The sequence below is a fragment of the Mobula hypostoma genome, chromosome 2, assembly GCF_963921235.1.
Source record: "Mobula hypostoma chromosome 2, sMobHyp1.1, whole genome shotgun sequence".
Lineage (NCBI taxonomy): Eukaryota > Metazoa > Chordata > Chondrichthyes > Myliobatiformes > Myliobatidae > Mobula > Mobula hypostoma.
The window spans coordinates 36,000,667-36,059,706 of record NC_086098.1 but is presented as its reverse complement, the minus strand read 5'-3'; the positions used below and the strand labels follow the sequence as shown (position 1 = coordinate 36,059,706).

The window sequence follows — 59,040 nt, the reverse complement described above, 5'->3', positions numbered from 1 at the left end:
TCCTCATATGATAACCCTTTCATTCTTGGAATCATCCTTGTCAACCTCTGAACACTCTCCAATGCCAACACATCTTTTCTGAGATAAGGAGCCCAAAACTGTTCACAATACTCAAGGTCTGATCTCACCAGTGCCTTATAAAGCATTATCACATCCCTGCTCTTGTATTCTAGACCTCTTGAAATGATTGCTAACATTGCATTTGCCTTCCTCACAACTGACTCAAACTGCAAGTTAACCTTTAGGGTGTTCTACACAAGGACTCCCAAGTTCCTTTGCACTTCAGATTTTTGGATTTTCTCCCTGTTTAAAAAATAGTCTGCACATTTATTTCTACTACCAAAGTAAATGACCATGCAATTTCCAACACTGTGTTTCATTTGCCAATTTCTTGCCCATTCTCATAATCTTTCTAAGTTCTTCTGCAGCCTACCTGTTTCCTCAGCAGTACCTGCCCCTCCACCAACCTTCATATCACCTGCAAACTTGGCAACAAAGCCATCTATTCCATCATCTAAATCTTTGATATACATCATAAAAAGAAGCGGTCCCAACACTGACCCCTTCGGAACATCACAGGTCACTGGCAGCCAACCAGAAAAGGATCCTTTTATTCCTACTCGCTGCCTCCTACCAATCAGACAATGCTCTAACCATGCCAGTAACTTTCCTGTAATACCATGCGCTCTTAACTTTGTAAGCAGCCTCATGTGTGGCACCTTGTCAAAGGCCTTCTGAAAGTCCAAATATACAGCATCCACTGCATACCCTTTTTTCTATTCTACTAGCAATCTCTTCAAAGAATTCCAACAGGTTCTATAATTTCCTTTCTGCTGCCTTCCTCCTTTCTTAAACAATGGAGTGACATTTGCAATTTTCCAGTCCTCTGGCACCATGCCAGTGTGTAATGTTTCTTGGAATATCATTACAAGTGCCTCTACAATAGCAACTGCTACCACTTTCAGAACCCTAGGGTGCTGTTCATCTGGTCCAGATGACTTATGTACCCTTAGGTCTTTCAGAACCCGAGGGTGCAGTTCATCTGGTCCAGATGACTTATGTACCCTTAGGTCTTTCAGTACCCTAGGGTGCAGTTCATCTGGTCCAGATGACTTATGTACCCTTAGGTCTTTCAGCTTTTTGAGCCCCTTCTCCCTTGTAATAGTAACTGCACTCAGTTCTCTTCCCTCACACTCTTCAACACCTGGCACACTGCTAATGTCCTCCACAGTGAAGACTGATATTTCATTCATCTGTCATCTCTTTGCCCCTTGTCCCCCATTATTATTTATCCATCCTCATTTTCTAGCGGTCCTATATCCACTCTCAGCTCTTTTTTTTTACATACCAGAAAAAGCTTTTAGTATCTGCTTTCATATTGTTTGCTGGCTTGCTTTCATATTTCATCCTATCCCTTCTAATGATTCTTTTAGTTGCTCTCTGTAGGTTTTTAAAAGCTTCCCAACCCTCTATTTTCCCACTAGTTTTTGTCTTGTTGTATGCCCTCTGTTTTGCTTTTACTTTAGCTTTGACTTCCCTTGTAATATTTTACTGTTTGAGAATTTCTTTGTTTTTTCGAATACATCTATCCTGCAACTTCCTTATTTTTCCTAGAAACTCACACCAGTGCTGGGTCCCAAGGGAGGGAATTTGTAGAAAGTCTGAGATGGATTTTTAGAGCAGCTTGTGGTTGATCTCACTTGGAGAAAGGCAATTCTGGATTGGGTGTGGTGTAATGAACGAGTTTTGCTTAGGGAGTTTAAGGTAAAAGACTCTTAGGAGGCAGTGATCATAATGAACTCCCTTTTTACTGGGTATTTCCAGAGATGTGCCTTTTAGCCCCTCACTAACTGCTACCGGACTCAGTGGTGTAAAAACTATCTTCCCCAGACTCCGTGTGTCTAGGGTATATATGATTTGGGTCCCACCAAACCCAGGAGGTTGGGATATCTTACCCACCCGAACCCAGATCTGAGTGAGTACTGTGTAATTTCTGTCCCATGCAATCACCCATCTGAAAGGAATAACAAACTGTACACTGCATATAATTATAAAGAAAGTACATTTATGAATGTTAACTTAACCAAACAGTTGTTTTTTTTTCTTTAATAAAAGGGCCCATTATAATTAAAACAGTCAAATCTGTACAGGGTGGAGCTCAAACCTTCCAAAAGCCGATGAGTCTGATGTACTCACAGCGCCAACTCCATATTTACAAATCTCCACTAGATTTCCGCCCTTTGGGCGCTATCAAACTGTGCATTCCCGCCGGATCGAATTCTGCCGCCCTTTGGGCGCTATCAAACTGTGCATTCCCGCCGGATCGAATTCTGCCACCCTTTGGGCGCTATCAAACTGTGCATTCCCGCCGGATCGAATTCTATTTTCTGCCACTTCTCTCAACCTCCCTCTCTCTCCACCTCCTGCTGAAAAAGACCTCGACCCACCACAGTGTCTGTCAAAAAATCTCTCCCTCAGCATTGTCTAGAACCTTCTCCCAGTTCCACCATCCTGATTGGATGACACAACATTTCTAAGTATCCCTTGTCTTTAACAGTAATCCAAACACGGTCAGCACAACACACTGCTTCTACAGAAAACCATTCCACGAAATACCCTACAACATTAGCAGTAAAGTCTTTACCAGGGCATGACAATAATATGATAGAATTCACTCTGCAGTTTGAGAGAGAGAAGATAGAGTCTTCTTTATCAGTAAAGGGAAATCAGAGAGGCAGAGCGAGGAGCTGGCCAAAGTTCATTGGAAGGCGACACTAGCTGAGATGATAGCAATAGCTGGAGTTTTGGTATTTTTGAGGAAATAACAAGCAGGAATGATAAGGGAGTATCGGTGGATGTTGCTTACTTGGATTTTCAGAAGGCCTTTGACAAGGTGGTACACATGAGGCTACTCAGCAAGATAAGAGCGTGTGGTATTACGGGATGGATAGAGCCCTGGCTGATTGGCAGGGGAGCAAAGAGTGGGAATAAAGGGAGACCTTACTGATTGGCTGTCGGTAACTGGTGTTGTACACAGGCGTCAATGTTGAGACAACTTGGCTTTATGGCTAAGTTAGAGGATGATGCAAAGATTGGTAGAGGAGCAGGTAGTGTTGAAGAAGCAGAAAGGCTGTGGAAGGACTTACAAAGATTAGGAGATGGCAAGAAGAGGCAGATGGAATGCAGTGTCGGGAAGTGTATGGTCATGCACTTTGGTAGAAGGAATAAAATCATAGACTATTTTCTAAAGGGGACAAAATTTAAAAATTGGAGGTGCAATATTCATAAGAATATTGACGAGTAGAAAATAAATTCTTAACCTAAAGAGAAAGGAAATTGCAATTTTATTTCAGGTTGTACTGATTCTAAATGATTGAACATTGAGTGAAGGGAACTCAAGTGTACGAGTTTTGCAGATGAAGTACTGCTAGTTCAACGGAAGCTTGAGTACCCATGATGTCGAGTATCTTTCTAGTATGTAAACCAAAGCATATCTTATTGTGCTTCATTTTATCCAGATTATCTCCTTTCAGAGAGGGCTGCGAAGAGGAACTTCCTACTGGTTTAGTTGTCACTCTGTTTCACTGGGTGTTCATTCAGAATGAATAGGTTACTATGTCAACTTAACCCATGTGAGGAACAGTAAGACGCACTGGCCATTAGTATTCAGCACTGGCAGCAGCTGCTTTTATGTTTCTACAATAAAGCAATGCCTGAATTATACGGAAAGACAAACAAATCATACATTAGAACTGGATTTCAAAGATAATCCATGGAATTTTTAGTGCATACTGTTCCACATGTATCCATCATATCTACAGCCCAAGAATCAATGAATTAAATTAAAATTTAAAAGTGATAAAGATAATTAAAGCAACCAGCAATTCTCTTCCACAATTATTTGAACAATTTAAAACATTTCATGTGTTAAACCTACATGGCCTCTTGTCTGAAACACAATGCTTCACATTACATACTACACTGCTGATATCTGCTCGTGACCTTGACCTGATTGAGTGTGTGACCTTCCCACCCCATCATGTTTGTCCGTGTCAATGCCCAATCACAGGTCAAATCCTTCCTTTTGGCATCCAATTGCATTCTGATTCCCTGAAAGGCTCAGTGTTATGTTCAATACTCCAGCCCTCAACACTCAACTGTGTATCCAACTCTCACAATATTCAAGTTTGTGTGCAATGCTTCAGGCTGCCATTTACTACAACACAGAATCACATGTCTATTAGTTCCTAAGGCCTAAGTAGATATCTGACCTCCAAACCCCAACTGAGAGTCTTATAAACTCCAAAACAGAATTGTGTATAACACCTATTTGAGGGTCCGACCCAAACAGCGTTTTCTGTATTTTAATACAACATAGTAGGAAGCCATTTGGCCCAACTGCTCAATGCTAGAGTACATTGAATTTGTAACCTGTTCTCCCTAGAATGCCCAATATAAGAGCAGAAGCAGGCCATTCGGCCCATCGAGTCTGCTCCACCATTCAATCATGGGCTGATCCAATTCTTCCAGTCGTACTTCTCTCTCTATGGGATGTATATATCCTCTGTCTTCCGAATTGCTTCCAGAAATTCAAGCCATTACTGCTCTGCCATCATCCCTGCCAGTGTTCTTTTCCAATCAATTCTGGCCAACTCCTCTCTCCTGCCTCTGTAATTCTCTTTACTCCACTGTACTATTGATACACCCGACTTTAGCTTCTCCTTCTCAAATTTCCATAAGATATAGGAGCAGAAATAGGCCATTCAGCCAACCGAGTCTGCTCCGCCATTCACTCATGGGCTGATCCAATTCTTCCAGTCCTCCCCACTCGCCTGTCTTCTCCCCATACCCTTTGATGCCCTGGCTAATCAAAAACCTATCTATCTCTTCCTTAAATACACCCAATAACTTGGCCTCCACAGCCGCTCATGGCAATAAATTCCACAGATTTACCACCCTCTGACTAAAGTAATTTCTCCTCATCTCTGTTTTAAATAGACATCCTTCAATGCTGAAGTTGTGCCCTCTTGTCCTAGACTCCCTTACTATAGGAAATAACTTTGCCATATCTAATCTATTCAGGCCTTTTAATATTCGGAATGTTTCTATGGGATCCCCCCTCATTCTCCTAAACTCCAGGGAATACAGCCCAAGAGCTGCCAGACATTCCTCATATGGTAACCCTTTCATTCCTGGAACCATTCCTGTGAATCTTCTCTGAACCCTCCCCAATGTCAATACCGTGTGTCCTTTCTAAAATAAGGAGCCCAAAACTGCACATAATACTCCGTGTGGTCTCACGAGTGCCTTATAGAACCTCAACATCACATCCCTGCTCTTAATTTCTATACCTCTAGAAATGAATGCCAACATTGCATTCACCTTCTTCACCACTAACTCAACCTGGAAATTAACCTTCAGGGCATCTTGCACAAGGACTCCCAAGTCCCTTTGCATCTCTGCATTTTGAATTCTCTCCCCATCTAAATAATAGTCTGCCCGTTTATTTCTTCCACCAAAGTGCATGACCATAAACTTTCCAACATTGTATTTCAATTGCCACTTTTTTGCCCATTCTCCTAAACTATCTAAGTCTCTCTGCAGGCTCTCTGTTTCCTCAACACTACCCGCTCCTCCACCTATCTTTGTATCATCAGTAAATTTAGCCACAAATCCATTAATCCCATAGTCCATATCATTGACAAACATTGTAAAATGCGACGGTCCCAACACCGACCCCTGTGGAACTCCAGTGGGAAGCAGCAGCCAGCCAGAATAGGATCCCTTTATTCCCACTCTGTTTTCTGCCAATCAGCCGATGCTCCACCCATGCTAGTAAGTTCCCAGTAACTCCATGGGCTCTTATCTTGCTAAGGAGCCTCATGTACGGTACCTTGTCAAAGGCCTTCTGAAAATTCAAGTACACCACGTCTACTGCATCTCCTTTGTCTACCCTGTTTGTAATTTCCTCAAAAAATTGCGGTAGGTCAGTCAGGCAGGATATTCCTTTCAGAAAACCATGCTGGCTTTGGCCTATTTTGTCATGTGCCTCCAGCTGCTCTGTAATCTCATCTCTAACAATCGATTCCAACAACTTCCCAACCACTGATGTCAGGCTAACAGGTCTATGGTTTCCTTTCTGCTGCCTCCCACCCTTCTTAAATAGCGGAGTAACATTTACAATTTTCCAGTCATCTGGTACAATGCCAGAATCTATTGATTCTTGAAAGATCATTGTTAATGCCTCCGCAATCTCTCCAGCTACTTCCTTCAGAACCCGAGGGTGCATTCCATCAGGTCCACACTCAGACCATTAAGCTTCCTGAGTACCTTCTCAGTCATAATTTTCACTGCTCATACTTCACTTCCGTGACACTCGTGAATGTCCAGTATACTGCAGACGTCCTCCACTGTGAAAACTGATGCAAAATAAGCATTCAGTTCCTCTGCCGTCTCTGCGTCTCTCATTACAATATCTCCAGCTTCATTTTCTATTGGTCCTATATCTGCCCTCAACTCTCTTTTACTCTTTATATACTTAAAAAAGCTTTTCATATCTTCTTTGATATTAGTCACCAGCTTCTTTACATAATTCATCTTTTCCTTCCTTTTACCATGCCATGGTCTGTTCTTATCAAATTACGGTATTGCTTCGCACTATTGTAACTATATGTTATAATTATGTGGTTTCTGTTAGTTTTTAAGTCGGTTTGTCATGTGTTTTCGTGATATCATTCTGGAAAAACATTGTATCATTTCTTAATGCATGCATTACTAAATGACAATAAAAGAGGACAGCATGTCCTCATAATCTAATCTAATCTAATTATCTTCTTAGTTTCCTTCTGCATTTTTAAAAGCTCCCCAATCCTCTATCTTCCCACTAGCTTTGGCTTCCTTGTATGCCCTCTCTTTTGCTTTTACTTTGGCTCTGACTTCACTGCCTCTGTCCAAATGCCACTAAAGCCCACTAGAGTGTCTGATTTATCTCCACAAAACCCAATTATATGCCTTACTTCCCAGCACCCAAATGCAATCAAAGCATAGTTCAGCAGTGAGCTGAGGAGATGGGAGGTGTAAATTCTATAGTAAATGAAAGGTAAACCTATTTGCTAACAGTGGGCAGATGAGCAGAGTCACTTTCACCAGTGGTGGAATAGCCAACAGTCCTCTCGTTTAGAACCAGCTTCATTGCTAGTTGGCAAAATCACTCAGAGGCATTGAATGAAGAAATACATTTTGTGCTAATGACATTGTAGTATGTGGTGTCATTTAGTGCACTGAACATCCCCTGTAGATTTCTTAATTAATTGCCAGACACTTGCAAGGTATGTAATGGAACTCAGAGATCCCTCTGCATCTCAGGTTCTTCCCACTGAAATAGTATGTATGCATTTTTTGTTTTCACTTCCAACAGGGAAAATTTCACATTTTTGTGCATTATTTTCTGCTTACCAGATCTCTGCCAACTAACCTATCTGTATTCCATTGTCATATTTTTTAGTCCTCTACGCATCTTACTTTCCAACCTAATTTTGTGTGATCAGCAAATCTGGCATGTTTTCCTTTGATGATCCTGTTAGCACACTCCTCATTACACCTTGCCAAGCAGGAAAAAGACCTACTAATGCCTATTCTTTGATTACTATTGATACTGATTTGTTCTGCAATAACCTTTAATGTGGCATCTTGTCAAATGCCTTCTGTAAATCTGAATAAAATACATCCAAATTTCGTTCCCCTGGTAGACTCTATGAAGTATTTATTTAATAGACGGAGTCAACTTAGATTTTCACTTGTTGGTTGTATCCATATAGTTAAAATGATGATTTTATCAAAATTTTTATATTTATTTCAGAATATCCCTGTTTTTTTCACCAAGTAGTTTTTTGATCTGATGGATTCTATTATTTTATCTTTTATTTGGAATAATAAAAGACCAAGAATTAGTAAATGTCATTTACAAAAGTTGAAAAAGGATGGAGGCCTTGCTTTGCCTAATTTAAGAATGCATTACTGGGCTGTTAATGTGCAATACATGTCCTTTTGGTTATATTGGGTTGATAAGAGCAATCGGCCAATTTGGGTAGACCTGGAATTGAAAGCTGTGAAACAGTTTTATTTAACCTTGTTATTGGGAGTTGCTTCACCTATACAATTAGCTAAAGTTGCTGATCTAAACCTGTGATTAAGCATTCTTTACAAATTTGGCTCCAGTTCCATAATTTTTTTAATCTTAAAAAATTTAAACTTTGTAGTTTAATTTATCGAAATTACTTTTTTAAGCCTTGACTGATCCAATTTTTTTACTTTGGAAAAATAGAGGTATTAATTCTTTTTTGGAATTATTTAAAGAAGATAGATTGATGTCTTGTGAACAATTAGTTGACAAATATTCTCTTTCATACTCACACTTTTTACAATACCTTCAAATTAGACATTTCTTACAAAAATATTTAAGTTATTTTCCTTATATATTGGAGGCTGACCTGTTAGATACTATTATGAGTATGAACCTTTCAATGAAGGGTTCTATTGGAAGAATTTATGATTTATTATTACATAAGCATCCTTTATTTAAGATTAAACAAGATTGGGAAAAGGGACTCAATTTGACTTTTATGATGGAAGATTTGACACAAATTCTGAAGCTGGTTAACTCTTCTTCGATCTGTGCTAGTCATTCACTGATTCAATTTAAAATTGTACGTCGTTACCATTTGATAAAGGAGAGACTGTCTAAAATATTTCCTAATGTTGATAGTTATTGTGATAGATGTAAAACTGAGACAGCTACACTGACACACATGTTTTGGTCTTGTTCTATACTGGAACAGTTTGTAAGTCATTTTTTTCATCAATCTCTAAAGCACTTAAAATTAGTTTACAACCTAACAAATTAACTGTGCTTTTTGGAATAATTCCTCAAAATATCCGTGGTATCTCTGTGCCTGACCAACATGTTATTGCATTTGTTACTTTGATAGCCAGGAGGGCCGTTTTGTTGAAGTGGAAGGATACATCAGCTCCCACTTTGTCACAATGGCTCTCTCAAGTGATGCTATGTCTTAGTTTGGAGAAAATTAGAAGTCAAACCTTTGAACCTTTATTTGATTTTGAGAAAAGATGGGGTTCATTTGCTCGTTATTATCATTTGAGTTAATTGATAGATTTCCGCCACGATCTAATTGTAAATATCTGGTATATATTTTTTCTTGCTGGCGGTTTGATGTTTACCTTTAGAAGCTTTTTGTATGACGCATGGCTCCAGGGTTGTACACCTAACGGGGTTTTTTCCCACTTTTTCTGCTTAGTAGGGTTTTTTTATTATCACAAAAATTTTTCAATCTTTAAAAATAATATTTTTTTTCCTTGAGACATTGTAAGTGTTGTTTGCTTCAATGTACTCGTGTTATTTTTTGAATAATATAATAATAATAAAAAAGGTTTGAAAAGAAAGTACATCCAAATATTCCCCTTTAACTTATTCATGTTACTTCTGCAAATAACCTCAATAAATTGGTCAAATATAAAGACATGCTGACTTTGCATTATCACCTTGAATTTTTGAACTCTGCCATCACCTCTCAAATAATGGACTAATATTCCCCATGTCAGATGTAAGACTAACTGTCCTATTGTTCATGCCTTCTATTCTCTCTCATTTTTGGATAAAGGAGTTGCAGTCACCTTTTTTTCCCAATCTAATAGAATTTTCCTTAAATCGAGGTAATTTAGAGGGGTCAAACAGAGGTTCTCTTTGTCTAAGAAGGTTTTTCTTAGCTTTTCATTTAAAATTTTTGAAATTCTAGATCAATGTAAAATTTTGTTTCTGATATTTTTCTTATTTCAATTGCTGTAAATTCAGGTGAATTGCCTCTATTTATTTTAAAATGTAGAATTTTACATGGATTTAATTATTTTCAGTCAAGCTAAAACTGTAAATGGAAATTGCAAGAGGTTTTCATGTATTTGTACACTTCAAAAATCCTGTCATCATTATCGTCATCATCAGGTGCCATGCCCAGTTTGAGCTTTGACTGCCATGGCCCACACACTCCTGTTTTGGGTCAAGTGGATTAATTCATTGGTATTCATTTCCAGTTCTCTGGCTGCTGTCTCCATCATCATTTGTCTTTGCCTTCCTCTTGCTTTCTTCCCTTCAATCTTTCCCATAATTACCGTGCATTCTAACTCCTCTTTCCTAATCACATGTCCAATGAAGTCACGTTGTCTTTTCATGATCTCACACATTATTTCTCCTTTTGTGCTTGCTCTGTTCATGACATCCTTATTAGGTATTCATTTTGTCCATGCTATTCTTTGCAGCCTCCTCAAAAACCACATCTCTGCTGCTTCAATTCGTTTCCTCATGTTACTAGATATTGTCCAACATTCTGAGCCATATAACATAACTGGATAAATGTAACATTTCAGTGCTCTGAGGCGGGTTGTCATGCCCAGTTTAGTGTTGGTCAGTATACTCTGCATTCTCGTAAAGGTGTCTTTTACCATCCTTATTCTTCTTTTGATGTTCATGTCACACCTGCCACCTGATGTCACTCAGCTTCCTAAGTAGCAAAAGTTCGGTACTTGTTTTATGTCTTCTCTGTTTATTCTCAGCCTGCAGATAGGATTCTCCTTTTTGGATATCACCATACATTCTGTCTTTTTGCAATTGATAGATAGACCCATTTTTGTACTTTCTTCAACAACTATATCAATTAAGTTTTGTAGTTCTTCCTCTGTACTTGCAATTAACAGTGTCATCCGCATATCTAAAATGATTGATGTTCTCGCCGCCAACCTTGATTCCCAAGATGTCTCTTATTTTTTATAATATTGTTTCACTATACACGTTAAACAAATCAGGGGAGAAAACAAACCCTTGTTTAACACCTCTCTTGATTTTCGTAAACTGACTCACTTCTCCATCTATTCTTACAGCGGCATTTTGTTCCCAGTACAGTTTTCTGATTAGGCGGAGGTCTTTCAAATCTAGATCTAGAGTTTCCTGTAATATCTCGAATAACTTATTGTGCTTCACTTTATCAAATGCTTTTGTGTAGTCGATAAAACAAACAAATCTTTTAGCACTTGAATACCTCGTTCTGATAGTATCCTTAAACATCAATATCGTGTTTCTTGTACCTTTGTCTTTCACAAAACCACATTGTTCTTTACCTATTTCAGCTTGTATCTTACTTTTAGCTCTTGTCATCAAAATTCTTAGAAGTATCTTAGTGATATAACTCATTAAACTTATGGTGCTATGTAATTCACATTCTGTTGCTCCAGGTTTCTTAGGAAGAGTGATAAATACTGATTTTTTCATCTCTTTTGGTATTATTCCAGTCTCATAAATGTCATTGATTAAATCAGTAAGTTTTTCAATTCCATAATCTTCAAGAGCGAAAAATCCTGTATATATTCCATATTATTTCTAGATTTATTGGAGTTCTGATCTTAATTGAAAATTCACATTTAATAACAAATCTATTAAGCATTTTTATATATTAAAGTATTTTCTGAAATACAGTCATAATTGAGGGATTTGGAAATCCTTAAACTGAACACTAGATGGCTATTTGACAGGGCTGGGTGCTTTTACAGGTCTGAATTTCTTTGTCAATTAGAGTATTTCTCATGGCATAAAAGACACCATTGTTAAGCGTGTTAATTAATTTACATGCACAGGGCTCTCAAATAAATGGAACTTATCATATTTGTTGACTTTGAAAGACAAATTGGCCTAGACTTCAGGAAAGGAGTCTTATCTTTACAGAGAGGTCACATAAAAGATTTTATAGAACAGGTCAGTAAATAACAAAGGCTTCTTTTTAATGCAAAGCAATGCAGCCCTGTCTAGCTTGATCACATACTTAGGTTTGGAATGAGACAGATAAGGCTCCATAGTAGCGTTAGAGTGACGCTATCACGGGTCAGAGTTCAGAGTTCAATTCTGGCGCCATCTGTAAGGAGCTTGTGCATTCTCTCACCTACTTTTCCTTGGTGCTTTGGCTTCCTCCCACAGTCCAAACATGTACTAATTAGAAGGTTAATTAGTCATTGCAAATTGTCCTGTGATTAGGCGGGAATTAAATAGATGGGTTGCTGGCCGGCATGGCTTGTTGAGCTGTAAGGGCCTTCTACACAGTATCTCTAAATAAAGGTAAGATAAAAAGGTCTGTGTGTATGCACTCGAGTCGAATTCTCTCCCCAATAATAATTAACCGCACTAAGGACACAGATACATGAACATTTTTATATAATAAGCAAACATTTAAAGTTTATTTCCAACAGTGATCACATGTAAATTTTACACTTGGACTGATATATAAAACTCCTAACAGTTTGATTTAGGTAACAATGAAGATTATTATAGTGAGAGAAGCCTATTAAATACTGAAGGCCTAGATAGAGTGGATATCGAGAGGATGTTTCCCATAGTGGGGGAGTCTAGGACCAGATGGCACAGCCTCAGAATAGAGGGACACCCTTTTAGAATACAGTTGAGGAGGAATTTCTTTAGCAAGAGGGTGGTAAATCTGTGGAACACACAAAATGCTGGAGGAACTCAGCAGGCCAGGCAGCATCTATGAAAAAGAGTACAGTCGACGTTCTGGGCCGAGACCCTTCAGCAGGACTGGAGAAAAAAAAATGAGGAGTAGATTTAAAAGGTGGGGGGAGAGAAGAGAGAAACATGGGAAGTTGATTGGTGGAAGAGATACAGGACTGGAGAAGGGGGAATCTGATAGGAAGGAACAGAAGGCCATGGAAGAAAGAAAAGGGGGGAGGAGCACCAGAGGAAGGTGATAGGCAGGCAAGGAAATAAGGTGAGAGAGGGAAAAGGTGATGGGGTATGGTGGAGTGGGGGAAACATTACCGGAAGTTCAAGAAATCGATGTTCATGCCATCAGGTTAGAGGCTACACAGATGGAATATAAGGTGTTGTCCTTCCAACCTGACTGTAGCCTCATCGTGGTATAGAGGAGGCCATAGATTAACATATTGGAATGGGAATGGAAAGTGGAATTGGAATGGGAATGGAAAGTGAAATTGGAATGGAAAGTGGAATTGGAATGGGAATGGAAAGTGGAATTGGAGTGGGTGCCCACTAGGAAATCCCACTTTTTCTGGTGGACGAATGTCTGATAACTCTAGTTGGGTCTCATCAATATACAGGAGGCCACACCAGGAGCACCACACATAGTATATGACCCCAACAGACTCACAGGTGAAGTGTCACCTCACCTGGAAGGACTGTTTGGGGCCCTGAACGTTAGTGAGGGAGAAGGTGTAGGGGCAGGTGTGATATTTGTCCTGCTTGCAAGGATAAGTGCCAGGAGGATGATCAGTGGGGAGGGACGAATAGACAGGGGAGTCGCGTAGGGAGTGATCCTTGTGGAAAGCAGAAAATGGGGGGAAGGAAAGATGTGCTTGGTGGTGGGATCCCGTTGGAGATGGCGGAAGTTCCGGAGAATTATGTGCTGGAGGGTGGTGGGGTGATAGGTGAGGACGAGGAACCCTACACTTGGTAGGGTGGTGGGAGGATGGGGTGAGCGCAGATGTGTGTGAAATGGAGGAGATGCGGTTGAGGACAGCGTTGATGATGGAGGAAGGGAAGCCCCTTTCTTTGAAAAAAGAGGACACCTCCTTTGTTCTGGAATGAAAAGCCTCATCCTGAGAGCAGATGCAGTGGAGATGGAGGAACTGACAGAAGGGGATAGTATTTTTACAAGTTACAGGGTGGGAAGAGGTAGATTTCAGGTAGCTCTGAGAGTCCCTGGGTTTATAATAGACATCAATAGATAAACTTTCTCTAGGACTGTGACAATGAGATCGAAAAAAGGGAGGGAAGGTGTCGGAAATGGACCAGGTGAATTTGAGGGCAGGGTGGAAGTTGGAGGCAAAGTGGATGAAGTCGACGAGCTCCACATGGGTGCAGAAAGCAGTAGTTGATGTAGCATAGGAAAAGTGGGGTTCAGACACCAGGGTAGTCTTGGAACATAGACTGTTCCTCATAGCCAACAAACAGGCTGGCATAGCTGGGACCCATGTGAGTGTCCATGGCTGCACCTTTTGTTTGAAGGAAGTGGGAGGAGTCAATGGCGAAATTATCAGGAGTGAGGCTAAGTTCTGCAAGATGGGAGAGAGTGGTGGTAGAGGGGAGCTGGTTGGGTCTGGTGTCCAAAAAGGAATGAAGAGCTTTAAGGCCTTCCTGGTGGGGGATGGAGGTGTATTGGGACTGGCCATCCATGGTGAAAGTAAGATGATAGGGGCCAGGGAACTTGAAATCATTGAAAGATCAAGAGTGTGTGAAGTGTCACGGATGTAGGTTGAAAGGGACTGAACTGGGGGGGCGGGGCGGTAAGACAGCATTGAGGTATGCAGATATGAGTTCAGTGGGGCAGGAACAAGCTGAAACAATAGGTCTATCCCGATAAGCAGGTCTGTGCATCTTAGGTAGGAGGTAGAAACGGGAGGTGCGGGGTGCAGCAACTGTGAGGTTGGTGGCAGTGGATGGGAGATCCCCAGAGCTAATAAGGTCAGTGATGGTGTGGGAGACAATGACCTGGTGCTCTTTAGTGGGGTCCTGTTCGAGGAGTAATTAAGAGGAGGTGTCTGAGAGTTGTCGCTGACCCTCAGCAAGGTAGAGGTCAGAATGCTAGACTACTACAACATCCCCCTTCTCTGTGGGTTTGATGGTGAGGTTAAGATTAGTACCTAGGGAGTAGAGAGCAGAGCATTCGGAAGGAGTCGCGTTGGAATTAGAGAGAGGAGTGTTAATGTCGAGACGGTTGATGTCTCATTGGCAGTTTGCAATGAAAAGGTCCAGAGCAAACAGAGACCAGGGTGGGGTGTCCAGGAAGAGGAGGAGGGTTGAAGATGGGAGAAGAAGTCATCAATGTGGGGAATTCACCGTGGAGGCCAGGCCATTGGGTATAATTAAAACCAAGATTGATAGGTTCTTGATTAGAAAGGATGTCACAGAATATGGGGAGAAGGCAGGAGAATGGGGTTAAGAAAATTTTCCTTATGTATACACTGGGTGAATATTTAGCAATTCCATTCCTGATTTTGAACATCTTTTTAAAATTCTAAGTTGCAGTTTCTTTGGTCTCTTCCCCTCCCTGTTTTGCAGATGACACCACTGTTGGTGATGGCGAAAGGAGGCATACAAGAGTGAGGTAGATCAGCTGGTTGAGTGGAGTCACAATAACAACCTTGTCCTCAACATCAGCAAGACCAATAAATGTATTGTGGACTTCAGGAAGGGGAAGGCAGGAGAAAACGCACCAGTCCTCACTGAGGGCTCAGCAGCGGAAAGGGTGAGCAGCTTCAAAGTCCCGAGCATCAACATCTTGGAAGGTCTATCCCGAGCCCAACATATTGATGCAATCACAAAGAAAGCACTCCAATTGCTCCACCTCATTAAGATTTTGAGGTGATTTGGTATGTCACCAAAGAGCCTAGAAAATTTCAATGGGTGTATGGTGGAGAGTGCTCTTACTGGTTGCTTCACTGCTCGGTATGGAGCCTCCAATGCATAGGATTTAAAGAGGCTACAGAGGGTTGTAGACAACCAGCTCCAGAAAAGGCACATTCCTCCCCACTATTGAGGATATCTTCAAGTCTCAGTGCCTCAAGAAGGCAGCAGCTATCATTAAGGACGCTCACCATCTTCTTGTTGCTACATTAGCGGAGGACTTCGAGAAGCCTGAAGACCCTCATCAAAGACTTAGGAACAACCTTTTCCCCTCTGCTATCAGATTTCCAAATGGTCCATGAGCACTACCTTATTATTCTGATTTTTGCAATACTTATTTTGTAACTTATAGTAATTTTTATGTTTTTAAACTGCATTGTCGCAAAGCAACCAATTTAGTGACAGTGATATTAAATCTGATTCTGACATCTAAAGCCCCTCATTCTTAACCTCATTCTCCCAATTCTCTTCTTCATTCTTTTCATATCCTTTTTATCTTTAATAAAATGTAGTGCCCAGAGTTGAATGTAATACTCACCAAGTGTCTTATAAATATTTCTACAACTGACTTGCTCTTGTACTCGTTGTTTCTTGAAATGAAATAAAGCCTTTTCTCAACTTGTCCTCATATGTGCACACTGGTTCCTCTATCTCAATCACATTTAAAATTGTACAATTTAGATTACTGTTTCTTGTTTTATTAATTATTAATTCTCCTAAGGCTTAATTTAACATACAGCTGTTCATTCCACAAGTCGATCTACAGCCTTCTGTATTCTCACTGGTACACTGGAGTTTTACACCATTAATGAAATCTGAAATTGTGTTCATTATCAAATAAAGCAGCAAATACTAAAGATACCTAATTGGCCAGGTTGCACCTGTAGACAAGGAAATAGAGTTGATGGTTCAGGTCAATGATCTGAAGCGACAAGTTAGAATAAAACAATTTATAAGATGGAAGGGAAATAATAAATAAATAAATAAATAAATACAGTAAATAAGGAAGAGAAGGAAAAATATATAAGAGGGAAAGATCCGAGATGGTGGCAAGGATGAGAAATTAAATGACCAAGGGGATGATAGAGCAAGGTGACATGTTCCACCCAGCTTGGTTTTACTACATCCTGTAAGCCTTCCTTCTTCCCAGTCATTTACCCTTTTACAGTCAAGTGTCCCTTGCGTTTTAATTGGTATTACTGTGTTCTTGCCATGTGAAAAAAAATACTGCTGATGTTGTAAATCTGAAATAAAAAGAGAAAATGCTAGAAACATTCTGCAGCATTAAGCTGAGTATATTAGGTACCATGACGTCCATGTATTTTATTCTTGCCTATCATTCTAGGGGTTACGTTGAACAAATCTGCCAATATGACCAAAAGTGAGCTACAGACTTACTAGAACATAGACATAAAACAATACATGCACCTTTTCCTGTGACGTTATGCTGACCTACTCTAAGATCAATCTGACCTTTGCCTCCTACAAAGCCCTCCTTGTGCTTATCTGAGGGTTTATAAAATGCCCCAAATATACCTGCCTCTACCACCAGGATACTCCACGTGCTCACCACTCTCCATGTAGAAAACTTACCACTGAGTGCTCTTTTACACTTTCCTGCAATCACCTTAAAATTATGCCCCCTCATATTGGGTATTTCTGCACTGGGCAGAAGTCCCTCGCTATCTACTTGATCTACTGTATGCTTCTTACCATCTTGTACATCTCTAGGTAAGTCACCTCTCATCCTCCTTTGCTCCAAAGAGAAAAGCCCTAGCTTACTCAACCTATCCTCATAAGTTATGCTCTCTAATTCAGACAGCATCCTGGTAAATCTCTTCTGTATCCTCCCTAAAACTTCTACACCCTTCCTATAATGAGGCGACCAGAACCAAACACAATATTCCAAGCGTAGTCTAACAAGGGTTTTATCAAACTGCAACATTACCTCACGGCACTTCAAATCACTCACTCCACATGTTTGCTATTACTTCACCTCTACATGAGGAATAATGACTATCAAGGGAGTAATGGTTCAGATTTCTCCTATAGCATGCGTGGAATCATCCCCTGCCCCACCCTTGCAGACCGACATTGTAGGCTGCTTATTTAAATTTTGAAGCTATATTTGCATTCACTCTACATCTTTTGTAACATTGGTAGACACTCGGTGAGGAGATTTTTAATATCAAATTATATGTCATCAAGATTGAAGGAAATTTGTTCTGTATCACATCTGCTGGGTACTTGTAGTCTGGATTTATTTCTAATAGTGGTTATAGTTATACCTATTAAAGGTTTGCATCTCATTAATAAACTCTCAGAGTAAAAAAAATCAATGTCAACTCCTTTTGATGAATTGACTCAAAATTATTTTATATCAGAATCTTCATACACCCTTTATATGATGTCCACCAAGCATTAAGCAGGATGCAAGATGTAGATTTGATGAAGTGTGTTCAATCTGACTTCAGATTTACACCATCTGCAATTTTTGATGGACATTTGTCTTTTTTCCTTGAGATTCTACAGAAGATAACACCATTATGATTTTCAAATCGTCCCTGATTTTTCTTCTCTTCTTCTGTTGTAACTGGAATAAGCACTCCTACAGCTGTCAGATAGCAGATTATCCCACTCTGAGGGACAGAACCAAGTTGTGTAGTAGGTGGTATGCTTAGGGAAATCCAGCATATTTGAAGTCCGGGCTCTTTGTTTCTCTGAGTCTGATGTTTGCATTTAGTAAGCACGTGTACGCGGAATTGGTTAAATTGAAGTAAGTGAGTGTAGAAACGCAAATTGCTTTTAACCCATTTATTCATTTCACTCATCAAATTGTTCAGAATTTTCCATGTTAGTTGTGTTTTGTGGAAGAGTTACTGTGGCCATTTCTATCCAGGGATATCTCACTTCCTGCTTGCTTCTACAATTTTCAATTTTAACTGTTGATGAATTGCATCTCTTAGGTAACAGAATCTATAATATGGTTATCATAGAGATGTGGTATGCATCCAGCGATGAATATAATTATCATTTTTGGCCAGTGCTCTTTATTAGGCATTTGTTAGCTATCGTTTTTGCTGTAGTTTTTAGCCTGTTGAACATATTGTTAATGAGATGGATGTCAAGAGATTTTATGTGGTTGTTTTAAATATTTAACATTATTTGTAAGATTGATTTTCTTATCCTGAATTTTGATTTAAGAGCTATTAACCTTCGTAATTCATTAGAATGTTGTGTTGCCCTAAATCTATTGTAACCTAAAGGGTCTCGGCCTGAAACGTCGACTGCACCTCTTCCTAGAGATGCTGCCTGGCCTGCTGCGCTCACCAGCAACTTTGATGTGTGTAGCTTAATCAGTGAATTTTCTTTTGAAATCAATGTATCTATTTCTTTTTTGCTGATTTTTGCTCTATGTGTTTGCTGAAGTTGGAGAGCTGGGTGATTGGTTACACAAGTTCAAATTCATTGTCATTCAACTGTGCACGTGTATACCACCAAATGAAACAACATTCCTCCGGTCCAAGGTGCACAACACGGTACATATAACTCACACACATAGCACATAAAATAATATTACCACAAATAAATTAACAAATAATAAGGTGAATATATGATACAAATTAAAAAGTAACAATACTGTTTCATGCTACTGGCACTTCATACATGATGAGACTGTACAATGAGTTTCATACGTGGTGGCAGGGAGTTCAGTAGTCTTATGGCCTGGCGACAAAAGCTATTTCCCGTCCTAACAGTTCTTGTCTATTGCTACAGTGCCTCTTGCCTTATAATAGGGGGTCAAAGAGATTGCTGAGTGGATGGGAGGCATCACTCACAATGCTAAGGGCCCTGTGAATACAGCGCTCCTGATAATTAACTCTAATGGGAGGAACGATGATCCTCCCAGCAGTCTTCACAATCCTTTGTAGGTCAGATGTCTTGCAAGTCCTGTCCCTGACAGTGATGCAGCTGGTCAGGACACTCTCAGCGGCGTTCCTGCAAATATTGGTTGGTAGTGGAAGATTGAAGCTCTTTCTCTTAGCTGAGGACACTTTGTGGATAATAGCACCAGGGAGAGTGAGTGAGATCATCCTTATTATTGTACAATGACATTAAGTAAGTTTCAACCCACGTGGTGACCAGAGCTTATTCTGCACCTTATTGCGGAATAAAATAACTTACAAGAGTTCTTAAATAGTTTCTAGAGCTCTGCAATTTGATTTCTGCAATCTTCGTTCCTATATTTTTGTAGAATAAATAGCAAGACCAAATTGAGCCAATAGCCTTCAGTAATATAAGATTAATGTCACATACTGTTTTTAGAGCATTATTTTTCTTTTAAGGTGTTGGCCAATAATGATCCATGTCACTGGGAAAAGCGTTGACATGTTAAACATTATTAACAAAGCCTTCAAAGAACCAAAGTCTTATCTGTCTTCATAAAACCAATGCAATGTGGTAAATCCCTCCAGGTCTTTACTGCAAAAGGCTTGTGCCGTGAAAAGCGAAACAAAAACAATTTGATGCAGTGCCAACCGAATGCATTTCAGCATTGTAGAAATCTGAAACAGAAAACGCTGGAAACAAGCAACAAGACCATTAGCAATTCATGCACTTTCCGCTCTCTATGCTATTTTGCTTTTGATGTTGGAGGACAGTCAATAGGAAGAAACGGAGTCAGCAACACATATAAATGAGAGCAAATGTAGTGTTGGGGGAGGGGTTGGGGTGGTAAACAGGAACATCGCAGAGAATGGAAGGCATTCACAATGAGAACGATTCACCACAAGCTGAGGATAAAGTGGAGAGCGACATTAGGTCAAGACTCCAATGTTTCATTTGCCACCCTTTCGCCCATTCAGTCAATCAGCTCTTAAATTAGCTTCAATCAGTCATTCATGCTGACAGTACTATTCTTATTTCTGTCAGAGCGCCCTGGGAAAATTGTGCTGAGTTACTTTTGTGGTAGTTTAAAATATAGTGACATGATTGTGCTGAAATTAGTATTTTACTGCACCAGAAACCCCTGAAAAGACCTCATAATGTGACATTTTCAGCAGGGCACCAAGGTATCTGATATCCTGTTGCACACTTCAAGTCAGCAACTACATCTTGAAAAGTACTGTACAATCTTACATCCTTGTAAAGTCAAACTTTGCTGGAGAACTACACAATGCTTTGAGAAAAGAGGCAGATTTTCTTTCCACTTGTTTGAAATTTTGATTGAGTTGTGTGCCAACAGCCTAGAAAACTGTGCAGTTACCCAGAGCAACGGCACCACATGGAGTGCAGCAAAGTAAGTGAAATCCTGCTCTGCTAAATCTGCCTGTTTCACGTTTCTGGAACTGTGATTTTAGTGTTTCTATTGATATGCCAATGATTTCCATTGACAATTACTGGAAGATCTTAATACCTATGATACACATTTACGGAAGGATAATTTTAGCCAGATTATGATTTATATATCAAGTCATACTTGAATCTAATGCAGGATCAATTGCAACAGCATGGCATGGGGATTCAAAAGAGAAATAAAAATGTGTAACATGCTAAAAAATGAACTACATCTATTATCTGCAATGACCACAATACTAATTTCTGTTCTCTTCTCATAAAAAAATCACTTCTAAAGTATTTAAGTGGAATTGGCTGATTGGAAAGAAATGCAGACAGCTATATCAAATCTTAAGCCAATAATCAAAGCCTGATTATTGTACAAATCTAGCAATTTTTTATGACCATTTGGTAAAACTTATTTATGAATGTCAACAATTCAGTACTGTATTCCACCATTTATTCATGAGAGTAATAGACTGTTTCTGATTCTACGGAGTGGATAGACTGGAGAAGAGAGTGCCCATTATATAGTAACTATCCATATTGATGCGAAAATCACTTTCTGAACTGTTCATGGGAGAACTGCATCAAAGGTTAATATCAGGTCGTGGCATTAGTTGCTCTGTCAAGCCAGTTATTGAATGGCACTTTCAGAAATCCTGACAAACACCTCAGCCGTCACAGAGAGCCTCGATGAACAAATTGTTGACCTAGAAAACAGAGTCTTCTATAATCACAGAGCTCTTGCTCCCGAATTTATTGATTTATAACACAATTCATTAAAAAGTCCGTCTATTGTTTTTATGACTTTTAATGAATTATTTTACAAATTAATATTATTGTGAACAAGAGCTCAAGAAGTCATAGAGTTTGGGAGCACAGAAGCAGGCCCTTTGGCCCATCTAGTCCATGCCGTACTGTTGTTCTGCTTGCTCCCATCAACCTGCACCTGGACCATAGCCCTCCACACTAGTCCCATCCCTGTACTTATCCAAACTTCTCTTAAATTTTGGAATTGAACCTGCATCTACCACTTCCACACTCTCATCACCTTCTGCGTAAAGAGGTTCCACGTCATATTCCCCTTATACTTTTCACCTTTCACCCATAACCCCATGACCTCTAGTTCTAGTCTCACCCAGTCTCAATGGAAAAAGCCTGCTTGCATTTATTTATCTCTATCCCTCACAAATCTCCCTCAATCTCCTACACTCCAGGGAATTGAGTCCGAACCTAATCAAACTTTCCCTATAACTCAGGTGTAATGAGTTTTCAAACTTGTGCAGGGCACGAGAGAGCAATGGACTCCAAGGTTTTTAGAGCACCTGAACTGGTTTAATTGTTTTTTAATGAGAGTTGTTAATTGTTCATAGTTCCTTGTGTTTTTCTGGAGTGACTCACCCTTTGTAATGAGGTCTCCTGGTGCCTTCTGTTGAAGCTTGTTAACTTTATTTTGATAGGCTCGGGGATTCTGTGTTGCTTGTATTATTTAAGTGGATGTCGATTCACACTAATTGTAGGGTCCTGGTGTTGCTTGCCCAAGGCATGAATGTTCTTTTGGAATTATTATGAAAGAACTCTCTTCATCATTTCTGCTTCAGAATCTGTCTTTGCTCTGCACTTGGGTTCCAATATTGCCAGTGCACATTGTGACATCAGGTCCTCAAGTCATAGCAACATCCTTGAGTTTAACTTCATAATCCTTGGTAATTACAGAAGATTGTATGTCACAGGCCAACCATCCTACACTGGGAAAATGTGTGTCCATTCTGCTTACTGAGCAACCAGCTAATTTGTGATTTCTCTCTGTAGCACCGCAGCAAGTCAAAATTTCCAGGAAAGCAATCTTTCTTTATGGGTTAATCAGTTTTGAGCAATACAATGTGGACTTCCAGCTGGCATCCATTTCACCAGTAATGGGTAAGAGAAAATTCAGTTCAACACATAAATGCTATACTGTGTGGAACAATATGCTCTGATTTCCTGTTTATCCAGTATTTTTGTAGTCTACACTTCAAGGTATTTTGTATATGGCACATTGGTGCATTTGAGAATGTTGGATTAGTTCAACATGTAGAGTGTTATGGCAGTATAATTTATTTTTCCTGGGTGCTGTCCTCTACATGGTGATCAGGAACTTGCAATGTTGCTGTTTCAGCTTTCTGTCTGGCAATCCCCATCAAAAGAGTAATTTGTGTATTCACAGATATGGTTTCATTCATTATGTCCAGTTGAAGATGGTTTTTGAGGAGTCATTCCTAATTCTTTAAGAACCAATTATACAGAGTAAAATATTTATAATTATAATTCACCCGTGGGAAATAGAAGTGATCACGATCAGAGGTAAGGACAACAAAGGGGTGGTTGCGAGAGGCAGAGGAATGACCACAGGATCGTTTTGAGTCTGGGCCATGTTCAGGGACTCGCCACAGGACTACGTGGAGACAGAGAGAGTTGAAAAGAAGCATGCAGGGTAGTGGGCACATTTTGCACGCCGCAGTTCTGAGGAGGCCCTGGATTGTGTAGAAGGGAAGACCGTTTTAAAGAAGCGAGAAGGAGTAGTTGGCACATTTTGCGCACCACAGTTCCCGAGGAGTGATTGGGTACAAGAGCTCAAAGAGTCCTGGAGCATGAGAGTACAGAAGCAAGCTCTTCGGCCCATCTAGTCCATGCTGAGCTATTATCCTGCCTGGTCCTGTCAACTTGCCAGAATGTGATTAGGCACTTGGCAAGGTCCAATAAAAAGAAGTTAGAATTAAGCAAAGTAGCCAGTGTGAGAGTGGCCATTCAATTTATTTAAATCTTACATCCATCCCACGATGTGAGGGAGTAAAAATCTGTTGCAATGTACAGACATGTGAATTTATGTCTAATGACTTGTGTGAGTGGCCCAGTTCTAGAATGGGGAGTTCATCGAGCCTTCTCCAAGGAGAGGCATAAGCTGTAAGTAGGTTTTCTCATTACTTATTCTTTACTGGACATTTAGAACAGCAGGAATGCCAGACAGGATACTGGAATGCTCCTCTTGTGGGATGTGGGAAGATTGGGAGACCTCCAGTGTCCCTGACAAATACACAATCACGAAGTGCATCCAGCTGAAGTTTCTAAGCAGTTAAGGAGTTGGAGCTGGAACTGGATGAACACCCGATCATTCAGAAGGCTGAGGGGTTGATAAACAAAATGTACAGGACACAGTTAATTTGGCAACCGTCAGGAGGTGGAAGGTGATGAGCAGACTGCACAGAGTACCCCTGTGGCTGCTCCTCTCAGCAACAGGTTTACTGGTGTAGATACTGTTGGGAGTAGGGGACGATCTAGCAGAGGATAACCACAGCGGTCAGCTTTCTGGCACTGAGTCTGGCTCTGTGGCTCAGAAGGGAAGGGAGAGAAGAGGGGATTCTGTACAGAAGGGATGGTTTGCTCCTGACTAGAGGGGGACTAATTTCCGAGCAGGAAGGTTTGCAAATGCTGCACTGGAGTGTTTAAACTAGATTTGTAGGGGAATGGGAACCAGAATGTCAGAACAGATAGTAGAGTGGTTCTGGAGAAAGATGTTGTTAGGCCTACATACAAAGTCAGAAATTGTAAGGTTGAGCATGGTGCAACTTGCATGTTCTGAGATGCGTATGTTTCAATGCAAGGAAAAGGTGGATCAGCATGTGGAGTTATAACATTGTAGCCGTTAGTGAGACTTGGTTATGGGAAGGGCAGGATTGGCAGTTCAGTATTCCGAGGTTCCGTTGTTTTAGACATGATAGAGCAAGAGGGGTTAAAGGGGGAGAGGTAGCATTACTAGACAGGGAAAATGTCACGGCACTGCTCAGACAGGACAGACTGGAGAGCTCGTGTAGTGAGGCTTTGTGGGTAGAACTGAGGAATAAGAAAGGTATGACCATGTTACAGAGATTATACTATAAACCACCCAATAGCCCACGGGCTTTAGAGGAGCAAATTTGTACAAAGATCGCAGACTGTTGCAAGAAACAGAAGGTTGTAATAGTAGTTCATTTTATCTTTCCACATATTGACTGGGACTCCCATACTGTAAAAAGGGCTGGATGGAAAAGAGTTTGTTAAATGTGTTCAAGAAAGTTTCCTTATTAAGTACATAGAAGTTCGAACTAGAGAGAGCGCAATACTAGATCTCCTATTATGGAATGGGACAGGGCGTGTGACAGATGTTTGTGTTGGGGCATGCTTTGCACCTGGTGATCATAATGCCATTAGATTCAAGATAATTATAGAAAAGGTTAGGTCTGGTCCTTGGGTGAGATTCCTAATTGGACAAAGGCCAATTTTGATAGTATCAGCAAGGAGCCGGCAAGTACAGGTTTGGACAGGTTGTTTTCTGGCAAAGCTAAGTGGGAGGCCTTCAAAAGTGAAATTTTCAAAGTACGGAGTTTGCCTGTGCCTGTGAGAATAAAAGACAAGGACAACAGGATTAGGGAACCTTAGTTTTGAGAGATATTGAGTCCCTGGTTAAGAAAATGAAGGAGGTGCATAGTAGGTATACATAGGTAGGAATACTTGAGGAGTATAACAAAAGCCAGGAAACACTTAAGGAAATCGGGTGAATTAAAAGAAGACATGTGGTTGCTCTAGTAGTCAAGGTGATGGAGAATCCTAAGGGCTTCTACAGATATCAAGGGACAAAGTAGATCCTCTGGAAGATCAGATTGGTAATCTATGTGTGAATCTGGAAGTGATGTGGGGGAACTTAAATATATTTTTTGTATTGATTCGGGAGATGGACACATTTTCTAGAAGTTAGGCAATGCAGCAGTGAGATCATGGACCCATACAGATTACAGAGGAGGTGCTGACTGGATATATAAGTACTTGGATAGACAGGGAAGGACTAGGCAGTCATCATGGCTCTGTGTGTGTATCTAACTAATCTTAGAGTTTTTCAAGATGAGGTAGTAAATTGTATTTGACACTGGCTTCACGGAGGAAGCCAGAGAGTGTTGGGAGATGGTTGCCTTTCTGGCTGGAGGCCTGTGACTCATGGTGTGCCTCAGGGATTGGTGCTGGGTCCGTTATTGATATATCATCTACATCAATGATCTGGATCATAATGTGGTGAACAGGATCAGCAAATTTGTGGATGACACCAAGATTTTGGGGTAGATATGGCTTGAATTAACTCCTGTCTCGGCAAGGACCTGGAACCACTGCAGTTTGCCTATTGCTACAATAGGTCTACAGCAGACGTGATCTCATTGGCTCTTCATGCAGCTTTGGATCACCTGGACAATACAAATGCCTATCTCATTAACATCTGAAAAACGTTGTCTCATTTTTACTGTGTTCTGTACCAGCAGTTATGGTTGAAATGACAATAAAAAGTGACTTGACTTGAGGATACTGTCCGTTGACTACAGCTCAGTGTTTAACACAATCATTCCATCAGTTCTGATCAAAAAGCTCCAGAACCTGGGCTTCCATACCTCCCTCTGCAACTGGATCTTCAACTTCTTCACTGGAAGACCACAATCTGTGCAGATTGGAAATAACAGCTCCACCTTGCTGACAATGAACTTTGCCACACCTCAGGGAGGTGTGCTTAGCCCACTGCTCTACTCCCTCTAAACCCATGACTGTGTGGCTAGGCACAGCTCAAATGCCATCTATAAATTTGCTGATGACACAACTATTTATGGCAGAATTTCCGATGGTGACAAGAAGGCATACTGGAGTGAGATAGATCAGCTGGCTGAGTGGTGACGCAGCAACAACCTTGTACTCAACATCAGTGAGACCAAAGTACAAACTGATTGTGGACTTCAGAAAGGGTAAGATAAGGGAACACATACCAGTCCTCACTGAGGGATCAGAAGTGGAAAGAGAGGAATTTCAAGTTCCTGGGTGTCAATATCTCTGAAGATCGAAACTGTACCGAATGTATTGATGCAGCTACAAAGAGGGCATAATAGTGGCTATATTTCATTAGGCGTTTGAAGAGACTTGTTATATCACCAAAGACACTCGCAAATTTCTACAGATGTACCATGGAGAGCATTCTAATGGCTGCAACACCCTCTGGTATGGTGGGGCATGGTTACTGTAGAAGATCGAAATAAGCTGCAGAGAGTTGTAAACTTAGCTCCATCATGGGCACCAGGACCCTTTCAAAGAGCGATGTCTCAAAAAGTCAGCATCCAACATTAAGGATCCCCATCGCCCTGTTCTCATTGCTACCACCAGGAAGGAGGTACAGAAGCCTGAAGTCACACACTTAGTGATTCAGGAACAGCTTCTTCCCCTCTGCCATTCAATTTCTGAATGGACGTTGAACCCAAGAACATTACCACGCTACTTTTTAAATTTCTATTTTTGCACTACTTATTTAATTTAACTATTATATATTTACCATAATTCACTTTTTTCTATTATTATGTATTGCATTGTACAGCTGCTGCAAAGACAACAGATTTCACAGCATCTGTGATATTAAACCAGATCCTGATTCTGATTCTGATCCATGTACTTATCCAGATGGCTTTTCAATGTTGCTAATGTATCTGCTTCAGCTACTATTTCTGCTGGTTATTCCAAATACACCACACCTTTTGCATGTCCCTGATGTCCTTTTAAAACCCATGACTCTGATCTTAAATCTAAGCCCTCTTGTTTCTAGCACCCCCTCTGTGGAAAAAGATTATGTGCTTTCACCCTGTCTACACCCTCATAGACCTCTTATCTACCTCTGTCAGATCACTTTTCAATCCCCTATGATCCATGGAATAAGAGGGAAAGTTGACTTAGACCATGAGAGGCCTGTGTCGGGCATTTTTCATGCCTTACAAGGCGCAGATTGGAAGTCTGTGTGGGGCGCCACTCCTTGCACAGACACTAGAGCAATGTGTGGTTAAGTGCCTTGCTCAAGAACACAAACACGCTGCCACAGCTGAGGCTCGAACTAGTGATCACTAGACGAACGCCTTAACCACTTGTCCACGTGCCTAACACAGGTAGGGAATAAAGTTCTAGTTTACACAACCTCTCCCTGTAATTCAGCCCCCATGTCCAGGCAACATCTTGGTAAATCTTTTCTGCAATTTTTTTTCTAAGTTAATAAGATCTTTCTTGTAACTGGGTGACCAAAACTATTCATAATACTCCAACAGTAGCCTCACCAATGTCTTGTATAACTGCAACATAACTCCCAACTCCTACACTCAAAGCTCTGACTAATGAAGGCCAGTGTGCCGCATGCCCTCTCCACTCCCCATCTACCTGTGAAGCTGAATTCAGCCAACTCTGCACTTGAACTCCTAAATTCACCTGTTCCATAATGCTCCCAGGAACCCTACCATTCCCTGTCCCCTGGTTTGATCTCCCATAATACATTTATCTTGACTGAAAGCCATTTGCCAATCCTCAGCCGACATACTTAGTTGATCAATATCCCCCTGTAAAATTTCCATAAGAAGATGGTGCCAGCGATCAAAGGTGCCATTTTGCAGACAGCTCACAAAACTACTAGATACTCAATTAGATATTTTTCCACTGGACTGCGATCACTGCAGTCTGTCATCTATAATTTCCCTTTTAAGGATGTTCTTTTGAACTGCTTTTGCAATCTTCCAGGGGATTTGGTGAACTAGACTCTTGCGAGCACAGGTACGGCCCAGCGGCCATTGCTGGGGGAGAATACTACGTCGAGACCTGATGGCAGAAGACAAACCTGTGGTCGGCTCCATTACTCTGTGCCAATTAAAGCGCCGAGGATTAAAGTGTGAAACTAAACATGCCTGCGTTTGACCAGTCTCCCTCTCTTGTCACTACTACTGTTGAGTGGGAGGTGCAGCAGTCTTGTGTCCCACGCTGCCAGGTTCAGGAGTAGTTGTTGCCCTGCAGCCATGGGGCTTCTGGAACGGCTTCACTCTACTGTTCATGCTCCGTGCGTTTTTGTTTACTTTTTTTTACTATCTATGCAACTTGGTAAAGGCATCAAGGCCAAGGGAAAAGCGTTCAGCTGACTACTCCATGAGGTTTGCTGACTTCAGAGCTGAACTGACTCTGCAGCTGTGGCTTGCAACCACTGGCACTTGGGACCGTCAGCGTCCTGAACCAGCTGCGCTCATCTCAGCGCTGAACTGGCTCCGTAGCTGTAGACTCACTTTCAGGGGCTCTGCTGTTAATGTTCTGTGTTTTATTTGTTTACTTTTTTTCATTGATTGCATGAGTTTTTTTTGCATATTAGATGTTTGACAGTCTTTGTTGGATGGTGTTTTTTAATGGGCCCTATTGTGTTTCTTTGTTTTGTGGCTGCCTGCTGGAAGACAAATCTCAAGGTACATATATTGATAATAAATGTGAACTTTGAACCTTCCACAATATTGACACCACCACCTATTTTAGCATTATCTAAACATCTTGAGAAAACATCAGCATGTCCAATTCCTTAAAAATGTTATGCCTCCACCTCTCATTCTTCTGAACTATTGAAAGTTTAGAGTCAGTTTGCTTAATTTACAACAAAACCCACCACAAAGTGATTGGCATTGACCAGTTGGGCTGAAGGACCTGTTTGACATTATTATTATAATAATACAGTAAGCATTCATTGCATTCCCTCTATCACAAGTATATCTTTCTCTATGCATGGAGGCTCAGAATCAGAATCAGGTTTATTATCATCGGCATGTGTCGTGAAATTTGTTAACTTAGACCTGTAGACGATACTTCATTTTCCAGAACGAGGGGTCACAGTTTGAGGATAGAGGGGAAGCCTTTTAGGACCGAGATTAGGAAAAACTTCTTCACACAGAGAGTGGTGAATCTGTGGAATTCTCTGCCACAGGAAACAATTGAGGCCAGTTCATTGGCTATATTTAAGAGGGAGTTAGATATGGCCCTTGTGGCTACGGGGGTCAGGGGGTATGGAGGGAAGGCTGGGGCGGGGTTCTGAGTTGGATGATCAGCCATGATCATAATAAATGGCGGTGCAGGCTCGAAGGGCTGAATGGCCTACTCCTGCACCTATTTTCTATGTTTCTATTTGCAAGGTCTCACAAAAATGAGTTGGTAAACACAAAAGATTCTGCAGATGCTCCAAATCCAGAGCAACGCACATAAAATCTGGAGGAACTGAGCAGGTCAGGCAGCAACTATGGAGGTGAATAAACAGCTGATGTTTTGGGCCCAAGGCCCTTCATAGGATTGGAAAGGAAGGGGGCAGAAGTCCAAATAAGAAGTAGGGAGAAGAGGAAAGAGTGGGAGCTGGCAGGTGATAATTGAATGCATGTGGGGGTGGGGGCACCTCCAGCTTCACGTTCTGCACACCACAGTTCCCAAGGAAACGTTGGATTGCATAGCAGAAGAGTGAGTTCAAAAGAAGCGAGTGGGGGCACTCGGGACATTCTGTGTATCAGAGTTCCCAAGGAGACATTGGAATGTGCATAATTTGGCACTCGGCAAGGACCAATGAAAGGAAATTGGGTTTAAGTGGAGCAGCCATTATGTGAATGTCCCAGCGGGGGAGCTTAGCCTTTGTTGGATCCCAACAGAGGCTTTGGCAAGGAAAGACAAAGGCTGTAGGTGAAGTTTTGATTTTATTTTTCTTTCCTTTTTTTTTAGAGCAGTGGGGATGCCAGGCAGGATAGTAGAATGGTCCTCTTGTGGGATTTAGGAGGGAAGGAAGACCTCCAGGGTCCCTAATGACTACACCTGCACGAAGTGAGTGCAACTGCAGCTTCTTTCAGACCGTGTCCAGGAGCTGGAGCTAGAACTGGATGAACTCCCGATCATTTGGGAGACTGAAGGACTGATTATCAGGACATGCAGGAAGGTAGTTTCACCCTCGGTGCAGGACACAGGTAACTGTGTGACCATCAGGAGGGGTAAGGGGATAGGCAGAGAACCCCTGTGGCTCTTCCCCTCAATAACAGGTTTGAATACCGTTGAAGGTATGACCTAGCAGAACAAAGCCACAGTGGTCAGGTCTCTGTGGCTCAAAAGGGGAGGGAGAGAAGAGGACTGCAGTAGTAGAAACATAGAAAAACTACAGCACAATGCAGGCCCTTTGGCCCGCAATGCTGTGCCAAACTTTAGAAATGATGGATTTCATAGTGATTAGTGATGATGGATTTCATAGTTAGAGGAGCAGAAAGGAGATACTGTGCACGTAAAGAGACATGTGGATGGTACGTTTCCTCCCAGACACCAGGCTCAGGGATGTCTCAGATTGAATCCACAGCATGCTAAAGGGGGAGAGTGGGCAGCTGGAAGTCATGGTCTATATTGGTACCAATTCCATAGGGAGGAAAATGGAGAAGGTCCTGAAGACAAAATATAGGAGGTTAGGTAGAAAGCTGAAATGCAAGTGCTCTAGTGTATCAATCCCTGGATTCCTGCCTGTGCCACACACCAGTAGGGGTAAGAATAGAATGATTTGGAAGATGAATATGTAGATGAAGAATTGGTGCAGGGGGAAGCATTTGAGATTTCTGGATTATTGGGATCCTTTCTGGGGTAGGTATGACCTGAACAAAAAAGAGAGGTTAATATCCTTGCGGACTGGTTTGCTAGAGCTGTTGGAAATGGTTTAAACTAACTTGGCAAGGGAATGGGAATTGCAGGATAGGGCTGAGGATGGGGCAGTAGGTATGGTTTGTATTCTGCCTGGAGGTCAGTGACCTCTGATGTTCCACAGGGATCTGTTCTGGGACCCTTCCTCTTTGTGATTTTTATAAATGACCTGGATGAGGAAGTAGAAGGGTGGGTTATTAAGTTTGCTGATGACACAAAGGTTAGGGTCATTGTGGATAGTCTGGAGGATTGTCAGAGGTTACAGCGGGACATTGATAAAACTGGGCTGAGAAGTGGCAGAAGGACTTCAACACAGATGAGTGTGAAGTGGTTCATTTTGGTAGGTACAATCTGAAGACAGAATGCAATATAAATGGTAAGACTCTTGGCAGTGTGGAGTATCTGAGAGATCTTGGGGTCTGTGTCCATAGGGCACTCAAAGCTGCTGCACAGGTTGACAGTGTTGTTAAGAAGGTGTATGGTGTGTTGAAATTTATCATCCATGGGATTGAGTTCAAGAGCTGTGAGGGAATGTTACAGCTATACAAGACCTTGGTCAGACCCCACGGAGTACTATGTTCAGTTCTGGTCACCTCACTACAGGAAGGATGTGGATACTATAGAGCGAGTGCAGAGGAGATTTACAAGGATGTTGCCTGGATTGGAGGGCGTACCTTATGAGAATAGGCTGAGTGAACTTGGCCTTTTCTCGGAGAGACGGAGGATGAGAGGTGACCTGATTGAGGTGTATAAGATGATGAGAGGCATTGATCATCTGGATAGCCAGAAGCTTTTACCTAGGGCTGAAGTGGCTAACACAAGGGGACATAGTTTTATGGTAGTTGGAAATAGGTACCGAGGGGATGTCAGGGGTGTTTTTCACAGAGTGGTGGGTGTGTGCAATGCACTGCTGGCGGTGGTGGTGGAAGTGGATACAATAGGGTCTTTTAAGAGACTTAGATAGGTACATGGAGCTGAGAAAAATGGAGGGCTATGCACTAGGGAAATTCTAGGCAGTTTCCAGAGTAGGTTACATGGTCGGCACAACATTGTGGGCTGAAGGGCCTGTAATGTGCTGGAAATTTCTATGTATACAAGTAGATGCAGTATGTAGTGAGACTGTGAGGAAGGACAGGCAGATGATAGTGCAAAATTGAAGGTAGTGGGATGAGTGGAAGTGTAACATGGAAGCAAAATCAAAAAGGGTGATGAATATGGGACTGCAAGTGCTCTACTTGAATGCACACAGTATACAGAATAAGGTAGACAATCTTGCAATTTTAGAGGTATGATGTTGTGGGTATTACTGAGTCATGGCTGAAAGAGGAGCAGAGTTGGAAGCTTAATTGAAAGTACAGTCGGGTAGGCAGACAGCATCATACACAAAATGCTGGTGAGGCAGCATCCATGGAAATGAGCAAAAAGATATTTCGGGCTGAGATCCTTCTTCGGGACTGGAAAACGAGGGGAGGACCAGAATAAAAAGGTGGGGGGAGGGGAAAAGGATAGCTGGAAGATGACAGGTGAAGCCAGGGTGAGTGGGAAAGATAAAGAGCTGGAGATGAAGGAATCTGTTCCGAGAGGAGTTTTGACCAGCAACCAAGCGGGAGAACAGAAGCTTGAGAGGGCAGAATTTCTGGATTGTTGCCTGTGCCACATGCTAGTGAGAGTAGAAACAGGATGATTTGGAAGATAAATGCATGCTGAGAAGCTGGTGCAGGGGGCAGGGCTTCAGGTTCTTGGACCATTGGAATCTCTTCTGGGGGAGGTATGACCTGTACAAAAGCGATGGGTTGCACCTGAACCCGAGGGGGACCAATATTCTCGAAGGCAGGTTTGTTAGGGTTGTTGGGGAGTGTTCCAACAGGGGACACTCAGCAGGGGGATGGAAACTGGAGTAAAGGGACTCAGGAAAGAACGGATGGCAAAAAGCAAAGATAGGGTTCAATCACACTGTCAGGAAGGGCAAGCAGATGATAGGACAAAATTGCAACCAGCAGCATGAGTATGTTATTTGGGATGCAGAATCAAAAAGGGTAGCAAATACAATACTCAGTTTTATAGAGCAGGGAGTATAAGAAATAAGGTGGATGATCTTGTTGCGCTTTTAAAGATTGTCAGGTGGCCATCACTGAATCATGGCTGAAGGATGGTTGTAGTTGGGAGCTGAATGTTCAAGGTTTCACATTGTATCAGAGATATAGGAAAGTAGGCAGAGGGAGTGGTATGGCTCTACTGGTAAAGACTGGCATCAAATTATCAGAAAGGTTTTACATAGGATCAGAAGATGTTGACTCCTGGGTTGAGTAAGGAACCTTACAAACCTCCCAACAGTACCTGGGATGTGGACCACAGATTACAATGGGAAATAGAAAAGGCATGTCAAGTAGGCAATGCTATGATAGCCATGGGAGTTTTCAACATGCAGATCGATTGGGGAAAATCATGCCTGTAATGGATCTCAAGACAGTGAATTTGTTGAATGCCTACGAGATAGCTTTTTAGAGCAGCTTGTCATTGAGCCCACTAGGGAATCAGCTATACTGGATTGAGTGTTATGTAATGAACTGGAGGCGAATAGGGAGCTTAAGGTAAAGGAACCATTAGGAGACAGTGATCACAATATGATTGAGTTCAACTTGAAATTTGACGGGGAGAAAGTAAAGTCTGATGAAGCAGTATTTCAGTGGCGTAAAGGATATTACAGTAGTATGAGAGAGGAGTTGGTCAAAGTAAATTGGAAGGAGATGCTGGCAAGAATGAGAGCAGAGCAGCAATAGCTTGAGTTTCTGGGATAAATGAGGAAGGCATAGGATAGATGTATTCCAAAAATGAAGAAATACTCAAATAGAAAAATAGTATAAGGGAAGTCAAATGGAAAAATAGTACAAAGGAAGTCAAAGCCAATGTAAAAGCAAAAGAGAGGGCATACAACAAAACAAAAATTAGTGGGAAGATAGAGGATTAGGTAGCTTGTAAAAACCTACAGAAAGCAAATATAAGACTCATTAGGAGGGAAAAGATGAAATATGAAAGCAAACTAGCAAACAATATCAAGATGGATAAAAAAATCTTATTCAATTATATAAAAGAAAAATGAGAGTAGGTGTATTTCCATTAGAAATTGAGGCTAGAGAAATAATAATGGGGGGCAAAGAGATGGCAGATGAACTAAATAAGTATTTTGCATCAGTCCTCACTATGGAATACACTAGCAGTGGGTCAGATGTGGAAGGGTGTGAGGGAAGATGTGTGAGTACAGTTACTATTACAAGGGAGAAGGTGCTCAAAAAGCTGAAAGACCTAAGGGTACGCAAGTCACCCGGACCAGATGAACTGCACCCTAGAGTTCTGAAAGAAGCAGCAGTAGAGATTGTGGAGACATTAGAAATGATCTTTCAAGAATCATTGGACTCTGGCATGATTTTGGAGGACAGGAACATTGCAAATGTCACTCCACTCTTTAAGAAAGGAGAGAGGCAGCAGAAGGGGAATTATAGATCAATTAGCCTGACCACAGAGGTTGGGAAGATGTTGGAGTCAATTGTTAAGGATGAGGTGATGGAATACCTGGTGACACAGGCCAAGATAGGACAAAATCAGCATGGTTTCCTTAAGGAAAAATCCTGCCTGACGAACCTGTTGGAATTCCTTGAGGAGATTACAAGTAGGATAGATAAAGGGGATGCAGTGGATGTTGTGTATTTGGATTTTCAGAAGGCATTTGACAAGGTGCCACACATGAGGCTCATTATATAACAGGAAGCTACTGGCATGGTTAGAGCATTGGCTGAATGGTAGGAGGCAGCGAGTGGGAATAAAAGGATATTTTTTTGGTTGGCTGCCACTGACTAATGGTGTTCCGCTGGGGTTGGTGTTGGGACCACTTCTTTTTATACCATTTTTCAATGATTTAGATGCTGGAATAGTTAGCTTTGTTGCCAAGTTTGCAGATGATACTAAGATTGGTGGAGGGGCAGGTAGTGCTAAGAAAACATGAAGGCTGCAGAAGAACTTAGACAGATTAGGAGAATGGAAAATAAATTGGCAAATGAAATACAATGTTGGAAAATGCATGGTCATACACTTTGTTAGAAGAAATAAATGTGCAGATTATTTTCTAAACATGGAGAAATTCCAAAAATATAAGATGCAAAGGGACCTGGGAGTCCTTGTGCAGAATACCCTAAAGGTTAACTTGCAGGTAGAGTGATTGGTGAGCAAGGCAAAAGCAATTTTGCATTTATTTCTAGAATACAAGAACAGGGATGTGATGCTGAGGCTTGCTGAGGCATTATAAGGCACTGGTGAGGCTTCACCTTAAGTATTGTGAACTGTTTTGGGCTCTTCATCTCAGAAAAGATGTGCTGGTATTGGAGAGGGTCCAGAGGAGGTTCACAAGGATGATTCCAGGAATGTTTGATGGCTCTGGACTGTACTTGCTGGAATTCGGAAGGATGATGGGGGGATTTCATTGAAACCTTTCGAATGTTGAAAGGCCTAGACAGAGCAGATATGGAAAGGATGTTTCCCATGGTGGGGGAGTCTAGGACAAGAAGGCACAGCCTCAGGATAGAGAGGTGTCCATTTAGAACAGAGATGCGGGGAAATTTCTTTAACCAGAGGGTGTTGAATTTGTGGAATTTGTTATCACAGACAGCTGTAGAGGCCAGGTCGTTGGATGTATTTAAGGCGCAGATTGATAAGTTCTTGATTGGCCACGGCATCAAAGGTTATGGGGAGAAGTCCAGGGAGTAGGGCTGAGGAGGGATGAAAAGAGGATCTGTCATGACTGATTTGTGGAGCAGACTTGATGGGCCAAATGGCCCAGTTCTGCTCCCATGTCTTATGATCTTAGGGTCTTATGGAATTTCACTCAGGTTTGCTGACTGAGTATTAAAGGCAACCACCCATAGCAATTTTTTAGAGGTTTGACTAGTGACCAATTCACATTTGGGAGTGATTGGCATAAAGAAATTAAAGTAAGGAAGGGGCAAGTGGAGTGGCCATTTATGGAGTGGACAGAGCCAGAGTGGAGATTTTGAGACCTTAGCTCTTCGACAGTTCAGTGAGTAGAGGCTTCATTCATAGAAAAGAAAAGCCCAAAGCTTCATGTGGAGGTTCCCCTCCCCCCACCTCTTTCTTTGTATTTGCTCAGTTAGGGCAGTAGACATGCCAGGCAGGAAAGTGGAATGCTCCATGTACGGGATGCGGGGAAGCAGGGAGACATCCAGTGTCCCTGACAACTACAGCCGCAGGAAGCTCATCTAGCTGCAACTTCTAACACTCCATGTTAAGGAGCTTGATTTAGAATTGGTGGACTCCGGATCATTCGAGAGGCTGAGAAGGTGATAGATAGGACATATAGAGAAGTAGTTATACACAAGGTGCAGGACACAGGAAACTGGATAACAGTCAGGAAGGAGAAAGGGGTTAAGGAGCCAGTGCAGAGTACCCCTGTGGCCACCCCCTCAATGACAGGGGTTTGGATATGGTTGGGGGGGGGGGAGGAATGACCAAGCAGAGGAAAGACACAAGAGCTGGGTCTCTGGCACTGTGACTCAGAAAGGAAGGAGGAAGAAGAGGTGAGCTGTGGTGATTGGGGATTTGTTAGTAAGGGGAATGGACAGGAGGTTCTGTGGGCAAGAATGAGATACCTGGATGGTATGTTGCCTCCTGGGTGCCAGGGCCCTTGGAGTTCTTAAATGGATGTCTGAACAGCTACAGGGTGTGGTCCATGTAGGTACCAATGACATGGGTAGGATGTGTGACGAGGTTCTGCACAGGGAGTTCAGGGAGTTAGGTGCTAAGTTAAAGGGCAGGACCTCCAGGGTTGTGATCACAGGATTTCTTCCTGTGCCATGTGTTGGTGAGGCCAGAAATAAGATGATTATACAGTTTAACACATGGCAAAGGAGTTGCTGTAGGAGGGAGGGCATAAGATTTGTGGATAATTGGGCTCGCTTTCAGGGAAGATTGGGGCTGTACAGAAGGAACGGATTGCACCTGAACTGGAGAGAGACCAACATCCTCACGGGAAGGTTGGTTAATGCTGTACAGTGGGGTTTAAACCAGAGTTGCGGGGGGAGAGTGCAGGAATGGTTACTGGAAATGTTGTGGAGGCAGATGTTTGTAAGACCCTACACAAACTCAGGAATCAAAAGGTTGGGCGTGGTGTGACTAGTGTCCTGAACTGCATATATTTCAATGCAAGAAGTATTGCAGGAAATGTTGATGGGCTCAGAGCCTGGATCAGCAGCTCGAATCGACCCATAAGTGAGACTTGGTTGTAGGAGGGACAGGACACTAGAAATTGCTTAGTGACACATTATGGGTGGAATTGAGAAATAAGAAAGGTATGACCATGTTAATGGAGCTCTGTTACAGACCACCCAACAGTCCGTGGGATTTAGACGAACAAATTTGTAGAGGGATTGCAAACTGCTTCAAGAAACATAAGTTTGTTATAGTAGATGATTTTAACTTACCACATATTGATTGGGAATCCCATACTGTGAAAGGTCTAGATGGGATAGAGTTTGTCAAATGTGTTCAGGAAAGTTTACTTCATCAGTTTGTAGAAGTCCCAATGGGAGAGTGTGTGATACTGGAATCTGCTATTTGGGAATGAGACAGGCCAGGTGACAGAAGTTTGTGTAGGGAAAACTTTGATCCAGTGACCACAATGCCATTAGTTTCAAAGTCACTCTGCAAAGAGATAGGTCTGGTCTACGGGTTGATATTCCAAATTAGAGGAATGCCAATTTTGATGGTATCCTGTAATGATCTGGCAGGTGTGGATTGTTTTCTGGCAAAGGTGTGCTTGGTAAGTGGGAGGCCTTCAAAAATGAAATTTTGAGAGTACAGAGCTTGTATGTGTCTGTTAGAATAAAAGGTAAAGATAACTAATGTAGGAACCTTGGTTTTCAAGAGATATTGAAACCCTGCTTAAGTGAAAAAAGGAGGTGCATAGCAGGTATAGGCAGGAAGGAACATAGTAGGTGCTTATGGAGTATAAGAAATGCAAGAGAATACTTAAGAAAGAAATCAGGAAGGCTAAAAGAAGGCATGAGGTTACTCTAGCAGTCAAGGTAAGGGAGAATCCTATGGGATTCTACAGATATGTTGAGAGCAAAGGGATTGCAAGGGGTATAGAAAGAGTAAATGCAAGCAGGCTTTTTCCACTGATGTTGGGTGGGACTACAACCAGAGGTCATGGGATAAGCATGAAAGGTGAGAGGTTTAAGGGGGGACATTAGGGGAATCTTCTTCACTCAGAGGGTTGTGAGAGTGTGGAATGAGCTGTCAGCACAAGTAGTAAATGCAAGCTCGATTTCATCATTGAAGAGAACTTTGGATCGGTACATGGATTATAGGGGTATGGAGGGCTATGGTCCCAGTGCAGGTTGATGGGAGCAGGCAATATAAATGTTTTTGACATGGACTAGAAGGGTTGAAGGGCCTGTTTCTGTGCTGTTCTTCTGTATGATTCTATGAGAGTGGACCATAGGAGAAAGGGAAGGAGGAGACAAGTCATGGGAGACATGATAGGCACATAGGTAAGAGGTAAGAGGCACGAGTTGGGAATAGAAGAAGAGGGGATGGTGAGAGAATTTTTTTTACTGGAAGGAGAAATCGGTGTTCATGCCATCAGGATGGAGGCTACCCAGGCAGAATATAAGGTGTCACTCCTCCACCCTGAGGGTCGTCTCATTGTAGCACAAGAGGAGGCCACGGACTGACATGTCAGAACAGGAATGGGAATGAGAATTAAAATGTTGAGCCACAGGAAGTTTTGCTTTTGACAGATGGAGCGGTGGTGCTTGATGAAATGGTCCCTTAATTTACAAAGGGTCTCACCAATGTAGAGGTCGATTCATCGGGAGCACCGGATACAGTAGACAACCCCTGCAGATTCATGGGTGAAGTATTGCCTCACTTGGAAGGACTGTTTAGGGCCCTGAATGGAGCTGAGGGAGGAGGTGTAGGGGCAGGAATAACTGTTTGGCTGCTTGCAGGGATAAGTGCTGGGAGGAATGAACGGACAAGGGAATCATGGAGGGGGTGATCCCTGTGGAAAACGGAGAGTTGGAGGGAGGTAAAGATGTGTTTGGTGGGAGGATCCCTTTGGAGATGGTGGAAGTTACGGTGAATGATGTGTTGGATGTGCAGTCTCATGGGCTGGCTGGTAAGGACAAGAGGAACTCTATCCATGTTAAGGCAGAGGGAAGATGGAGTAAGAGTGGACGTCCGGAAAATGAAGGAGATGCGGGTGAGGGCAGCATCAGTGCAGAGGAAAGGAAACTCCATTTTTTTGAAAGAGGACAACATCTTTGATGTCCTGAAAGGAAAGCCACATCCTGGGAATAGATGTAGCAGAGATGAAGCAACTGAGAAAAGGGAACAGGAAATAGACAGTGAGGTAAGGTTGGTAAAAAAAAAATGAAATTAAATCCTTAGAAAGAGGTGACACAGAATCAGAAGATGTAGGATCTTTGTGGGTTGAGTTAAGAAACAGCAAAGGAAAAAAGACCATGATGGGAATTACATACAGGCTTCTGAACAGTAGCCAGAATGTGGGGTACAAATTACAACGGGAGATAGAAAACACATGTAGAAAGGGCAATGTTACGATGGTGATAGGGATATCAATGCACAGGTAGATTGGGTTAATTAGGTTGGTGCTGGATCCTGAGAGATGCAATTTATAGAATGCCAATGAGAAGGCTTTTTAGAGCAGCTTTTGGTTGAGCCTACTGGAGGAAAGGCAGTTCTGGATTGGGTGTTGTGTAATGAACCAGATTTGATTAGCGACCTTAAGGGAAAGGAACACTTAGGAGACAGTGATCATAATATGATAGAATTCACCCTGCACTTTGAGAGGGGGAAGCTAAAGCAGATGTATCAGTATTAAAGACCCAGATAGAGTGGATGTGGAGAGGACGTTTCCTACAGTGAGAGAGTTTAGGATCAGAGAGCACAGCCTCAGAATATAGGGATGTCCATTTAGAACAGAGATGAAGAATTTCTTAAGCTAAAGGACAGCGAATTTGTGGAATTCATTACCGCAGATGTTGTGTTGAAACATGAAAACTTCTGGGGGGGGGAATATTTTTACAGGCACTGTATCTATAGCATGTGTGCAGTCACTTCTGATTCTTCCTCTAACCCATCTACCTCCTCCAAAGCCAACGAGCCATAGTCCACACAACAGTTTATTAAAGTCTGATTGTCACAGCCCTGATATATACAGTAGCTCCATTCTTTTATAGAATTTTGTAGAATCTTTATTTGTTCATTTGGGGAATATGGATTTTGTTGAGCAGGCTGGTATTAATTTCTCTTGCCTATTTAACCTTGGTGGTAATGAGCCATCTTGTTGAATCACCTGCATTCCCTCTGGTGAAGGTACTCACATAGTGCTGCTGGAGTGCTAACTCAGGACTCGGACCCAGTGAGGGCATAGCAATATATACTCCGATTCAGGATGGAGGTTAAGTAAGAGGTGTCCCTGGCGGTAGTGATGGTGGTGCTCCCATACAGCTGTTGCCCTTGTCCTTCTTGCTCTATAAGACAAGATTGCAGGTATGGTCATAGAGGTACCGCATTTGGAAATGATCACTTTCTACTTGCAAGAGTAATGAATCTGTGGAAATCTTTGCCACAGGCAGCTATGGAGGGCAGAGGTTGATAGATTCTTGATCAGTCAGGCCATGAAGAGATATGGGGAGAAGAAAGGAGATTGGGGCTGAGAGGAAAAAAAATAGATCAGCGATGCTGAAATGGCAGAATAGACTCAATGGGCCAAATGACCTATGTCTTGTGTTCTTGTGATCTAAGATTACTAGTTATTGCACATTCTACTAACTGAGTGATAACCAGCTTGGACGTAGTGTGGTTAATTAACCTAGCTTCTTTGGTTATGCTTGGTTATTTAAATCTTCAACCAATGTGGGAGACATTAACAAAACTTTTTTCCTATGTATTAATTTTATTTTATCAATCTGTTGGAGACGCTTGCTTATGAATCAGAAGGATACAGTTTCAAGTTGTATTCCTTAGTCTAGAGAACACAATAAGACCATAGACCATAAGACATAAGATACAGGAGAAAAATGAGGCCATTTGACCCATCGAGTCTGCTCTGGCATTTCATCATGGATGATACTATATTCCTCCCAGCCCCAGTCTCTTACCTTATCCCTGTATCTCTTCATGCCCTGGCTGACCAAGAATCTATCAACCTCTGCCTTAAATATACGTAAAGGCTTGGCCTCCACGGCTGCCTGTGGCAATGAATTCCACAGATTCATCACTCTCTGGCTAAGGAAATTCCTCCTCATCTCCATTCTGAAAGGACACCCCTCTATTCTGAGACTGTGTCCCACCATAGACTCTCCCACCATAGGAAACACCTTCTCCACATCCACTTTATCGAGGCCTTTCAATATTCGATAGGTCTTAATAAGATCATCCCTCATTCTTCTGAATTCCGGTGAGTACAGGCCCAGAGCCATCAAGCACTCTTCATATGCCAAGCCTTTCAATCCAGGAATCATTTTTGTAATTTCATATACCTATGCAGGACTCATACACTTACGCATGAGTGGAGATGGAAAGCATTACCTGTACTTTGTCTGGCCACTCAAGAGGAATTAAAAGATGTTGAGGAAGAGCAAAGGAGTCAGTGTCATTGCCAAGACCCATAGATCCAACAGACAACAGCAGAACTCACAAACCTGCTGGTGTGCAGGATTGAGTTATCAAAAACTTGCCAGACTTAATTTCTAAGTTATGTCCCTTATTAAGTGATAATGAATAACCATAACTTGCCATAAAATGAAGTCTGGCAATTTTTCATAACCCATGAAGCCTCATCCTCTACACTGTGCAGCTCGACCCCCAGTAAGAATTTCTGGATAAAATCCAGTGAAGAGTTCAGTAATATTGGCCTGTTGGGGTTTGATGGGTGAATAATTAAGTTAGCCTAAAGTGCTACTGCCTAATCTGCATCAGAGACTTTGGAACAGCCAAGACAGGATTATCAAACTAGCCACATTTTGTCCACAGTTGTATATTGTACAAAATCAACCTTAAACCTGTTGGATTTAATTTAGAAAATAACGGAACATTCAGCAGCTCAGGAAGCAAAGATAATATTTCATATTGGTGAATTTTCATTGGAATTTTTGGATAAAAGATGTTAGAAACAGGTGAGATCTTGATAAAAATAATGCAAGGGTTCTTGTTTCTGATGTTACCTTTAGTCGAAAATATTTGCCATTATTTTTAATAATTAATGTTGCAGACAAAAATCTCAACATAAGATCTTTTGATCAATATTCCTTTGTAAATTTGAGACTCAACTGCTCTTATCCCCTAAAATCTTCTTGTGAAACCTTCATTGAAGGCATTACTGCAGTATTTCTGATCATTTGACCCCTTTAAGTTCTATAATTAATTATTAATAATAGAGTTTGAAAAGTCATTAATCAAAGTTAACTGTCAGCAATTGTGCTATCATCGTCTATGCCAGCAACATTATTAAACAGGGATACTTGGGATTGGGTTTCAGGGTAATAGTGTAGCCTTAACGATTGGTGTGAGTAAATAAAATGAGGAAATGAAGCTGGCAATATCCAATAACCAAGCCTGTTATTCTAGACAACGGAGGGCTATCAGATTGGTCTTAGATCCTGCATTATCACTGTGCATGATCAGCAGCTTCATAACGACTACTGGAAATGACCACAAGCTGTTCTATTTATCTCTTTTTATTTATTAAGAGATAAGGTGTGGAACAGGCCCAACAAGCCATGACATGCAGCGATCCACCTATTTAACCCTGGGATAAACACAAGGCAATTTACAATGACCAATTAGCCAACCAGTCGCTCCATCCTTGGACTGGGGGAGGAAACCAGAGTAGCTGGAGGAAACCTGTGTGGTCACGGTGAGAAAGTACAAACTGAGTACAGACAGCGCCAGAAATGAATGCTGAACTCCGACACCCTGCGCTGTAATAGCGTCGTGCTAACCACAACGCTACCATGATGTGCCATGGTTTTCGCATTCAGTGATTCATTTGGTTTAGTTCTACACAGCGAATAATAATTAAACCCTGTAGTTTTTATGTGCATTGAGTTCCTTAATATGTTGATTGGTTGGTGAAATACAAATAAGACAGACCGTTATGAGTAAGGATAAAATTGGAACTTGAGGGAAGGTACTAAATTGGGGTGGAACAAATTATGACCGGATAACACAGGAGCTAAGGGGTATTGATTGGGAGAGCTGCTGTCCGGCAAGTCCATATATGACATGTGAGAGTTGTTTAAAAATCAGAGTTAAGGATTCCGGTGAGGAGGAAGGGCAAGGACGGGAAGGTAGTGAAACCTTGCATGATCAGGGACATCCTAAAGAGAAAAGTAAGCTAAAGTCAGATTGGGCTCTTGTGGAATATAAATTTAGCAGTAAAGTACTCAAACAGGCAATTAGGAATGTCAAGGTAGGTCAAGAGATGTTCTTGGCAAGCAGGGTCAAAGAGAATACCAAGGCATTTTGCACTTATTAAGAAAGAGAGGATAAATAAGGAGAGGATAGGTTCACTCAAGGATAATGGAGAGAATTTATACTTTGGGTCAGAGCTAACGGCCGAGGTACTAAACGAGTACTTTGTGTGTGTGTATTGGAGAAGGATTTGGAGGACAGTGAAGTCAAACTGGGGCATGCTAATGTGAAAGGACATTTTGAGATTAAGTGGAAGGTAGTGCTAGGTTTACAGTTTCTGAGATCCTCAGACAACCCTGCTTGGCACCAACGATCATTCAATGGTCAAAATCACTTGGATCATATTTCTTCCCATTCTGATGTTTGGTCTTAACAACAACTCAATCTCTTGACCATGTCTGCATGCTTTTATGTATTAGTTGCTGCTACATGATTGGCTGACTAGATATTTGTATTAATAAGCAGGTGTACAGGTATAGCTAATAAGGTGGCCACTGAATGTAGTATTATGCAATACCAGGGTTGGTTAGCAATTTTATTCTGTGGATTGTCACCTTGTCGTGGTGGAGAAGCTTGTGTGGTCCTGTGATCCCGAGAGCAATGCCATCTGGAGCTATGCTCCTGGCAGGGTCACCCATGGCGGTAAGGTCGAGGGTGAGGTCCCTGACAAAGAACAATCTAACCAAGACCTCAACGGTGGAACAGGTGGACGAAGTTACTTCGAACTGAACGGCTGTGAAGGCGGATGAAGGCTGCAACAAATCCATCAGCTCCAATCGTCGTGGTTTCCATGCCATTGGAATCAGTTGGTTGACTTGTGAAGTATCGTGTGCATCTTAGAGTGCAACATCAACAACACGTTAAACACATACACATACAGTCGTCTTCACTCTGTGGGCCACTTCTTCAGAACAAAGACCATCATCCTCGACCTCAAGGGATAGCCACGACGACGACGAGTAATTTTATACTCTTTTTGTGGAAGTCAAAACATAATATAATTTAAAGTCAAAGTACGGGAGGTGCTGGAAATTAGATATAAAAACTGTAAATGTTGCGAAAACTCATCAGGGAAATTAGTCTCTGTGGGGAGAGAAACCGAGATTACCTCTTCAGGGAGGAAGTCCTGAAAAGAGAATATAGGGAGTTAGGTAGAAAGCTGAAAATCGGGTCCTCCAGGGTAGTAATCTCTGGATTGCTGTTTGTGCATACCGCAGTGAGGGAAGAAGAGGATGATTTGGAAGATGAATGTGTGGTTGAGGAACTGGTTCGGGGGGGGGGTGGTGCAGGGTTTCAAATTTTGGGATCATTAGGATCTCTTCCAGGGAAGGTATGACCTGTGCAATAAGGATGGGTTACACCTGAACCGGGGGTTGGGGTGTGGAGACCAATATCCTCATGGGCAGATTTGTTAGAACTGTTGGGGAGAGTTTAAATTAATCTGGCAGGAGAATGGGAACTGGAATGATAGGGCTGTGGGGGTAGTTGATATAGGTAAAAGTAGATGTAGTGTGTAGTGAGACTGTGAGGAAGGACAGATCAAAATTGCAGTCAGTGGAATCAGTTGAAGCGTAACTTGGGGGCAAAATTGAAAAGGGTGACAAGTACAGGACTGAAGGTGTTGTATTTGAATGCACACAGTATACAAAATAAGGTAGATGATCTTGTAGTGCTATTAGAGATTGGCAAGTATGACTGAGAGATGGCTGAAAGATCCTAGTTGAGATCTGTTCACATTGTATCAAAAGGACAGGCAGTAGGACAAAGGGAGTGGGGTGGCTTTGTTGGTTAAGAAATGAAATCAAATCCTTAGAAAGATGTGACATAGGATCAGAAGATGTCGAATCCCTGTGGGTAGAGTTAAGAAACTGCAAAAGTAAAATGACCCTGATGGGATTATGTACAGGCCTCCAAGCAGTAGCCAGGATGTGGAATACAAATTACAATGGGACATGGAAAAGGTATATAAAAAGGGCAATGTTATGACAGTCATCGGCGATTTCAATGTGCAGGTAAATTGGGGAAAATCATTTTGGTGCTGGATCCCCAGAGATGCAATTTGTAGAATGCCTACAAAATGGCTTTTCAGAGCAGCTTGTGGTTGAGTCCACTGGGGGAATGGCAATATGTCTTATGTAATAACCCAGTTTTGATTCGGAAGCTTAAGGTAAATGAACCCTTAAGAGGCAGAAACCATAATATGAGGGGACTGGAAAGTTGTGAATGTCACTCCGCTCTTTAAGAAGGGTGAGAGACAGAAAAAAAGGAAATTATAGGCCAGTTAGCCTGACTTCAGTGGTAGGGAAGGTATTGGAATCCATTATTAAGGACAAAGTCTCAGGATACTTGGAGGCACATAATAAAATGGGCCTTAAAAGGAAATTTTGCCTGACAAATCAGCTGGAAATCTTTGAGGAAATAACAGGCAAGATGGACAAAGGAGAAAGTCAGTGTTGGGACTGCTTTTCATATTGTACAGTAGGTTAATGATTCAATGATGGATTTGATAACTTTGTGGCCAAGTTTGCAGATGATACAGAGATAGGTGGAGGGGTAGGTAGTGTTGAGAAAGCAGGGAGTCTGCAAAAGGCTGTAGACCAGTTGGGAGAATGGGGGAAAAAGTGGCAAATGGAATATATTTATATATGAAAAATATCAGAAATGAGAGGTGCAAAGGGACTTGGGAGTCCTTGTGCAGAGATTCTGAGAGTGAAAAGGTTTACATATGTGCAGGGCTGTACACGCTGGAGTTGAGAAGAATGAGGTCTCATTGAAACCTATCGAAATTTGAAAGGCCTGAATAGAGTGGATGTGGGGAGGAAGTTTCATATAGTGGGGGAACCTGGGACCAGAATGCACATACTCAGAATAGAGGGACATCAATTTAGAGCAGAGATGAGGAGGAATTTCTTTAGCTAGAGGGTGGTGTATCTGTGGAATTCATTGCAACAGACATCTGTGGAGGCGAGGTCACTTGGTATATTTAAAGCGGAGGTTGATGGGTTCTTGATTAGTCAGGGCATCAAAGGTTATGGGGAGAAGGGTGAAGAATGGCATTGAGAGGGATAATAAGTCAGCCATGGTGGGATACAGAGCAGGCTTGGGAATTTGAAATAAAATGCTGGAACTACTCAAACAATGCACACAAAATGCTGGAGGAACTCAGCAGGCCAGGCAGCATCTATGGAAAAAAGTACAGTCGACGTTTCGGGCTGAGAACCTTCGGCAGGACTGGAGAAAAAGAGATGAGGAGTAGATTTAAAAGGTGTGGGGAGGGGAGAGAGAAACACAAGCTGATAGGAGGTGAAACTGGGAGGGGGAGGGACGAACCTGGAAATATTCAGCAAGCATCCTTTTTTAAATTTTCTTTTATCCTTCTGATTTGGACATTCCTGCTGGAGCCTGCATTTATTATTTGTCCTGAGAGGGTGATTATGGGTCCAACACATTGATTGGTCTGGAGTCAGACAGGCCAGAATGACAGCATTCCTTCCTTGAAGGATAAACGTGAACTACTAGCATTTTAGTAGTTTCATATTTATAATTAATGAACTCAGTTGATTTTTATTGCTAACTCCAGATTTATAGGATGGCCTAATTCTGCTTCTATGTTTTTATGGTCTTAAATGACCTTTCATATTTTTTGACAGATGAACGCTGAGGAAATGGTCTTTTGTTGAAATGATGGATGTGATCAAGGATGAAAGACTGAGGATTTAGCTTTGAGACAGACCATGTCACTGCTGCTGGAGAGAGAGTACAACAGCCTGTGTGTATTGATGCATGACTCTGAGTGTGCGTTTCATGAGGCTGCAACTTCAGCTGGAATCTAAGTGGAAAAATTCAGTGAGGCATTCAGTAAGAAAAGAGATGCATCTGTGGAGTTAAGTTTAGTAAATATCTTAACAACAAGGGAGAAAACAGAAAGCAATGAAAAGTGAGCATTAATAAGAGAGAAATGCAAATTGCATGCGATAGAGGAACTATGTTTCTTTCGTGTGGGAATTCCTGGAAAAGAAGAGGCAGTAATTTAATAGTGATCCAAAAAGAAAATACTACAAGTGTGGGGAATTTGAAACAAAATACTGGAAATACTCAGAAAGCATCTTTTTTAAAAATTTTGTTTTATCCTCCTGATTTGGACATTCCTGGTAAAGCCATACTTGCCTCTGAACTGAGAGGGTAATTATGGGTCCAGCACATTGATTGGTCTGGAGTCAGCCAAGCCAGAATGACAGCAGTCCTTCCTTGAAGGATAAAGGAGAACTAATCGCCATCTTGTAGTTTCATGTTTATAATTAATGTATCCAGTTGTTTTTTTTTATTTTTCAACTCCAGATTTATTGAATCACTTGAATTAAAATATCCCAGTTACTACTGTAGGATTTGAACTTGCTTCTCTCGATCATTGATCCAATAGCCTTGCCAGTAACTTAACTACTGTCAACAATCTAGGTCAATGACTACAATTAGGCTGTTATTTTTTGACATTTGAAAAGAAAGGGTAAAAAGTCTTACATTAAAATTTTTGATGTGGCAAAGAATGTACTGGCAACCTGAAAACATTAACTCTCGTTTCTTTCTCTACAGATGTTGCCTAAACTCCTGAGCATTTCCAGCATATATCATTTTTATAATGTAATATAATTTCCTAAATTTGAAAACATGGTGGCTGTCGTCTTTCTAATTCTATGGTAGTGAATCTAAACAAAGCAAATTACAGTAGTAATTTTTACTACTAGTTAAATAACAAATAGTAGTAAATAATAGTATGATTTAAAACAGGTCAGTTTTATCTAGTCAATATGATAACTAATGCATAATTTTTAATGATTATGCATTCCTTTGAAGAATAAAAATTCAACAAGTGATCCAGCCCCGGCTAACTGAAGTAATGGAACATGAGGGAGTAAGAAACAGAAGCAGGAATAGGCCTGAAGCCTCTTGGCCTCTTCACAATATCATGGCTGATCTTCCAGTTTAAACACCATTTACCTGTTCCATTAAACTCAAAGTACTCTGCAGATGCTGGGGTCAAAGCATTGTTTGTTTCTCTAAATATGCAGTCTCTGCTTTGAATACAATTGATGACTGAGCTTCTCGCCTTTCCAGGAAACAAAACTATCTGCATCTGAATGAAGAAATTTCTCCCCACTTCAATCCTAAATGACCTACCCTTTAATCTGAGGCTACGTCCACACTACGCCGGATAATTTTGAAAACGCCAGTTTCGAGTAAAAACGACAGGCATACACACTAAGCGTTTTTCAAAATATTTCTATCCACACTAACACGGATATTTGGGCAATTCTCCTCTACTGGGCACGTGCAGGACACACAGAAAACAAGTAAAGAGGAAACTGTATACTTAGTGTGCTTTTGTCCAGTTACAGAGTAGAAAAACTTAAAAGGAATTGCTCTCGGCTCTCGCGCAGGAGGACTTAAACCAAAAAAAATACAAATACTGGAGCGTATGGAGGCAACCGACAGGGAGTTCACGGACGGTATGACCCGGCTGACGACGAACATTGAAAAACTGACTAACTCTGTTGCATTAATAAAGCACCTTGTTAAGTGTATAAAACATGTCTGCATCAGTGTTATCTCGTATTTCCATACAATGTTACATTAGGCTGTTACACATCTATTGTCAGAAAAGTACTTGCATAAATAGGTAAACCACCTTCATACAAGCAAGGACAGAAAACAGGACAAAGTGAGTATACTTACTTATTCAATAAGCTATGGGTTAAAGTATTTGGTGAGTATATTTCTAACTCTTCTGGCTTCAGTCTCGGCGTCTGTTCTGAAATTGTTAGGTTCTGTGAAGCGCAGAATCAAATATCGCTGTGATGATTGTACGCTCTAGGATCAATTGTTTGGTGACAGTAAAATAGTAATAATAATAATAAGAAAACAATGAAATGCCGGGCTGCCGCCATCTGCTCCGACACATCATGACAGCGGTTTTAAAAAGCTCCAGGTACCCCGTACACACTACAACGGATATTAGGCATTTTCAGATTTATTCACTCTGGAGACCGTTTCTGAAAATCTCCATTTTCAGGGGATGAAAACACCGTTTTAGTGTGGACAGAGAGTCAAAATGAAGAGAAAAAGCTTTGTTTTCAAAATTATCCAGCGTAGTGTGGAAGTAGCCTGAGACTGTGACACTGGTTTCAGACTCATTGGTCAGAAATATCCTTCCTCCATCCACTCTGTCAAGCTTGAATGGAATCTTGTACATTTCAATGAGGATTAAACTCTCTAGAATACAAGTCTAAATGAGGTAAAAAATTTTACCCTTGTATCAAATCCTCTTGTAATGAATGGCAATATACTATTTCTCTCCTAACTAGACTGCTAAATTTGCATGTTAGCTTTCAGTGGCTTGTGTATAAGGGTTCTGGTCCCTTTGAACAGTAGGGGTTCTCAGTCTTTCATCATTTAAACAATACTCCCTATTCCTGTCTTTTGTTACTGAAGTAGATAGTCTCACCGTACTCCATATGGTACTCCAGTGCTGTTGCTCACTGGGCTGGTCTGTATCCCCTGGCAACCTCCTCACATTCTCATTGCTGTTCGCATTCCCACATAGTTTCATGTCACCTGCAAACTTAGAAACATTCTGCTTGGTTCTCTCAGGAAAATCATTGAAATAGATTGTGAATAATTGTGGCCCAAGCAGCGATCCCTGCATGATTCCACGGGTCACTTCCTACCAGCTGAGAAGGACGCTTTGATTTCTACAGTGTTTTATTATCTCCAACCTACTTTCAATCTACATTGATATATTATTCCTAGGCCATTTGCTCTAACATCATTCTTCCAGAAATCCAAATACATCATATCCACCATTTCCCCGTCACTTACTCCTCTAGAACTTCACCAGGCAACTCTACTAAACTAGATGAACGTATCCTTTCATAAATCAACATTGCCTCTGCTCAACCATATTATTTTTCTATGTCTCGATATCACATCTTTTATTATAGATTCCAGCCATTTTCCTTCCGCATATGCCAGGTTTGCAGGTCAGTAATTCTCTTCTTTGCTTTCTCTCTCCCCAGGTAAGTACTCTCCAAACTGCAGGAAGCCATTCTAGAATTTACTGAATTTTGCAGGAGAATTCATTATCTCTAGCCATTAAAAAAAATTAAGGTACTTCAGGTGTCCACAGGCTCCTCGTTTATTGGTATTGGTCCATGGCAGATAAGAAGTTTGGGAATGCCTGCTTTAGATCATCAGGGGTTTATCAGTTGTCTAGCTTATTGACTTCTCTTACTTTATTAATAACCATATGTTTTATTTCCTCATTTGAGTTGGTCCATTTGTTCTCCACTAATTCTTAATGTTTAGTGTACCTAAAGCTGGACAGGTTCATGGACAGGAAAGGTTAAGAGGGAAAAGGGACAAATATAGACAAGTGTGACAAACTTGGGAAGCTTGCTCAGCGTGAACAAGTGCGGTTGAATGGCCTGGCTCTGTGCTTTTTAACCCTTTGCCATTCTGACTCTATGAGATGCAGTCTGACCTACTGAGCACTTCCAGTATTTTCTGTTTTTATTTTAGTTTTATAGCATATTCCTCTTTATTTGATTTTCAGCTTCAATTCTTAGCATTAAGGAATACGCTTATGTACAATTCTTTACAACAACAGACCTGCTACAAGCGCAGTGTACTTTATTGTTGCCAAACAATTGATACTAGAGCGTACAATCATCACAGTGATATTTGATTCTGCGCCTTGCGCGATATTTCAGTGTACGAAGAATACTGAAATAAATCCTGGTAATCAGCAGATTTTCTTGCTGGTTTCCAGTTACAGTTTTAGCCCAAGCACTGTCACAGACAGATATTGTGCTGATAATCATGGCGTTGCAAGAAATTTCCATCAGGCTGTCTCTGTTCCCTTCCTTTAACACAGGGAGTGCAGCTGTGGAAACCTGTTGATGCCAGTGAATCGTGTGGATAGCCCAAGGCTTTTTCCCAGGGCTGAAATGGCTAACACGAGGAGGCATAGTTTTAAGGTGCTTGGAAATAGGTACGGAGGGGATATCGGGGTAAGTTTTCCATGCAGAGATTGGTAGGTGCTTAGAATGCACTGCCAGCGGCAGTGGTGGAAGTGGATACAATAGGGTCTGTTAACAGCTTCTTAGAGAGGTACATGGAGTTTAGAAAAATAGAGGACTGTACACTGGGGAAATTCCGGGCAGTCTCTATAGTAGGTTACATGGTCAGCACAACATCGTGGGCTGAAGGGCCTGTAATGTGCTGTAATTTCTATCTTCTATGTTCTATGAATGGAACCTGAAAGTATACTCCCAGGCATGGAACAACCACTAGAGAGTTGCCAGAATTTATATAGCTGGATTACGTGATGCATTTAGGGGAGGAAGGCTGGAAATTGGGTGGAAAGAAAAGGTGAAAATAGATGGAAGAAGCAAAGTGATAGTTTATTAGCTCAACTTGTTTTTTTTCCTTTCTTCCCTCTGGGAGTGGTCCCCTAATCTGAGGAAAGACATCTTTGCCATAGAGGGAGTACAAAGAAGGTTCACCAGATTGATTCCTGGGATGGCAGGACTTTCATATGAAGAAAGACTGGATGAATTGGGCTTGTACTCGTTGGAATTTAGAAGATTGAGGGGGGATCTGATTGAAACGTATAAGATCCTAAAGGGATTGGACAGGCTAGATGCAGGAAGATTGTTCCCGATGTTGGGGAAGTCCAGAACGAGGGGTCACAGTTGGAGGATAGAGGGGAAGCCTTTTAGGACCGAGATTAGGAAAAACTTCTTCACACAGAGAGTGGTGAATCTGTGGAATTCTCTGCCACAGGAAACAGTTGAGGCCAGTTCATTGGCTATATTTAAGAGGGAGTTAGATATGGCCCTTGTGGCTACGGGGGTCAGGGGGTATGGAGGGAAGGCTGGGGCGGGGTTCTGAGTTGGATGATCAGTCATGATCATAATAAATGGCGGTGCAGGTTCGAAGGGCCGAATGGCCTACTCCTGCACCTATTTTCTATGTTTCTATGTTTCTATTCCCTCCCCACCCCTCCCAGGAGTTCCACGAGCTTCCTGATTGTAATGAAAGGTGTTCAACCTGTAAAGTTTCTCTCTTCCCACAAAAGTGACATGGCTTGCAAAGTATTTCCAGCATGTTTTGTCTTGATAATGAGGTACAGTAGTTTTCTTTACAATGATAAATGTCTATGTTTACTGCACTGAGATAGGGTGAAGATTTGATAAAGCAAGTGCAGACAGTTTCCTATCCCTGCTTTCAAATCCTTCTGATTTAGATCCACACCCGAAAGGCATAACCGCTGCAGTCTGAGTGAGAGAGGAAGGCAGAAGCAAGCTTTGTAGTGGGATCTTTAGGAATGCATGGTAACATCCCTTAACAAGAAAAACTTTGAGAGCTGAGGCACTTGAATGACCAACCAACAGGATTACTATTCATGTGTACTTTAGTCTAACAGAAAGGACATTGTCACTTGAGGATAATTGTATGAACTTGAACTGAATTCTCAATTTAAATTGAGGAGCTGTTTAATTAACACACATAAAAATTGCTGGTGAACGCAGCAGGCCAGGCAGCATCTCTAGGAAGAGGTACAGTTGACGTTTCAGGCCAAGATCCTTCGTCAGGACTAACTGAAAGAAGAGATAGTAAAAGATTTGAAAGGGGGTGGGGGAGATTCAAAATAATAGGAGAAGACAGGAGGGGAGGGATGGAGCCAAGAGCTGGACAGGTGATTGGCAGAAGGGATACGAGAGGATCATGGGACAGGACGCCCAGGGAGAAAGAAAAGGAGGAGGGGGCGGAAAAGCCCAGAGGATGGGCAAGGTGTATAGTGAGAGGGACAGAGGGAGAAAAAGGAGAGAGAGAAAAAGAATGTGTGTATATAAATAAATAACGGATGGAGTATGAGGGGGAGGTGGGGCATTAGCGGAAGTTTGAGAAGTCAATGTTCATGCCATCAGGTTGGAGGCTACCCAGACGGAATATAAGGTGTTGTTCCTCCAACCTGAGTGTGGCTTCATCTTTACAGTAGAGGAGGCCGTGGATAGACATATCAGAATGGGAATGGGATGTGGAATTAAAATGTGTGGCCACTGGGAGATCCTGCTTTCTCTGGCGAACAGAGCGTAGGTGTTCAGCGAAACGACCTCCCAGTCTGCGTCGGGTCTCACCAATGTATAGAAGGCCACATCTGGAGCAACAGACGCAGTATATCACCCCAGTCGACTCACAGGTGAAGTGTTGCCTCACCTGGAAGGACTGTCTGTGGCCCTGAATGGTGGTAAGGGAGGAAGTGTAAGGGCATGTGTAGCACGTGTTCTGCTTACAAGGATAAGTGCCAGGAGGGAGATTGGTGGGGAGGGATGGGGGGAACGAATGGACAAGGGAGTTGCGTAGGGAGCGATCCCTGCAGAAAGCAGAGTGGGGGAGGGAAAGATATGCTTAGTGGTGGGATCCTGTTGGAGGTGGCGGAAGTTACAGAGAATAATATGTTGGACCCGGAGGCTGGTGGGGTGGTAGGTGAGGACAAGGGGAATCCTATTCCTAGTGGGGTGGCGGGAGGATGGAGTGAGAGCAGATGTACGTGAAATGGGGGAGATGCGTTTGAGAGCAGAGTTGATGGTGGAGGAAAGGAAGCCCCTTTCTTTAAAAAAGGAGGACATCTCCCTCGACCTGGAATGAAAAGCCTCATCCTGAGAGCAGATACGGCGGAGACGGAGGAATTGCGAGAAGGGGATTGAATTTTTGCAAGAGACAGGGTGAGAAGAGGAATAGTCCAGATAGCTGTGAGAGTCAGTAGGCTTATAGTAGACATCAGTGGATGAGCTGTCTCTAGAGACAGAGACAGAAAGATCTAGAAAGGGGAGGGAGGTGTCGGAAATGGACCAGGTAAACTTGAGGGCAGGGTGAAAGTTGGAGGCAAAGTTGATGAAGTCAACGAGCTCAGCATGCGTACAGGAAGCAGCGCCAATGCAGTCATCGATGTAGCGAAGGAAAAGTGGGGGACAGATACCAGAATAGGTTTGGAACATAGATTGTTCCACAAAGCCAACAAAAAGGCAGGCATAGCTAGGACCCATACGGGTGCCCATAGCTACACCTTTAGTTTGGAGGAAGTGGGAGGAGCCAAAGGAGAAATTATTAAGAGTAAGGACTAATTTCGCTAGACGGAGCAGAGTGGTGGTAGAGGGGAACTGGTTAGGTCTGGAATCCAAAAAGAAGCAGAGAGCTTTGAGACCTTCCTGATGGGGGGTGGAAGTATATAGGGACTGGATATCCATGGGGAAAATAAAGCGGTGGGGGCCAGGGAACTTAAAATCATCGAGAAGTTTCAGAGCGTGAGAAGTATCACGAACATAGGTAGGAAGGGATTGAACAAGGGGGGGATAAAACTGTGTCGAGGTATGCAGAAATGAGTTCGGTGGGGCAGGAGCAAGCTGAGACAATAGGTCGGCTAGGACAGGCAGGTTTGTGGATCTTGGGTAGGAGGTAGAAACGGGAAGTGCGGGGTGTGGGAACTATAAGGTTGGTAGCAGTGGATGGGAGATCCCCTGAGCGGATAAAATCGGTGATGGTGTGGGTGACAATGGCTTGATGCTCCTTAGTGGGGTCACGATCAAGGGGTAAATAAGAGGAGGTATCCGCGAGTTTCGCTGCGCCTCGGCAAGGTAGAGGTCAGTACGCCAGACTACAACAGCACCCCCCTTATCGGCGGGTTTAATAGTAAGGTTAGGATTAGTGCGGAGGAAGTGGAGAGCAGAGCGTTCCAAAGGAGTAAGGTTGGAATGGGGACAATGTGCGGTGAAGTCGAGACGATTGATGTCCCATCGACAGTTAGTAATAAAGAGATCCAAAGCAGGCAAAAGACCAGAGCAGGGTGTCCATGCATAGGAGGAGGGTTGAAGACGGGAGAAGGGGTCATTGGTAGGGATGGGAGAGTCCTTGCCAAAGAGCATTCGGAAGGAGTGAGGTTGACACTTCCTCCCTCTCCACCATTCAGGTCCCCAGACAGTCCTTCCAGGTGAGGCGACACTTCACCTGTGAGTCGGCTGGGGTGATATACTGCGTCCGGTATTCCAGATGTGGCCTTCTATACATTGGCGAGACCCGACACAGACTGGGAGATCATTTCGCTGAACACCTACTCTCTGTTCGCCAGAGAAAGCAGGATCTCCCAGTGGCCACACATTTTAATTCCACATCCCATTCCCATTCTGACATGTCTATCCACGGCCTCCTCGACTGTAAAGATGAAGCCACACTCAGGTTGGAGGAACAACACCTTATATTCCGTCTGGGTAGGCTCCAACCTGATGGCATGAACATTGACTTCTCAAACTTCCACTAATGCCCCACCTCCCCCTCGTACCCTATCCGTTACATATATACACACACTCATTCTTTTTCTCTCTCTCCTTTTTCTCCCTCTGTCCCTCTCACTATATCCCTTGCCCATCCTCTGGGCTTCCCCCCCCCCCGCCCCCCTTGTCTTTCTCCCTGGGCCTCCTGTCCCATGATCCTCTCATATCCCTTTTGCCAATCACCTGTCCAGCTCTTGGCTCCATCCCTCCCCCTCCTGTCTTCTCCTATCATTTCGGATCTCCTCCTCCCCCTCCCACTTTCAAATCTCTTACTAGCTCTTCCTTCAGTTAGTTGTGACGAAGGGTCTCGGCCCGAAATGTCGACTGTACCTCTTCCTAGAGATGCTGCCTGGCCTGCTGCGTTCACCAGCAACTTTTATGTGTGTTGCTTGAAATTCCAGCATCTGCAGATTTCCTCGTGTTTGAGCTGTTTAATTTCTGGATTAAGCACCAGAGTGAATACCATTACAATGAAATGCAGAGATTGCACTCTCTACGCTTGCCGCTTGTGATTTATCCTAGTGTATCACTTGCAGAAATATAAACAACAGTTTTATCCAGCATATGGGATGCACATCGTTGGCAAAAGGGAACGGGTAACATTGCCAATTCAGTCATAGCAATGTGGGATCCACTGGTATTGCTGACTATTTTAAGCCAGGTGAGGAGTTCCACTCCTGGCACCAATCCAGTAATGTTTACTAAAATATGCTTACTCTGGGTGCAGGTGGATTGCTTGCCTGATGTTTAGAATTGAACCGTATGTAATGCCCGGTTACTATTACCGTTACTACTGTCATGCTGTTACCTGTTTTATTTTCTGCAGCTTTTCTGTAAAATACAGTGTGTTCTGTTAATTAGGCTTCACAGTTCAGTATTTTGGCTTCTGCTAAAATGAGGAGTCGTTTGCTCAGTTTAGGAATGTTGTGTCGGCCAATCGGGTTTGTCTTGATAACGTTCTGTCCAGTGGGATGCCGTGCAACATTTGAGAGAGCTTGGCAGCATCAGATTTCTAGGAGACAGTGGGTCTTTTGTTGGCAGGTGGGAGATGCAGAGAAGAGCACGAGGGAAGATGCTCACAGTATCCTGCCCGAAGGAGACACCCTGTTGTAAGGACTGCTCTGTGCAGCCGAATGGTTCCAAGGAGGAACTGCCAACACTCCTGAGTCAGCCATTTTGTTCGTAATGGTCTTTGAAGGCAGTTCAAACTGGGTTGGTGACATGGGTTCAGTGGTGAGTAATTAAAGTGAAGCACCCGACTATGCAGAAATGAGCTCCAATGCTTATGTGCACATTTAATCTGGTTTAACTGTAATGGGCCCTTTTATTTTTCTAATAACTGTTAAAGTTGCAGTATCTGCAAATATACTTTCACTTTAAGTTTCTGCTGCTGTAAGGTCTGTTCGTTCCTGATGAACGATAACTGCACGGGGCAGCACTTATACAGGATTCACCATAATTTCCGTTCCCTTATCGGAATATTCCAATCCTCCTGTTTGAACCAGAATCATTCCGACCCAAGATGTGTGTTGCTTATTGAAGGTGGCTTCCCACCATTACCCATGCAATGCTGAGTCACGTGGCTGTTAGACTGAGTTAGCTAACAAGCCTAGTTTGTTATGAGCCACGTTGAGAGGGTTACACATAATCTTATCCAGCCTTCTCCACATATCCCACTATGCTCAAATGATAATTCTGTGCATAGAGAAAGACATTGACTTCTGGCTCCTATTTAAAATATCCATCACTGAGAACGTCAGGGGGGCTGAAGTGAGTGTAGTTGTCATTGATAAGGAGAAGGTGCTTGAGAAGTTGAAAAGTCTGAAGGTAGATAAGTCACCTGGATCAGATGATGTACACCCCAGGGTTCTGAAAGAGACCATAAGACCATAAGACAAAGGAGCAGAAGTAGGCCATTCGGCCCATCGAGTCTGCTCCACCATTTTATCATGAGCTGATCCATTTTATCCTATTTAGTCCCACTGCCTCGCCTTCTCACCATAACCTTTGATGCCCTGGCAACTCAGATACCTATCAATCTCTGCCTTAAATACACCCGTGGCAACAAATTCCATAGATTCACCACCCTCTGACTAAAAAAATTTTTTCGCATTTCTGTTCTGAAAGGGTGCCTTTCAATCCTGAAGTCATGCCCTCTCGTACTAGACTCCCCCATCATGGGAAACAACTTTGCCACATCCACTCTGTCCATGCCTTTTAACATTCGAAATGTTTCTATGAGGTCTCCCCTCATTCTTCTAAACTCCAAGGAATACAGTCCAAGAGGTAGCTGAAGAGATTGTGGAGGCATTAGTATTGACCTTTCAGGAATCCCTAGATTCTGGTATGGTTCTGGAGGACTAGAATCAGATTCAGGTTTAATATCACTGACATATATCATGAAATTTAATGTTATGCAGAAGCAGTACATTGCAATACGTAATAATAAAACTAAATTACAGTAAGAAGCATATATATTTTAAAGAAGTTAAATTAAGTAAGTAGTACAAAAAAGAGAAAAAGATGTAATAAGGTAATGTTCATGGGTTCAATGTCCATTCAGAAATCTGTTGGCAGAGGGAAAGAAGCTGATCCTGAATCACTGAGTGTGTGCCTCCTTCCTGATGGTAACAGTGAGAAGAGGGCATGTCCTGGGTGGTGAGGGTCCTTAATGATGGATGCTGCCTTTTTGCAGCATTGCTACTTGAAGATGTCCTGGATGCTGGGGAGGTTATTGCCATGGTGGAGCTGACTGAGTTTACAACTCTCTGCAGCTTA

At 42.1% G+C, this 59,040-nt stretch overlaps 1 long non-coding RNA gene across 2 annotated transcripts; it reads left to right on the top strand.

Annotated features, from left to right (window-relative positions):
• Positions 1 to 20,572: 20,572 nt before the first annotated feature.
• LOC134339153 (uncharacterized) lies at positions 20,573 to 49,405 on the top strand. 2 transcript variants are annotated; one of them, XR_010016353.1, is made up of 3 exons: positions 20,573 to 20,789; positions 22,643 to 22,750; positions 48,989 to 49,405. It is a non-coding gene; the product is annotated as an uncharacterized LOC134339153 (long non-coding RNA). The 2 variants fall into 2 exon arrangements; XR_010016352.1 differs by lacking the exon at positions 48,989 to 49,405 and adding an exon at positions 47,527 to 48,541.
• The last annotated feature ends 9,635 nt before the right edge of the window (positions 49,406 to 59,040 follow it).